This window comes from Microtus oregoni, unplaced genomic scaffold (genome assembly GCF_018167655.1).
Source record: "Microtus oregoni isolate MIOR12 unplaced genomic scaffold, Mior012 000000F_ref0000247, whole genome shotgun sequence".
Lineage (NCBI taxonomy): Eukaryota > Metazoa > Chordata > Mammalia > Rodentia > Cricetidae > Microtus > Microtus oregoni.
In genome coordinates this window covers 60,812,907-60,884,627 of record NW_024543059.1, presented here as the reverse complement: position 1 = coordinate 60,884,627, position 71,721 = coordinate 60,812,907, and the positions used below count along the sequence as shown (strand labels likewise).

Here is a 71,721-nt window from a genome sequence, read left to right as displayed (position 1 = left end):
TATGTGTGAACATGGAAGTTACTCCTCAGCTTAGTGCTCAGCTAATTTCTGTCCGAGATTTCCTACTAGGTTTTCTTAGGCACTGGGGACAATAAGGCTGCCATTTTGCTAATGGAGTCTGTGTGTAATTGTGGTCCCATTTCAGTCCTCAGCCAGGAAGCTGACAATTCCACCTTAACTTTCATCTGTTGTCACAGAGCCTCGAGATCAGCCAAGGCTGATGGCTTGGCACCTCTGGGGTCTCTTTGGTGCATATGCCATCATATGAGGTTTCAGATTCTGGGATAGGGTCATACCTTTTCAAAGTCTCTAAGACATCACATTCTCTAGCTTTTCCTTGGGAACGTTTTGTTATCCCAGTGGCTACTTCATTTTCTACTGTTTTAGACAAAGTTTAAAAATTCACTGCACATACTTTTGGGGAACACTCCCACGGATAACCTTGTGTTGTACAAGATGACCTCTGGATTGGGTAAAATAAAGACGATCTTAGATGTCTTCCAGGGAGCCACCAGAAAGGTCAGATAATGACAATATCCAGGAAGGAAGTAAAACTCCGAAGTGACTTCAGTCCTGTTCTGTTCCTCCTGTGATAATCACATTTTGCAGGATGTGGACTTTAGTCCAAACTCAAAATTGAAATAAATTCACTTACAAGTCCTTTGGCTCTTATTTGTAATTCTAAAAGTGGACAGTACCTCATCGTATGAAATAGAATGGTTGTTCAGATGATCCGACCATCTGAAATACAATAATACAATACAATAATAGAAATAACAAAACAAACAGCAAATCCATTGACTTCAGAAAGGTGAGTTCTTACCTTTCATCATTACCTAAGCACTAAAGATGTGCAAAAGCATAGGCAATAACACACTTATGAGATTTCTGTTTGTTTAAAAAAAACAATACATAGGAATATTTTGACAATTTTATTATATAGTAAATGTATTGATATTTTAAGCAATTAATAAGTCATTTTAAATTTTATTTTATATTTCTACTTTGGCAAATACTAACAGTTATAACTTATATAAGCAAAAGTCTTATAAGGCACTCGGTTATAATTCTGGTTGGTTTTGGGTTTTGTGGTTTATGGTATTGAAGATGGAACCCATGGCCTAATGTATACTTGGGGAGTGCTTTACTCTGAATTACAGCCCCAGTCCCATTCTGCCATATTAAAAATCTGAGAGTTTTCTACTTCTAAAGAATTTGAGAGCCACTGCTACGTGTTCTAATTAATACTCTTAATCACACACCAGGAGCCAGCATCCTCCCGTAATCCCAGTAATGGAGGTGCTGAGGCAGGAGGATAGTGAGTTCAAAGACATCCTGACTTACATAGCAAGACTTTGTCTCAGATCATAGGACTGGTTGGTCTACAGAGAAAGTCCTAACCTTTCCTGCACCTCGGTCAGGCCATGTCTCCTGGACTTTCTCCAGGCTTGTTATTTCTGCTTGGGAAACTCCTCTCTCTTTCCTTAGCCATGCTCTCTCTTCGTTCCCACTCAGATGTCACCACCACAAGAAAAGGTTCTCTTCCCAGTGTCTTGCTCCCTATTTTCTCTCATGGCCCCAGGCACTGTTCTTTTATCACACGTATAACAGTTTATAATTGTGTGGTTGTAGATCATGTGATAAGTGGGTGTAGATCATGTGATAAGGGCTCGTTTCCCTCTAACATCACTCCACTGGAGCAATGCTCTTTCTGGCTCACCATTTTCTCCTCGGTATTTATTATAGTGTTTGGAAATGCATGTATGCAGAATGAGTGAGTTCTTTTCCAGGATGAAAGTCACATGTGAAAACAAGGGGCAAAAGTGGTTTGTATTGATTGGTCCATCATCTTCAATGGCTTTTCCGATTACCAAGCATGACTTGAGAATGAGCTGTTGAGATGCAGCCTCTGTCCTGTGGGCCTGCTAATAGACATCCCAGTATCATGGTCTCTCTGAGATAAATCAGATAGCTTGCCTAACTTACACAGATGCGATTTTCAGAACCTTCCCTGAGCCCAGGCTTCTTCACTTCCAAGACATTTTTTTTAATTATAAAAAGACTATTACAAATGGTCATACTGAGTTTTTCTCTTAAAATATCTTTTTATTAAATGCAGGAGCAGATCGAGTTTGTGCTGTTATTTCTTTTGGGACTAATGGTACATTTTCCAACTTCAGAAATTGTTTGAAAGACCACAAAAGTATCAGATTGGGCTCTTGCGGTGACTACCACAGGACTGCAGTATTTTATTCATCTTTCCTTCCAAGAATAGAACTGTTAAAAATGACTACAGTTATTTATTCTTCAGTGTGCAGTTTATCACATGGGGGCATTGTGTTTCATTCTTCTTCCATTTGAGAAGTGATCCTTGCACACTTTTGTGCAGCGGGGACAAACAGCTTCTATTGGTAAGCTTTAGACCAGGTCCTGCTTGAAGGAGACCAGTGGGACCAGGATGAAAGCCACATGCTGTGTTTCATATGAAATAACTAAGAATTATTTTCAAGATTTGTAGCCATAAGAGTTGCAGATTCCATTCAGATCAATCTAGAAGCCTTTACCAGCAAGGTTTCCAGAACATTCTGAACACATAGTTCTTCAGAACACTGTCTTGATCTTATTGCAATCTCAAATGGTTTTGTTTTGCACAGAGACAAATGGATATCCATGCTGCTATTCAGGCCCTGATTGCATCGAATTCTGCCCTGCAGATGGAGGTAATACATCTGGCTCTATTTGTGTTGGCAGTTTCAATATTCAAATTAAACACGGGGATTTTTTTTGAAAGCTGAAATGTGGCATTATCTCAAAAGTCGTATTTAAAACAGAAAATCTGAAATTGTTTTCAAGTGTAATAAAACAGAAATACATGCACAGGATGTTTCATAAGGAAACTATTTCAAGCAAAAAACTTAGAACCTTTAAAGACCTTGTTTTTGAAGGGCTTTGGTGCTGTTGGGGTGGTAGGAAGGTAAAATGAGACATGTTTCTTACGGTTGGATTTGTCTTGATCACTCATTAATCTCAGAAAGGAAAAGAAGAGCATGTTCACCCCTTTGCTAAACCTAGCCAATCATCTGTGTATACTCAAACAAGTGTGTTGTGTGTACAGTCTAACAGTAGAACAGAGAACTCAAGATAAATATCAGTGTGTGATGAAGACTCCATGCAGATCATGGACATGCATTAGGAACGGGAATCTAAAGCTAGCTGCGTTTCTAGTTCTCACTCTGTCATGGGTTCTTCATCTTGGGTGGTGGACAATTACATAAAGATGTGTTTGATGCTAAAAATTTAAAGCCCAACGTGAAGCTCTGCAGCTTCAGAATGGCTGTTCTTACTGTGCAGAACATCATTAAGCTAAGTAGTCTTTGGTTCTGATTAATTTCAGTGTATGATTTGTTTTACAACATTTTTATATTAAAGTTTGAAATAAAATTCTAAACTCTGATTATTTTATATGGAGTTTTAAAAGCATTGGGACCATAGGCATAATAATCCCTTAAATCTCTTGTCAACTTACAAACTGAACTCTGGCCTTCTGTTGAGGTCCGGAATTAATAGGCTGATATCACCCTATTCCCAGCTCCCTAAAAAGCAATTAGGGTCACAGTCTTAGTCCACCTTGTCCAGAGTTTTATTAGGGTTGTCTTGCTTATATGATTTTTGTGATGACTTGGCAGAGTTACCAGAATACTGAGGTGACTTTAATCAACCACAGTTCAGAGATTTTCAAAACTCTGACCTACCTTAGCAGTTTACTGAGCAGCATGAAGAACCCCCTCGGCACACAAGATAACCCTGCACGGATCTGCAAAGATTTGCTCAGCTGTGAGTACAAGCTTTCAGATGGTAAGTCCGTCTCATCAGAGCCTCCTGTCTGAAATCGTCACTAGAACATTTGAGATCTGCCATGCAGTCAGCTCAGATCTCCATCATTTCGATAAAGCATCAGCAAGAGCCACTATGGCATCATCACGAAATAGTCTTTAAGGGAGATAGACTGCCAAAATCACCTCACTCGTGAGTTCTCCCTTACACTTTGTATTTGCTAGGTAGCACATCATACAGGGAAGGCTGACTTCAGGGGTGACAGGCAGGAACACATCCTTGTTTTTGGCAATTCAAAGCCATCAAAGATGACTTTTCAAAAAAAATCATATTTATTGGGCCAGAGTGTCCTCTGGACTGAAATAAGTCTTGAATAGTTTGCGTAGTTTTAGAGATAAAATCCTTTTGAGACTTCAATTTTGCAAAAGATAGTATTTTGCATGCTTGTCAGGCCGTTGCTCTCTGAGGCAGACGCGATGAAGCAAGCCGCCAGGTCAGACATGCTGAATCTTTCCCGGTAAGCGCCCCTAGCAGTGCTACACAGATTATTAGAAATGGGCTAAATTAATACTTGAGAATTAGCCTAGAAGAGGCTAGATATAATGGGCCAGGCAGTGTTTAAAAGAATACAGTTTGTGTGTTGTTATTTTGGGACATAAGCTAGCCAGGCGGCCGGGAGCTGGGTGGCAGAAAGTATCCACATTGTAATTTTTATGTCACTTGAAAGATTTTGCTGGGATATATAAGCTGTAAAGAAAAAACAAAGATAGAGAGATAAAAGATTATAAAGAGATCCTAAAGATGAAAAAAAAATCATAAATTCTCTACTACAGAACTCCCTAACAATGTAGTTTAATTTAAATATGCCCCAACTAGAGTCAGCAAATATCAAAATAAAGTGGTTTGTCATCCTTAGAGTTTCTCATCCTGTTCAGTCAAGTGCATTGGTCAGGAGTATAAAAGTAGGTTTAGAGAAAAATCACTAAAGAAATGTGATGTTTTATTTATGCTATAACAAATAAAGCGTGCCTGAATCAGAGTGCAGAGCTAAGCCACTAGTTAGTCATAGAGGCCAGGCAGTGGTGGCACACACCTTTAATCCCAGAACTCTCAGGCAATGGCAGAGGGATCTCTGTTAGTTCAAGGCCACCCTGGGCTACACTAGATTGAACCAGTCTCAAAGAGAAACAGCCTGCTCACATCTTTAATCCCAGTACTTGGGAGTCACACGCCTTTAAGCCCAACACTAGGGAAGTGGAGATTGGAGATAGGAAGGGATATAGCTGGGCAGAGAAAGGAATATAAGGTGGGAGGAGACAGGAACTCGGGGCTTTCAGTCTGAGGATTCAGTTGGAGGATTCATGGGAACAGGATACCCCCATTCAATCTGAGGATTCATTAGAGGTTAAAAAGTCTCTCTAGTGGCTGGCTCCTTTACTTCTCCGATCTTTCAGCATTTACCCTGATATCTGACTCCAGGTTTTTATTGTTGGACTCTAGCGTCCAAACACCGAGAAGGAGTCACCCCCAGAGACCATCTCATATACCATAGCCGATGCAAAAGCATGAGGATTTTATTAATTCTGTCATGACAGGGTCCCCCAGCATTCAGGAAGCCGAGGGACCTCAAATAGCGGGTACAGTCTACTTTTAAAGGGGCCACAGAAGCAAGGGGGGTTGTTCTTTGACTATTCTGATTGGCTTATTTGAAAGGGCTATTACCAATAATTGACTGGAGAGCTGTTGCCAGATCAGATGAGGTAAGAGGTCATTTTGACCCCGATTCCCAGGAAACCGAACCAAAGCATACGTACATGGGTAATTGTTCAGGAACTGAGTACGTGCGAGTGTAGCTGTTAGGTCCTTGGTTCCCAGGGGAGGAGGGGAAGCACTATGGCACAGAGGCTGAGAGGATTATTCAGAATTGTCAAAAATGGCTTCAGGATTGTCTTAAAGTCTTACATTATCAGTAAGACCAATTAGAACTCATGCTACAGAAATGGTTTAAACCCAGAGGCTCAATTACCACTTAAATACGAGAAACACTAACTTTCAAAAAAAAATGTGTCATTTTCATTTCTAGCTAGTCTATAATCACCCATATAGTTACTACTATATCTTTTTGTTTTGCTAAAAACTTAATTCTCAGAACATGTTAAGTTAAGGTGAGTCCGGTCAGCCCGGATTTGCTTTCTACAGATTAGTTGGAAAAACAAATCTTGTTTAGGATTGGATTCTATAAGACAAACACAATGAGGTGTTGGGGGCAAGAGAGTTAAGAGCTTGCCTAAGTAATGTCCTTCAGTGGGGTGAAGACCTTAATACTGGAAGAAGTGGCATGAGGACATCGAGAATGGAGTTATCAGTAGGTGGTCAGCCCTGATGGGATAAAGGAAACTATTGATTAAAGACACTAGAAGGTGTAAGCAGGGAGAAGCAGAGGGGTAAAATTGTTGAGAAGGTAGAGCTGCCGGTAGTGCAGCCTAGTGTGGACAGCCTTGGGAGGTAATGGTTGGAGAAAAGGAGATTGGAGAGTCAGGAACAGAGTGGCCAAGGTGTTAGGAGTAGTGTTCATGTGGCTTTAAAAAAAACAGATCAACAATAGGGTTATACATAGATCTTTCTGAAAGTAATAACAAGACAGAAATTAAAATATTCAAAGCAATATATTCAGTAGTTGCCGTGGGAAAGGACAGCAGATAATATAACATGATGATGATCATTGCAACATAGATTATTTCGAGGGAGAACATTTTTAAGAAAGTGATCTGGATGTAGCGGCAGGAAAGACACCTTCCCACGTCAAGCACGACAAGGCCAGGGCAGAACGTGAATGAAAGAACTAGAAAGAGAAGCAATGTTCTCAGGGAAGAGCCAATATTGAATTGGAGCCCTTGGGCTCACAAAAGCTATAAGGCGCATAAAATAGACTTAAGATAAACTGTATGTCATATTACCATGAAACTCCCGCCAGATCCCTGCTGTGAACATGGCGTCTGAATTCAAAGCATGCAACCACACAGACAAGGAATGCTTGATGGAATGACATTCATTTACACAAGTATCTCACAGTAGTAGGAAATAATTTCTTGAAATAGAAGAGATGATGGACGAGGGTGTGCATTCTCTCCCTTGGATAAGACTGGATGTCCGTATGGGCTTGTGGTGAGAAATCAGCTAAGATTTCTACAAATTAATAAAATATGGGGGATTCCAAAGGAAGGAAGCTATCTGATGAAGGTGGATGTCCTCCACCCCTTCCTTCTTTTTCAAGAAATGAGCAATTCTCCAAATGTGTTTCCTGGATGAGAGTTAGATTTTGTTGGAAATGCAGACTCCCAAGCCACACCCAGGACCTAGCAAACCAGCAGTTCTGAGGTGGGGCCCACTGAGTATGTTTGGACAGATGCATTGTGTTCAATGTAGTTTGAAAGTCACTGTCTTTGAGTACAGTCCTTGTCAGTGAACTACCGATTCAGCTAATACGTGTTGTGCAGGCATGTTAGAATGTTAGAACGACAATACTCAAGGGTGTTTCAAGGCAGGGGAAACTTGGGAGGAGCCAGAGGAATCTCTAAGGTAGAATGGAGCACAATCTCAGCCTGTGATAGGAAGTGACACTTGATTTAAAAAAAGATTATTTGACAGCTTTTTCTTGTTAATCATGAAAACTACAGCACATAATTCAAAAGTTCCTGTTCCTGTATTTGGAATCAAGTGCTGTTTGAATATTCTGTCACCCAGGAATCAGGAGGGTAGCACCATGACTTCAAGCTGAGTGTTTCCTAAACAACCATTTCGTTCTCTGACCTCGCTTTAGCTATGGATTGGCCAGCCGAAATGAGGTGTAGTGATTTAAGCCCCGCCCATTTTCAGATCTGAAGGCCAAAACACAAACGAAACCACTGTTTAATTGCATTTCTTTCTTTCTGAAAAGAAAATGTAATTTTTTAGGTTTTATTTTGCAAGTTTTATCTGCATGTGTGTGTGCACCACTTGTTGGCAGAGCCTGTGGGTGCCATAAGAGATTTAAGTCTCCTGGACCTGACATAAGGAGACGGTGATGAGCTGCCATGTAGGTGTTGGGAATCAAACCCAGATCCTCTGTAGAAGTAGCCAGTGCTCTTAACCTTAGAGCCATCTCTCCAGCCCAATTTTATTGGTTTTAATCATCAGTATTACCCACAAAGATCGATTTTCTTCAGCTAGGTTGAAATCATTTCTATTTGAAATGAAATCTCTATTTTAAACTCTATAAAAATTTAGAACAGAAATGTAAATTAACTACAACTTTAATACTAATTGTGTAACTTAAGATCATTCTCTTCTAGTTGACGTTTACCTTTTTTTAAGAAAATCTTTTACAATCATCTACTTTGTGTGGACACACACCCACACCACAGTGAGTGTGCAGAAATCAGAGGACACTTGCAAAGGTCACTTCTCTTTTTTCCATCATGTCCCAGGCATCAAAGTCAGGCCATGAAGCTGAATGGTTAGTGCCTTTGCCTACTGAGCTAGCTCACAGACAGGCCTTAACTGACACCTACTTATCCAGAGTTCAAAGCACTGAACTCAGGCTGTGTATCGCTTTGATAAAAGTTACGGAATGCTTTTTAAATTGATAGGTTCTTGGAAATACAGTCCTGGGTAACAGTTTTACATGCTTATAGTTTTCATTCATTTGCTAAATATAGGTGTTTACAATCAGCTGTGTGTTTTGACAGATAAGACTGTGATATGTTGACATGTGTCAACATGAAAACTGTAGCTCTCAGCTAAAGGGGAATAAGAGGCAGTTTATTGTGGGGGGGGGGCAATTATGAGTGACCATGGTGCCCAGGAACAAGGATTTAGGTTATCCCAAATTTCACATTCCAATGTGGAAGAGGTTTTAAGAAGTACATAACAAAGAAAGTCATAAATCAAGGTAAGTTTCAAATACACTGGCAGGTGCTTCTAGGATGGTTACAGTGTGATTAGGGTGCTTTACGTAGGCCCAAGATGCTGAATGGTGACGTTCTTAGTTTTCGGAATAGTGAGAGATATTGGACCGCTCAACCCATGGATTCTAAAAGGTTTCTGTCTGTTACTCACACGGTGTTAGTCCAGACACAGAGGTGGGCAAGCATTGGCTGCTCTAGGGGACGCTAGAACTAGCTCAAGACAAGGCAATCAGCCTCTGAACCTGCACCATTCCAATCTCTCCCCGGTACTGAAATTCCAATCAGCCAATAAGTCTCTGCTGACGCAGATTCTTTTCAGGAGTTTTCGTTCTTAGATGACACACTATATAAGTTCGTGTAGTTTAATATGAGGTTGAAATAACCTAGTGTTTTTTTTTTATAAACTAATAGGAAAATACTGGATTGATCCAAATCTTGGGTGCTCTTCGGATGCCTTTGAGGTGTTCTGCAATTTTACTGCTGGTGGCCAAACATGTTTATCTCCTGTTTCTGTGACGAAGGTGTGTACTGAATTTTAGAACATGTGCTTATGTATTACATAAACAAGGATTTAAAAACACTCTTTGTCTTCATATCGCTGTGGATTTTAAACCATGAAATTAATATGTGCCTTTGCCCTTCATTCTCTATCATATATGAAAAATATTTTCATTGTTAAAATATTTTTAAAGATTTGTTTTTGTTATATGTAGAAATATTTACCTGAATGTATGTGTGTGCAATATGTACATGCTTGGTCCCTGGAGAGGTCACAGAGGGCATCAGATCCCTCAAAACTGGAATTATGAATGGCTATGAGCCATGTGGGTGCTGGGAATTGAACCCAGGTCCTCTGCAATAGGATCAATTTCTCTTAACCACTGAGCCATCTGTCCAGGTCTCATTGTTAAAAAAAGAAATGTTAATAAGTGCCATAAATCTTGAAAGTTTGTTTGTCTATTCTCTGATTGATTCAGTGTATCCCGTGGATCTTGTTTCTTCAATTCCCTAAAGTTTGTGCAACACGACATTGTGGTTTTAAACATCCACAGACCTTAGAAAACCTCCAATCAGCTGCACTGCTCTGGTCAACAATCCATTACCTACAGCTTGGTTGAAAATTGTATCATCACTAAAGGAATATTGCTACAGACGCTTGCTGCGATTGGTTGGTTGTCATAAAACAATCTCCTGTAAGCAAACATCCACTGACTACTATTTCAAAGTTTCAAGGCTAGTTCTGTAAATGCACTGCTTAAAACGAATAGACTAGCTTCATACAAAAATTGAGCTACAAGGATTTTTAAAACCCAGTTCTATTGATAACATCTTGAAATAAAAATTGCCCTTTCTTTCTTTTTCTGATTAAACTGGCTTTGCCAGTTTTCTCATTGGCAAAGAACTGGCACGTGCCTATCATGAGTTCTGCCCATCTTCAGCAGGCTGACAGGCACAGTGCACAGCTGGTTTCTATTGAGTGGCTATCCCTCACTGAGCCGGGATTTTCATTGTGTGATTTCAGTGGACATCCACCACTGTTCTCCACGACAGAGGGAACAGGACTGCTCCATGCTCCTCTGAATGGAGAGTGGTACAGTACTTCTCTGTGTAAAATGGACATCCGTGTCCATGTCCTCGATGCCCTGGGTGTTGCTTACGCATTTTTATACAGATTTTTGTAGAAAGGAGATAAAAGAAGGGACCTATTGAACAAACAAGCTAGGAGCAGTAAAGAAAACTGTGCTAGTTCCTCCCATGACTGAATCAATTCTGCCATCGGTAGGAAGTAGAAGGACCAGAAATCAGGACTGTGTGTGAAGAGCAACCTGGGGATGAAACCGTGGTTACCAAAGGGCTCACTCCACTCTGTGGGCTAGACTGCATAAATTACCTTTGTCGTTTTGTTTTTATTGTTTATTTTTGTGTTTTCAGTGTGAAAATTGATTAGTATTGAATAGTAAAACTAGGAATACCATAATCAAAACAATATTAACACATTCCAAGAGAGAAACAGCCAAGATTTTGAAAAATAATTGTTTACTTCCTAATCAGGCTTCAACAATTAGAAAATTATCATAATCTACCAAGTTAGCAGCCCCATGCGATGAGTGTTATCAACAAGGTAACCAAGGCTGGGGAATCTTGCTAGTCTATACATATCTAACTTGGATTACAAAAATTAGCAAATTGAAAATTAAACTTTAACATTCTTAAGGAGTACGGTCCACATTTTTATCCCTATACCCTAACTGTGCATTTATTTTCTCTCTTCTTAGAGTTCTTCTTTTGTTGTTCTGACATTGGTTCTTTTCCTGGTGTTTGTGGCACTAGGGTTCAGTTCAAAATAAACCTAAGCAGGCCCTCTTCTGCCATGCTGTGCCTCTCCTTAGGGTTTTTCTTTTCGTTGTTGTTGCTTTACCATCTCTCAGAATCATTACCTCCCAACCAACATTTTTATCATTTATATCTGGAGACTTAATATAAATCCTTAGTAGCGACCCCATACTCACATTGTATCTGGACCCCTCCCTGAAGAAGTCTCAGACAATGATGTGGTGGTGACGATGATGATGCTATAGTGGTGGTAATGGTGGTGATGATGATGATTATGCTGACAGCGATAGTGACCATGGTAATGATGGTGGCAGGGTGATGATAGTGGCAGGGTGGTGATGGCAGCAGTGATGACAATGATGATGGTAGTGGTGGTACTAGATGATGATTATGCCGACAATGGTAATGGTGCTGGTGGTGTGTGGGGCTACAGAAGCATTTACTTCCCTTTCCAGATGTGGGTATGTGTAGTCAGACTTGCTAATTCCTGCTCTTCTCTGTCCTGTTCATGCTATTAGTTAAAGCTAGTCCATGTGTTTGTTCCCTTGGTAAACATTTCCTGCTGACTCACCGCTTGCAGGTACTTTAGAATCTGACAGAAAATTCAAATCACTCACCTAAATTATTTTCCAAACTTGTAACGTATCTTATGAAATTCACACAGAAGTAATCTCATGAAAAACAGATTATAGCATTATGCCAAGCAAACAGCAATCATTACTGTATTGTAAGTATCACTACAAAAATTATTTTATTCTATTTTTATGTGTAATGACCTAATGGATATACTGCAGCCAGTTTACACAGACTCAGAGAAACCTGTTATCAACATCCTTTCCCAGCCCATGTCCACTGGCACCACCTTGGTAGTCTGAAAGCTGTTTCTACTGTGATAATCAGAATCAGAGATCACGTGATCACCCACCCACACACCACCACCACCATGCACGGGGGCAGGTGATTAAACCTTTGCCGGCATTCCACCTGTTGGCCTTTAAACTCCAGATCTCTCGGGCGCCCTTCCTCAAGTTCCCTACTTCCCCATGTGTTCTGACGGGACTCTCATTCCCGACATCCCCGCGTGTTCTGACGCGGTTCCCTGCATCCACGCGTGTTCTGACGTGACTCTCCTTTCTCTGAAACCAGCTGGCGTTTGGGGTAGGCAAAGTGCAGATGAACTTCCTTCACTTACTGAGCGCAGAAGCCACCCATGTCATCACCGTCCACTGTCTCAGCACGCGGGCAGCTGGCCCAGGATTGCCTGTTAGTTTCAAAGGATGGAACGGTCAGATTTTTGAAGAAAACACTCTACTTGAACCTAAAGTCCTCTCGGATGACTGCAAGGTAAGAGAATGGCACTTTTAGATATGTGGCTTAAAGTGACGAGAATGGGATTTCCTTCCCACACTGACACAACAGAAAGGCGCTGTTTTAAAGCCCCCGGCATACCTATGCTTTCCATAAAGCATCCCTCTTCATAGGTAAATGGTCAAAAGTAGATTGCTCTTATTCTCTTTTTATGTTTAAAGAGAGCAGTATTCCCAACAAGTTCATGTAACCTTTAGTCCTTCCCAAAACCTTTCTAGGAAGTGACTCATTAACGTGTCTGAGATACAATTAGAGCATCAATTTTCTGAATACAGCTCAGCAACAGTCAGGCCCCAACCTACCTTCCTAGGCTGGGCTTTCACTGGCTACTACTCTATTCTATGGCTAAACCGATATTATTATTATTATTATTATTATTATTATTATTATTATTATTATTATTACAACAATTCCACTATTTATTGGTTGTTTTAATATGGTAATTGAACATAGAGTACATATATTATTTTATTAATCATAATATATTTGTAAAGAAAAAAATTAGTCCAAGCCAGCCTTGGGAGTACACACTATAAACTTAGCAGTTAGGATGTGCAGACAGGAGGATGAAGTGTTCAAGACCAGCCTTGGCTACAGGAGATCGTCTCCCAGACAAATAAGATTAGTCTCATTTCATATATAAAAATGTAACTCCCTGGAGGTCGTCAGCTAGTTGGTGCAGAAACAAGGGAGCACCCACAGCTGCACATTTCCACACGTCACAGCCGGCTGGCAATGTTTAACTGAACTCTCCTTTGCTCTCCGGCCCCGTAAAACAGGTTAAAGTCCCATTATGCATAGGAGGGAAGTATCGGTGCCCGAATTTCCACTGAAATGCTCCCAGGTTGCGCTAGGCTAATTTCACAACCACGTACTTTACACTGGTTCCAGGGGGTTCTGTTACCCTTACCTTTCTCTGCTGTTGCCCATTAACCCTTTCCTCTGCAATGCCTGTCTCAAGTTCTCTCACCATCTGGGAGTTTCTGACATTCCTTAAGACCCAGCTTAATTCTGAATCTCATCAAATGTGTCCTGACTTCTCTAGCAATAAAGAATTTAGTACGTGTGTCTGTCTGCACCATGTATCCTGCCCTTACTGTATGCGGGCTGTGTATGCTATTTCTTGCCCTTGCCTTCCCTGATCTTGCATGGCTCATTTATGTCTGTTCTCCCCAGTCAGATTGCTGTTTACTTCAGATGTCAGAATGAAGTTAGTCACCTTTCTATTTCCCAAGCACTGTAATGAAATTAGAAATGACAGCTCATTCAATTATGCCTAATGTTCAGCAGCGTGTTTAATATCCGCCTGATGGGTTAGTGAATGAATCCAACAGTTACATTATGTTCAGTGACTGCTTGGCAGGGCAGAGTCTTTCCAACAGTTTCAGTCTGGCTACCAGACCAACCTTATAACATCAGACAAATGACCTATTGGTGAAAGTCAGTGGCCTTGGCTTTAACATGAAGATATTAGCTTAAATAGTCACTAAGGAGCCTTCACGTTGTAAGATTCAGACCACGACAAGACTATGAGCAAGTAGATTGGCTTCTGAATAAAAAGCTCCACAAATTTAGGCTACTGTGTTTCTCTGCTTTTCCTCATAGAATATTTAATGCAGAACATTTTATAATGGTTTTGACCAAATCATTTAATATAAATAGCAGAGGCTGCAGTAATGTGAGAAGCAGAAGGCTTAGCAAGAACAAAGGAGAAAGCCATTCAAATGGAAACCACAGAGGAGGGGGGAGGGATGGGAACCTAAGATGATTCAATATGATTATCATTTAACTGCTTCTAACAAAGGCAATTCTGGTTATTTGCTACTGAGTATACAAAGATTGTGATAATTAATCCTCTTTTACTCAAGAAAGCTGAACACTTTGAAGAAAGGGAGGGAACTGGCAAGATGCCTCATTGGTAAAAGCTCTGATGCCAAGGTCAATCATTGGGACCCATGCAATAGAATGATAGGAGAGAACTCGTTGGTCTTCCACTAGCTTAAAACACACACACACATGCACCAAATACATTCTTGACAAAGGATCCGATGGGTCTGACCCTTATTAGGAATACTGCAGACCTTTAGCTCATGTCTGTAACTGTGATCCATCGACATCAGAAGCAGAAATCCCCTATTAACCTCTGGCAGTAAAGGTCAGAAAACGGTGCTACTGTAAAGTCAGCTTCTTTCCCTGACCCTGTAATACAACACTCTGGCACGAGCAGCTTATGGGAGGAAAGGCTTATTGTGGGTCAGCTGCTCACATAGCAGCCATAGGATCAGAGAATGCACATATACTAGTTCCAAGGTGATTTTCTCCATGCATGTGTAGGCCAGGATCCCCTGTCTAGGACATAGTGACACCCGCTGTGGGCAGTTCTTCCGACTTCACTTAATGTAATCAAGACAACCCCCCACTAACATGATCAGAGGCCAGTCTCCCCAGTGATTCTTGATTCTGTAAAGTTGACAAATAACACTGCCACAGTGGGCCTGGTGGTATGGTATGGCTCATTCAGAATCTCAGCCATTCAGAAGAGCAAGGCAGAAGGATCATGTATTCAAGCACTGCCTTGTCTATAGAGTGAGTTCAAAGCCAGCCTGAGCAATTTAGTGGGACCTTGTTTGTTTTTTGTTTGTTTTGTTTTTGATTTTTCGAAACAGGGTTTCTTTGTAGCTTTTGGTTCCTGTCCTGGAACTAGCTCTTGTAGACCAGGCTGACCTCGAATTCACAGAGATCCGCCTGCCTCTGCCTCCCGAGTGCTGGGATTAAAGGCGTGCGCCACCACCGCCTGGCTGGGACCTTGTTTTTAAGTATAAAAAAGAGATGCTATTTTGAGTGAGGTAACCTGGACCCAGAAAGACAATAATCACATGTACTCACTCATAAGTGGTTTTTAAACATAAAGCAAAGAAAACCAGCCTACAAATCACAATCCCAGAGAACCTAGACAACAATGAAGACCCTAAGAGAGACATACATAGATCTAATCTACATGGGAAGTAGAAAAAGACAAGATCTCCTGAGTAAATTGGGAGCATGAGGACCTTGGTAGAGGGTTGAAAAGGAGAGGAAAGGCAGGGAGGAGAGCAGAGAAAAATGTAGAACTCAATAAAAACCAATAAAATTAAAAAAAGAGAGATGCTGAGTTATCTTGGTCATGTGTTATTATGGTACTGTGTTAGCATGGTAGTGTCTTAGAAAGGTAGATAGCTTGTGGGTCTCACCAGTATATAAAGGATCTCAAAATGTAGCCCAGTTGTGAGTTTGAGGCCAGCCTGGTCTACAAGAGCTAGTTCCAGGACAGGAACCAAAAGCTATGGAGAAACCCTGTCTCAAAAATAAATAAATAAATAAATAAATAAATTAAAAAAAATGTAGCCCAGTAATAGAATGCTCACCTAGCAAGTGAGAGAGTTTAGTGTTAATCTCCAGTATAGTAAGGGGAAGAGAAGAAAGGGAGAGGAAGAAGATGGGGTGAGGGAGAAGAAAAAAACTTCCAATTTTTGATTGATAGTAATTACTACTATCTATTTAGTATTTTTCTAGATATTTTCTATTCTCTTTAAATCACTTTTATGGGGGGGGAGAGGACAGGACTCTATATACCCAATCTGGACTCAAACATACCATGTAGTTCAGGTAGGCCTCAAACTTGTGGTTCCTCATGCCTCGGCTGCTGATATTCTCCAGCATGCACCAGGAGAGCTAACATGGCTGTCTCTTTAAATCTTGAAGAGAATCCACGTTGTCTGTGAAGGGTGCTGCTCATTGAGGATGAGTGCTCGGAGAAGCAGTTACACATGAAAGCATTCTGCTCTGCTTTTACAGATTCAGGATGGCAGCTGGCACAAGGCACAATTCCTTTTTCACACCCAGAATCCTAATCAGCTTCCTGTGATTGAAGTGCAAAACCCTCCTCATCTGGGAACCCAGCAAAAGCTCCACATTGAAAGCGGTTCTGTGTGCTTTCTCTAAAGCCTCCGGCTTAGTGCTGAAACCACGCTGTGGGTCAGGTGATTGGTGCAGAGGGAAAATGCAGACAGAACCGTGTGTCTATGAAATGTGGGGGGCAAGGGACAGTGGCTAAATCTTAAGAAATCTCAGGAAGAAAAGATTTCCTCCCAAGGAGAAACAGCGTTTTGAAAGGACGATGATGGATAGCGTATTTAATTCTCTTAAATTTTTTTTATTGATCTGAATTTTGGTAAAGAATTCCCTAGAACTGAAAATGTATAAACTTGGGACCCTTAAGGGTACCCTAAGCTTTCAGCCCGTTAGACAGCTGGAGCTGCGCGCCACCGCGGAGCAGTACTGGATAGTGCTCCAAACGGTGCGACGTTTCTGTCTAAAACCGTGCCAGCCGCTGGCTGTGGCTCCGTATCTTCCCAAACACTAAGGTGTATTCAGGTCCCCATGGGCATAAAATCTTAGCGGGTGTACACTACCTCTTCCATGTTGCCTTTTTGTGTTGCTTGGTGCTGTTTCTCAAAACAGGGTGCTGTGGCTGTCTGTCATAGACTATTTTATTTCTTTCTTCATCTTCGTCATTAAGAGTGTATGTACTGGTTACATCAAAATATGTCTTAATTGTTAATACTTATTTCCATTTGTTTGGTCCCATGCCTAATAACAAGTAAAGCTATTTATGCAAAGTCCTTATTTTATTTTAAAATTCTCTTCATGCACACGGAATCCAAGCCAGCATGTTGTAACTCATGTGTACGCACAAGAGAATTGGGGTGTTTGTTTTGTTTTTTGTTTTCTTCTTTAAATTACTGTAAAAAGTACCTTATGCCACCTATATCCAGTGGTAGGTTTGGGATAGAAACTGGGGTTTATAATATACTGTTTTAAAACTCCAAGATCATCTGGAATGATATTTTGTATATATGTAAATATTGTGTAAAGTTTTAGTTCAGCCAATCTTTTGAAAATTGCTGCTGTTTTAAATTATAAAACTATATTTATGCTTTGTAGAAAATACTTGCTTTGTAGCACTTACTGATTTTTCTTTCACTGTTCTTAAACATAATGTTAGTGCTTAAAGGAATTTTGTACTCTTTAATGCAGCATCATGCATTGAGAGGGATCTTTTTCTACTAAAACTAAGCTCTGCCCAGTCGATCTGTCCTTGTTGTCAGAGAAATGCTAGCTCAATATTAAAAGAAAAAGATTATAACTCTTGCTGTATGGACGAGCCTGTTGTTCAGCTATCACAAGCATACAGTTAACCTCAGCAAACCACATTTACCTACCTATAATAAAGAGGTGCTTTCAATCATTTTGAGTGTTTTGTCATCTTCATTTATTATCATAATCATTTATTACATATAATAACTCCTCTGCCTGAAATGCAAATCAAAACAACTCCAAGATCCCATCTTACACCTTTAAGGATGGCCAAGTTCAAAAACACGGATGACAACTTATGCTGGAGAGGTTGTGGGGGAAAAGGAACACTTCTTCATTGCTGGTGGGAATGCAACCTGGTACAGCCCCTTTGGATGTCAGTGTGGCGATTTCTCAGAAAATTAGGAAACAACCTTCCTCAAGACCCAGTAATACCACTTTGGGTATATATCCAAAGGATGCTCAATCGTGCCACAAGGACATGTGCTCAACTATGTTCATAGCAGCTTCGTTTGTCATAGCCAGAACCTGGAAACAACCTAAATGCCCCTCGATCGAAGAATGGATAAGTACACAATGGAGTACTACACAGCCGAAAAAATAACAACAGCTTGAATTTTGCAGGAAAATGGATGGAGCTAGAAAACATTATTTTAAGTGAGATAACCCAGACCCAAAAAGACAGTTATCACATATACTCATTCATAGGTGGTTTTTAAGCATAAAGCAAAGAAAACCAGCCTACAAACCACAATCCCAGAGAACTCAGACAACAATGCGGACACTAAAACAGACTTACATAGATCTAATCTAAATGGGAAGTAGAAAAAGACAAGATCTCCTGAGTAAATTGGGAGCATGGGAACCTTGGGGGAGGATTGAAGTGGGGAGGGGAGAGGCAGGGAGGGGAGCAGAGAAAAATGTAGAGCTCAATAAATATCAATTAAAAAGTAACTCCTCTGCCATCCCATGCTATATTTATAAATTATTACACAATATGCTATATTATTACTGAAGGAGTATAGGGCATTTTGCACATTTTTACAAAATTAGAACATGGTACAGAAACAACATGGCCTAAAAATGGTGAATGATTTCCACCAAAAATAACAGCACCATCCACAAGATGAAGGACAATGTTCTCATCAAAGAGGGGAAACTGAGTGTCCACCTGCCAAAAAGAGAAGACAGACAATTTCCTTCCTTGGTAGTACAAAACAGCTCACCTGGGATGAGAGCTAAACTAAGCTCTCAGAGGAAGCGGAGAAACCCTTGACAATAATCTGATTTGATGATTTCTGGGAACAACACCAAAATCACACCAAGGACAAAATCCTAGATAAGCTGGACTTCATTAAAAAAAAATATAAAAGACACTATCAAAAGAGCAAAGAAGCAACCCATAGAATGTTTTCATGTAATAGGACATTCTGCAGCCTTAAAATACATGAAATGTTGATATATGATACAACATGGGTTAAGCCAGATACAAAAGGACAAATACGATAGGATTCCCTTTAGATGAGGGATCAAGAGCAGACCAACTCATCGTACACACAGAAATCATAATACAGATCAGCAGGCCAGGAATCAGGTGGAAAATATCTTCAATGCATAAAGAATTTCCCCTTAAGATGATGACAGAATTCTGGAGACAGACTAGGGCTGGTTGCACAGCAATTTAAACATGCCAATACCACTGAACTGTGTGCTTCAAATGATTTAAATAGTATTTTGTTATGTGTATTTTATATGTGATTTTAAGAGGGACCATAGCAAAGATGTCTGACTTGATGTCTGAGGAAAATAAAAAGGCTTTCAGAGGTTGATTCTATTAAGAATCATATCCTGTAACTGAGTTTGAGTTTGCAGTTATGTTGTGAACATAACTACTTTTTTCAGAAACCCAAATGATAAATAACACTCCTAGGTAGCATTTAAGAAATACATAAAGACACACAGAGAATGATCAAGAAAGAAAGGGAGAAAGAGAGGAAGAAAGGGATGGAAGAAGAAAGGAGGGAAGGGAAGGGGAGAAATGGGAAGGGCAGGAAAATGGTGCAAGGGCAGCCATGCAGAAATAATATACATTGTGGTTCATATGGCTCGTTTGATTTATTTGGTTTTGTTTTCTGTTGAGAATTTTTTCCAAGCAGGGTCTCATTATAGTCCAGGCTGACCTCAAACTCATTATGTAGCCAAGGCTGGTCTTGAACTCCCAACCCTCCTGCATTTACTTTCCAAATGCTAAGAATACAGGTGTGTCATTATGTTTTAAGTGTGTTGCTGAGTTACCTTAAGTACCGTCAACATGTGTGAAATGGCGGCTAACAGCCCTGTGAAGGTCAGCTGTGCGGTTTTAGCATGCTGTGTGTTCACTGTTTCCTTTTCCTCACTGGTATTTGAAGATAATAAAGGTATTTCTCTCATTTGGTTTTTTGAACGGATTCCATAACTTGGCATAGGAAACTGAATAGAGCTTCATACAAAGTAATGTTTGATGTCCCTGCTGCGAGTGTCTTTGCCATCATTAAAGACTTAGTCGATCTGTAGTTATCACTGAAGAAAGGTGTGTTGATTCCCTTGATGAAAATCTATGCAAGGGGAAGAAAGAAACCATCCCCACTTGGCAGTACGTACTCATTTGCATGGTAAAACTACTTCTATCCTGGCAGATTTCAGGTGGGAATCTGATGTTACTGAACATGAAGTCAAACTACCTATAAAATTTGTTTTATAAATGTAATTGTTTTTTTTTTTTTTTTTGCTTTTTCTAGACAGGGTTTCTTTGTGGTTTTGGAGCCTGTCCTGGAACTAGCTCTTGTAGACCAGGCTGGTCTCGAACTCACAGAGATCCGCCTGCCTCTGCCTCCCGCGTGCTGGGATTAAAGGCGTGCGCCACCACCGCCCAGCCAATTCTTTTAAAATGAGATGTGCCTATATCTATTAATACTTAAGAAAAGTTTCTGGCTTTCCTCCCAATTTTTATTCATTTTTTAATATTTATTTATTATGTATAGTATTCTTTCTGCATGCCAGAGAGGACATCAGATCTCATTATAGATGGTTGTGAGCTGGGAATTGAACCCAGGTCCTCTGGAAGAGCAGCCAGTGCTCTTAACCTCTGAGCCATCTCTCCAGCCCCACATTTTTATTCTTTTAGCTTTTTGATATTTATTTGTTTTGTGAGCATATATGTGTGTCTGTGTGTATGTCTGGACACCATGTATGTGCGGGAGCCCAGAGAGATCTGAAGAGACATGGCTTCCCTGGAATCAGAGTTAAAAATGGTTGTGAGCCACCTGTGTCTGAGTGCTGGGAACTGAACCTGGGTCCTCTCCAAGGGCAGAAAGTGCACTTACCTGCTGGCCCATCTACATTGCCTTGGTCTTTGTAAGGTAGCACAGATTTTCACTGTGATATAAAACCATACAAATGATAGTGGAAGAGAGAAACCTCATTCAGTACCAACACGTACACTCCTTGTGTTAGGTATTTGGAAAAGCCATTTTGTTTTCGTCCCCATATTGAAGTGCTGCCATCCGCTTGTCCTACCGGTTATGGGGGAGGGGGCACTGAAGTGTCCGACTGTGCTTGTACATTTATCTTTCCTCCTTTTATGACTTTCATGTTTGCATTATATGTATAATTAGTCAAATTAAACATCTAGCAAGGGGAAGAAAGGGCCAAATCCAAATAGCCAGCATTTGCTCTTCCCAGGGCACAAATATTCCTGTCATGGTTGATGTCAAGCTACGAATTGATATTACTGCACATAAAGACTGGGGGCCACATGATGGCTATGCCAAGCCAGTCCCAATACTGTCTGTGCTGTTCTGTTACGCTGATTACCAGAGCGTGCCCGTTTTAGCTCCGCTGTCCTTACCAGGGATAAAATATGGGTGAGTGAATAGACATCTATCCTTTTATATCTTAAGTTGCCTGCATCCTTTCATTTAGATAGATCTTCCATGGTCGGTAAATAGCTGAATGTTTATTTGTACTACAATCTGATGATCTCAGGCTCTGAATTAGTAATTTAATGCACTGTTATAACCCATTTTGTGCCTTTGATCTTTGTATCATTTTACGTGTGTCTCACCTCTAACTTGTTTCCTGTTTTCTTTCCTTTCTTTCTTGTTTTTCTTTTATAGATAATTGTGAGCCACCATGTGGGTGATGGGAATTGAACCTGGTTCTTCTTAAAGAACAGCCAGCGCTCTTAAACACAGAGCCAATTCTCCAGCTCAACTTTTTAATTCTAATTATATTGTTTTTTAGTCCTAGGGAAAATTGTCCATTTTTATCACTGAGGCTGCTCATCACTGTTTGAAAGTCCATATCTCGATAGCCCAGACTATGATCTATCTGTGTTGTTTCATTTCCTTTTGGTTGTCAGTCATTTGCTCTTGTCTTTTGGCAGGATTAGCACTTGCTTGATAATTATCAGGCACTACGTGTCAAACTTGGCAGACTCTGTGATCGATAATCAATTACTCCCTCATAGAAGAAGTCAAGTCACTTTTACAGTTGGCCATAATCAATGACAGGGATAATGTTGACGTTAGGCCTTGCCAGAGTGGATTGTTTCTCCAGTTTTCCTGTCTTTGTAGCTTTCAATTCCCTTCACATCTCAGTGGAAAGCCAAGGGTGGTGACCAGGACTCTGTGACCTTCCATCGGCCTTGAACTCCAGGTTGCATCCTCTTGGCTTGCTCCTCTCTCCACACGGCTGCCAGAAGTTCCAGGATGCTTTCCGTTCAGCGGTTTCCTCAGGGGAAAAAGTGATGAAGGAAGTGCAGCTTGCGTCAGCTATTCCCTTCTCTCACCCTTCACACTGGCTACTCGGGAGGGTCACCGAACCTGCCAAACATCTCTTTTTTTATGTCTGTACAGATTTTATGGTTATTCTTAGCAGTGGGTTTGGTCTCATATAAGCAATTCCATCATAATTAGAAACAGGCTTTTCTTTATCTGTATTTAAAAAAAAAATCCTGTCCTTAGTTCTATTTTCTAGTAGGGATGACAGAATCGAGCTCTAAATTAGCCACAGTCAACTTTTGGTGAGTATTAACTATCTCTAAGGAAAATAGCAAGTTGAACCTCATGTACATCAATCAGACACTTCTACTTAGCATACTTTAACAGCACACACAGAGGGTTTCCCGTTCATTGCTGTCATATATGATATGTGTGTTACATGTGTACTTCATAAATCCAATAAGAAAGAATATCTACTCATTGCAATTTCATGTGTAAAAGGTATTTTCTCAAGATATTAAAATTTTAATTTTAATTGCCGGGTTTTCTCTTTTTGTTTGGTTTGGTCTTTTTTTTTTTTTTTTTGAGACGGGGTTCTCTGTGTTACAGCCCTTGCTGTCCTGAACTCTCTTTGTAGACCAAGTTGGCCTCAAATTCACAGATCTCTACCTGCCTCTGCCTCCCACATGCTAGGATTAAACCACACGCCACTGGTTGCAAGTCTTTTCTTTAATACTTATTTTCTTTTATTTCTGTAGGTGTTTGCCTCCATGTGAATATAATCCATCTCTATGCAGGTGACAATGGAGGCCAGAGGAGGGTATTAGATTTGCGGAAGCTAGAGTTATAGGCACTGAAAGTGGACTGTGGATGCTGAGAAAAACTATTGCCCTGTGGAAGAGCATCAAGTTGTCTTAACTGCTGGGCCACGTCTCCAGTCCCACTTGAAGAGTTGTTGGTATTGCTTTTTCAGACTTTGTGTTTTTTGGTCCCCAATTGAGTGATGAGAAGGTAGCCATTTTCCTCGCTGCTACTCTCTGCTGCGATGAACTACTTTTCTCTCAGTATTTCTTTTGGTCTTTAGTTGGTTTTAGGGAATTAATCCACGGCACTGTTTTGAAATACTCCCACCTGGAGTTTGGTGAGCTTGAATCTAAAAGACTGAACACATCATCACGGTATAACATTTTTTACCACAATTCCTTGTGTTTAAGTATTTGTACTTACATAGAAACATCATGAATAGCCAAGTCAAAATACTTACACACATAAACCCATAACCGTTGGTCACAAGTAAAATCTGTGTATTTACAAACATACTATAAACATATCTTCCCACTGGCAAAATAGTTTAATCATATTAAACTACAGCCTGAAAAGTATAGCAAGGTACTAAAATTATTTTTTCAAACTTGTTTTCCTTTTTCGTGTCTTTGTACTGTTTCTATAGCTGTATGACATGTGTGTCACACCGGGCACACACATGTTGTGGTGCTTCTGTACTCAGAACAACTGTCAGAAGTCAGGCATTGATTCAGGCAATTAGGCTTGCTTGGTAAGAACTTCTACCCACTGCCCTGTGAGCCATGTCACCAGCCCTCAGAGACTCTTTCTATGTGGCCTGCACTGTCACCAAGTCAATATTTTCCATGGAGAATATTCTACATGAAGCTATAGTGGTCTTCACAATGCCTGCTTAATCTCAAATGAAACATAAATGTGGTTCTTTCTACACTAAACAGATAGGTTTTGCTTGCTTGCTTGCTTGACAACCTTATAATAAAGGAAAGGCCGGTAGTGGCACGGGAAAAACTTGAGCAGTTGGATCGTGGAGGTAGCAGGAGGTGTTTTGTGAATCTTCACCTTGTGTGTTATTTTATCCCTTGCAGTCAGACAATGTCTATAATTGCAAAGGTGTGGACTGGCCCTTCGATGTATAGTGCTCAGCCCCGTTAGTGCATCCCTTTTCCTCATGACTTGGGTGATGATCGCCTGTGGAAGGTAGGTGTGAGGAAGTTGTTTTCACCTCGGCTTGGGCACATATTAGGCAATGTGTGTGTTTTGGATTCAGAGCCTGGACAAATTCAGAGCCAAGTTAGAAAAACAGCCCCTCTATAGAGAAGCGACAGATGGGGAATCTGAGCGATCATCTTGGCTGTACCAAGCAGTGGGATTTTTAGAACTACCCATAACCACAAAAAAAAAATGTTAGCAACCACACATTAAGAAATAATTTTATTTTATTAAGTATCTAGCTCAGGAAAAAGTTACTGTTCAAAGGTAAGAAAATGTCTCACTTCCTGAAGCAAACACTGGAAAGTCGGTCTCATAAAATGGACACTTTGCTACAGAGATGATGTTCATCCTCAGCGAGTAAGAACTGAAAACCTTGACTTGAACTTTACTATGTTCTATTCAAGTTCTTCACTTGAATGTTTTTAATTTATAGAAGTTAAACCAGTTAGTATTAAGAGGTCAAAATATTACTTTTTTTAAATTCGCAGTTAGGAGCCACGGCGATGTCTCACTCAAGATGTTTGCTATGCAGGCGCAAGGACCTGAATTTGGATCCCCAGCACACAAATAAAATGTCAGGCATGGTGGCGTGCACCTGTAATTCCAGCACCTGGGAGGCAGCAATAGGAGTGTCCCTGGGGCTTGCTGGCCAGCCAGTCTAGCTCATCCGTGTGCTTAGGTTTCAGTTAGAGACCCAGTCTCAAAAACAAGGAGGGGAACCATAGAGGAAGACACACAATGTTGGCCTCTGTCCTTTGCACTCACGCGTACACATACACGAGAATAATCAGTTATAATAAAATCCACAGCTAAAATACTTTTAGTGTTTATAGTTTGCTACATAACATCTAAGTAGCAGTGAATAATCAAAAGGAATGGTTCTGTGGTGGTGGTTCTTGTTTTGTTTTCTTTAGAGACAAGGTCTCACTGTATAGCTCAGGCTATACATGTTATTGTAGCTAGTAAAACTCCTTGGTGTCATGTCATGACCTGCCAACAGTCCATAAAAATGGGGTGAGGGCTCACAGGACCAACCCTCGGCTTTCTACAAGGATGAGTCCCCCGGTAAGTTGACCATGTTCCAGTGGTCAGTCATACACCATCATGCACATGGGCAACCCTAACTGGATTCAGCAAGCAGCGAGGTGTGTATGTGTGTGTGTGTGTGTCTTTCAAAGCCTTAGGCCATTCAGTGTGATATTTCTGCTTCAAACTCGTAGCTTAAGAGGTGAGAGCTCAGCTTCCTGCTCCTGCTGTCATGCCTGCTGCTTGTCGCCATGTTCCCCACCATGACAGACTCTTACCCTCTTAAACCATACATAGCCCAAATGAACCTTTCTCCTCAAAGATGCCTTAGTCATGGTGTTTTAGCACAGCAACAGAAAAGTGACCGATACGTTCCTAGAAGCAATTCTTCAGTAAGTATAGTAAGCAACAACACAGAAGCCATGATATGACGACCTTTGTAGAGCTGTAATATGGGCCTAGTTCACTATCTTCAGAGCAAATATTAGACACTTGAGGTTTTCAAAGAGGTCCCTGAAATTATCAAACTTTGATCTATAAGACCAAGCTATTGTTTGGAGAATGGATTAGAAAAAAAGCTAAATATTTACTTACTAGGTTAACAAATTAATAAATTAATTATATGCTTAGATAACTCTTAAATATTCATTTTATGTTAACTATATGTAATAAAATTTGAGTTTTAGTAACAAATATCCAGGTAGCACTTTACAATTGCAATATAATACATATATAATTTAAAACTCCCTAATAGCTTCATTTGAGTAAGCAAAAAAGAGATAAAATTAATTTCAACAATATATATCATTTATTATACCCCAAATATCATTATAACAAGTAATCAACAAAGCTATAGGGTAAAGGGGGCCAGTAAAAGAATACCCTGGATCTGAGACCAGAGCCAATGAAACGCACCTCGCCTCTAACCAACTCAAGAATTGAAATCCAGCAAATCTCTGGGCATAAAATCCAACCAATCTTTGAGCTTGTCCTAAACTCAGGAATTGAGAGCCTACAGATCCCCATCCTGAAAATCTCTACCTTGGAAAGCTCCACCCCTAAGAAACCCTATGTATGCCCTATGCCTGTTCATTTGGGGGCTGTTCTTTTTCCACACTGGCAGAGGTAGCCACTTTCCTGGATTCTCCCTCCCAATAAATCTCTTGAGTGAGGTTTATTGTAACGACTTTCTTTCACCGGAGGGAAGTAGAGCAGAGCTGTAACAGCTCTCATCAGAGCAGAGTGGAGCAGACCCAGAGCTGAGCTAAAACATTTTGGCTGGGGAAACTCTCCCTTGCTGGAGCAGACTGGTTGTAACATATCTCAGGAGCAGAACAGAGCAGAGCTGTGACAGGCTCTCCGGGGAAACTCTGCCCTGCTGGAGTGGACCTGCTGTAGTGACCTTAGGGAAATCTTTCCCAGAGCAAGGTCCATAACCCTTTGCTAGGGGAACTGCCCCCACCAGAACAGAACTGAAACGCTTCTGCTGGGATGCCTTTCCCTTCGGAGCTACAGGTATTCCTTGGCTTCTAAGCGCCAAAATACCTTCCCCTTCTAAACTGTAGGTCTTCCATGGCTTCCGACTACCTGGATACCTTTCTCTTCAGAGCTGTAACACTTGCAAAACTATTATTAATGAGATCATTTACATTACTTTCTCATTAAACTGTGTATTTTATGCTGCAAGCTTGTGTTAATTCAGATAATCCTATTTCATGTGCTCAGTAGTCCTTAGAGAGCTTAGGAAAGTATAGTTATAATGACTTTACCAAATGGTTCTCAAATATGAACGGTACCAATTTGCCCCTGAGTTATGAAGACCGTTAAGCATCCTGGGAATTTTTGAACAGTAGCACTAGCATTCATCTGTCTGTTTCCTGTGGAGGGGGAAGCAATGCAACCAGCAGCCTCCAGCTGCCATGTCTTCTCCGACATGATGTACTGACTATTTATCCTCAAAGTATGAACCAAAATAAACCCTTTCTTCCTGAAGCTGCTTCTGTCAGGCATTTTTCACAGCATCAAGAAGAGTAACTGATACACCGTCCAGGACTATATTTTCAGGGTTCTCAAAAGGGACAGAAATGAAAGGATGCACATACATACAAACATACACATAAACATACATACATACACATAAATGTGGGGGATTTTTTTAGACTGCCTTACAGAATATAGTCTGGATAATATAACAATGTGTGCCAATGTTGTCCTCTGTCATCCACATGTTTGCTATAGCATACATGTGCTCACATACATACATCATACACACATACAATAATAAACAAGTGAAAATCTAAATGGCAAAAAAAAATATGAAAAAATGCTTGACATCCATAGCCAGTAGATTTCAAATCAGAGTACATTAGGAGTCCATCTTTCCCCAGTTAGACTGATTGTCATCATGAACTCAAACAGGGGTCGGTGAGGATATTGAGAGAAAAGGAACCCTATCTACTGTTGGTATGGGTGTAGATGGTGTGCCCTTATGGAAATAAGTAAAGGGGTTCCTTAGAAAACTAAAATTAGAGCCACCATCTTCTCCAGAAGTGGTCCCCTTCCAAAGCACACACCTGAAGGCACCTAAAGCAGCACACTACACAGAAACCTGCCCCTTTCTGCTGGGTGTGGGAGCACAGGCAGATTTCTGAGTGTGAGGTCAGCCTGGTGTACACAGAGAGTTACAAGTAGAGCTACATAGAGAAAACCTGTTTGAAAAAACAAATAAGTAAGTAAATAAATACATAGTTAAATGTAAAAAGTCCATCGTGGTGACCCATGCCTTTAATCCCTGTGCTCCAGAGGCAGCAACAGCCCAGGAGGTTCCAGTTCCAGGAGAACATGGAGAAAACCTGTCTCAAAAAAAAAAAAACAAGAAGGAAAGCAAAGGGGAAAGGAAAAAGAAGGAGGGAAGGCAGCAGGAACAAGCCTGCCTACTCATGTTGATTGAAACATTATTCACAACAACCAAGACATGGAATCAGCCTAGGTGTCCATCAGTAGATTAACAAATAATAAAATGTGGTCCATACACACAGTATTATTCCACCATTATTTAGAGCACAACTCTGTTATTTGTAGGATGAAGCTTCTGAGTAGTCCCAGAGTACTCACAGGCTCACCAAGTTGGACGCTGGTAGACTCCTTACTTTGTTCTGTTGTTGGTCCCTCCCTGGGACGAATAGACCTTTGTTTACTTCTTCCCCAGAAACAGTGCCACACAGCAGCAGGTCCCAGTTCTCTATGGTTGTTGGCCAGTGTGTCAGTTTACCAGAGCAATAGCGCAAACTGGATGACTGAAGCAAAGACCGTTCTTATTTATTCAAAATTCAAGAAGCTATAAAGGTCCAAAACCAAGGGTACAGAAGTACATTCATCCCACTTGTATGCAAATTCCTTATTAAATAATATTTCAGTCAGATTGGATTAGAGCCCATTATAATGACCTCATTTTAACCAGTATACCTTCAAAGGACTGATCTCCAAAATATAGTCAAAATTGAGTGGTATTAGGGATTAAGGGTTTCATCATATGGATTTTTTGTTTGTTTGTTTTTTGTTTTTTCGAGACAGGGTTTCTCTGTGGCTTTGGAGCCTGTCCTGGAACTAGCTCTCTAGACCAGGCTGGTCTCGAACTCACAGAGATCCGCCTACCTCTGCCTCCCGAGTGCTGGGATTATAGGCGTGCGCCACCATCGCCCGGCTCATCATATGGATTTGAGGGGCTATTGCTAGCATTTAAGAACCAGAGTTTCAGTTGCTGGGAGTAGTAGGTGATTCCCAGGCATGGTTTCATGTAATTCTTTCAGGAGTATTTAAGCATACATGTCTCCCCTTTCTCTCCCCCTCTCTCTCCCTGGTCTTTCTTCTCCCCCCTGTTTGTTTTGTTTTTGAAACAGGGCCTCACTATATAGCCCTGGCTGACCCAGAACTTACTATGTAGACAGGGCTGGCCTTTCTAAGTCGCAGAGATACTCCTGCCTCTAGCTCCTAAATAATAGGATTAAAAGATTTTCTTTTTTGTTGTTTGTTTGATTGGTTGGTTTTTGAGACAGGGTTTCTCTGTGTAGCCCTGGCTGTCCAGGAACTCACTCTGTAGACCAGGCTGGCCTCAAACACAGAGATCCGCCTGCCTCTGCCTCCCGTGTGCTGAAATTAAAGGCGTGTGCCACCGCCACCCAAGCATAAAGGCATTTTCTAATACCTTGGTAAAGGTGAATCATGACAGTTTAGACCAGAGGTTCTCAACTAGTGGGTTGCGACCCCTATGGCAAACCTCTGTCTTCAAAAACATTTACCTTACGATGTTTTGTCTTGTTTTGTTTTTTTGTTTTTGTTTTTTCAAGACAAGGTTTCTCTGTAGCTTTGGTGCCTGTCCTGGAACTACCTCTCTTAGATCAGGCTGGCCTCGAACTCACAGAGATCCACCTGCCTCTGCCTCCCGAGTGCTGGGATTAAAGGTGTGCGCCACCACCGCCCGGATTACATTACGATTAATAACAATAGCAAAAATTACAGTTATGCAGCAGCAATGAAAATAATCTTATGGTAGGGGGGCTCACTACAACATGAACTGTATTAAAGGGTCGCAGGATTAGCAAGGTTGAGAACCACTGTTCTAAACTTTAGAGGAACATGGGAATCTGTCCTCCATTATTAGAGTTAATCCTTAATACAGGCTAAAGCGGGTTATTTAGAGACTATCGTTTCAGTACCCAGGACACCAATTTTGGAGCCTGGAAGCGGTCTCTCAAGACCTGAAGCGGTGCAAAGCGACAGCGCCGTAAAAAATTCTACAAGTCGTGAAGAGTCGTGGGGCGGAAGAGTTGCTTTACGGCTCATCCCGCATCTACTGGGCGTGCAAAGCTGGCGGCTTCTGGGTTGCACACGTGTGGCGCTGTCGGTGATTCGTGTGGTAATCCCGCTTGTTGGCGTGGTTGCGCCACCCTGAAGAACGGAGTGGCAGTGTGGGCCGAGGCTCGGGAGCTGATGGAGTTGGCGGCGGAGAAGGAAGGGGCTCCGGGAGGAGGTCCCCAGAGGGTAGCGGAGGGGGCGCGGCCGAGACCCGAGGCTGGCGGGGAGGGAGCCTGGGACTTAGGTGGGAGCCCCGAGGCTGGCGATGGAGAGGAGAGGATCGGACTGGCAGGCGTTGAGACCACAGCGGATGCGGAGGAGATAAAGATGGATCTAGCCGTGGTGAAGCAGGAAGTGGTGGACTGGTCAGATATAGACGGTGGCATCTCGGTCAGCCGCTGGGTGAAGCAGGAGGTGGAGGGCGGGCCTGAGGTGAAGGATGAGAAGGTGGGCGCGCTGGAGGTGAAGCAGGAGACGGATGGTAGCCTGGTGGTGAAAGAGGAGACGGTGGATGCGCCAGAAGTAAAGGAAGAGAAAGTGAAGGTGAAGGAGGAGGTAACGGACTGGGAAGAAGTGACGGAGGACTTGAACGTAAAACCGGAGTTGTTTGTTGGTCAGAACGTAAAGGAGGAGCAGGTGTTGGAGGGAGTGCGCCTCAAAGAAGAGGATTGCCTCAAGAGAGAAGAGATGGACGGCGCGCAGGTGAAGGAAGAGCCCCAGACGAAACCCCGAGTGGGCTGCAAGAGAAAGTTGGCTATGTCAAGGTAGGGCAGGGAGAAAACCCAGATGGGAAATAGAACATTGTGCGGACGAAGCTACTCTAACAGCAGAGTAAATTAAATCAGGCGCGAAGTGGGTCCCTGAAGTCTGGGTCACTGTGTGAAGTGGCAGTGTCCAGCATGGAATGGTCAAGTTAGGGAGAAAATTCTGGGGGTCAGAGACCTTTGTGGAACCAGGTCTTATTAGCTGTGACGCTCTTGTGCAGGGCTTCACCCACTAGAGAAAATAGCAGCTATGGGGTATCTAATAAAAGCCAACAATGAAAGGGTGGGCGGAGTTAATAGACAGCCTCCACTTGAAGTTTTGCACGGCTCCTATGAATGCTTATTCCTTGGCTGTAATTTCTTTAGTGTGTTCGTGCGATGGCACAGAGAACCAAAACTGTGATCAGATTCTGTCTCAAACAGCTCGGACTGTCTGAACTGAATCTACAGGGTGAGCTGTGGTTGAGAAGATGAGTAATACCATCCCTGGCTTATTCTGGTGTCCGTTCTAAAGTAGATGTGAACTTTTGGAAAAGGCATACATTACTGTTAAATTTAGCCTTGTCTCATTCTATCTTGTTTTGCTGGTGTATATGCTTTTATAATATCCAAATGTAACATCTAGGCACACACAAAATCTCCATAAATTACAGATTAAAAAAAATCACCCATTCATTTATTCTGTAATTGCAGCAGAAAAGCCAAAATGAGATTTTCCCCATATTATATATTGTTTTCTCGAATTGCATTTTATCGTAAATGTCATTTGCAGACATTTTCATAATTTTCAATGACAGCTATCAAATATTTTATCAGAGTTGCTGGCCCATGCTTCTTTGCATTGCCTGCCTTGATGTCCATGGGTCGGCATTCAGAGATTGTAAGTAGAGTTAGTGTTTGAGTATTAAGTCACAGGTGCGCTTTTACAGGTGTGGAACTTGTGGGACGGAAGAAGCGAAGTACCGATGTCCACGCTGCATGCGCTATTCCTGCAGGTAGATACATAACTTCCTACCTTATCCCCACCTCTCTGCACCCAACTTCGGGTACAGAGCTGATTCCTGTTTGCTCCCGCAGTTTGCGCTGCGTAAAGAAGCACAAAGTAGAGCTGACTTGTAACGGCGTCCGCGATAGAACTGCCTATGTCTCGCTGCAGCAGTTTACTGAGATGAATCTGCTGAGCGGTGAGTCCTTCTGTGCACAGCAGGTAAATGCTTCCCAGCCACCGGCACATGTCACTTACTCATTTTTCCATTCTGAAATTAGACTACCGATTTTTGGAAGACGTGGCAAGAACAGCAGACCAGGTTTCAAGAGATACTTTCTTGAAAAGGCCAAAGCGCAAAAAATATGTAAGTATTTCCATTGATCTTCTCAAGTTCAAATTTCTTGCAATCAGTTTATTTGTAAACCTCTCGGCTGTATCACGTGGCCACTGTGATCTGGGACTGTGCTGGTAGTCGAGACAAAGCCTTACCTTGAGGAGTCTGTCATGTAGGGGGGAGTTATAGGCGTGGGAGAGTCAGAATATGTAGAATAACAAATATAATAATCTCACAGGCTTAAGTGCATGTGGAAAATTAGGATGGATCAAAAGACTAAAGAGAACAGAGTGATGTGTGAGGGGCATGAGCTCTTCAGGGGATGATTGTCAGCACAGTGGTAGAGGGGACGGCTAGGCAGTGACCGTAATGGTATGAAAGAGACAGAGACATTTGGAAGAAAACTCTTCTGGGTAGAAATAGAGGCAAAAGTGGCACAAGCCTGTGACGCCACACTTGGAGGAAGACATTGCAAGACTTTGACCGAACAAGATGTAGGTAGGGAACTGATGTTTATGTTCAGGGATTACAAGGGGCAGGGTGACTGAAGCATGGTGAGTGGGGAGGGATACTAAACAGAGCCTAGGGTGCCTGGAAGAGTTCCCAGGGAGGCTGGGTGTGGTGGTGCCTTTAGTATGGCACTCAGGAAACCGAGAGGCAGGCCAGTCTCTTGAGTTCCAGGCCATGCAGGCATATATGAGACCTTTGTTTGTTTGTTTGTTTGTTCTGAGACAGGCTTTCTTTCTGTAGCTATAGCTGTCCTGGAACTGCATCTGTAGACCAGGGTGGCCTCGAACTCACAGAGATCCACCTGCCTCCCCAGTGGTGGGATTAAAGGTATGTGCCACCACTGCCCAGCTGAGACCTTTTCTCAAAAAAGAAAAAAACCTGGCAGTAGTGTGCACGCCTTTAATCCCAGAACTCTGGAAGCAGAGGTAAGCAAATTTCTGAGGCCATCTTGATCTACAGAGAGAGGACAGCCGGGGATACACAGAGAAACCCTGCCTCAAAAAACAAACAAACAGCAGCAGCAAAGAAACAAGACAAGAGAGGAGTTGAGCATGTTTTGGTCTTTAAAAGAGCTTTCTTGAGCCTGGAGAGCCGGCTCAGCAGTTAATCACCGGGTGATCTTGCAGGGGACTGTGGACTAGACAGAGATAAACATGCTCCTGTTCCAGAGGTCCACACGCATGATGCAAAATACATTCAAGAAGATAAACACTCATGCACATAAATATTTTTTAAAAAAGGATCACTTTTGCTGCTTGGTTAAGGAACCACAGTGGAAGATTGAAGCACAAAGAATAGGTTCAGGGGTGTCTGCCATATGAGAGGTGGTGGTGGTGGTGGCTTGAGTGTGCTGTGATTCCAGTTTTGACAAAACAGTTAATACGACCCTGTGTCCTGACACACGTAGTCTTCATATTCTTACGTCCCTTAAACACTAGGAAAATCAAAGATTACACATGTGAGATGTTATAATGCTGTGATGGACTCAGAGATGGTCCCATCCCTTCCCCTCCCCACCCCCACAGACAGGACTTCTCTGTAGCTTTGGAGCCTACCCTGGAACTAGCTCTTGTAGACCAGGCTGCCCTCGAACTCACAGAATCCACCTGCCTCTGCCTCCCAAGTGGTGGGATTAAAGGTGTGCTCTACCACTGCCCAGCCTGATGTTAGGATTTTTCACACACCTGTATTATTGGTACCATGATGATAACACACATGTAGAAAGTTACCAATACCTACTACTACTCAGGTTAAGTTAAGCATCACTAAGTTCTATTTTTATTGTAAAATACAACATAGATTTAAAAATCATAAAATGGCCCCGTTGTGGTGGTAGCACTAGGGAGACAGAGGCAGGTGGATCTCTGTGTAAGTTCGAGGCCAGCCTGGTCTATAAAGCAAGTTCCAGGACAGGCTCCATAGCTACAGAGAAACCCTGTCTCGAAAAACAAACAAACAAGCCGGGCGGTGGTGGCGCACGCCTTTAATCCCAGCACTCGGGGAGGCAGAGGCAGGCGGATCTCTGTGAGTTCGAGGCCAGCCTGGTCTACAAGAGCTAGTTCCAGGACAGGAACCAAAAGCTACGGAGAAACCCTGTCTCGAAAAATCCAAAAAAAAAAAAGAAAGAAAGAAAAGAAAAGAAAAGAAAAACAAACAATCATAAAATGGAAATACAGTGTAACGATTAATGATATAATGAGAATCTGAAACTGCGGCTGGGCCTGGGACAAGATGTTCCGGGAGTTCCTTGTCACCCTCTGGTGTTCCTCACTGCCCAAGTCGCCTTTCCAGAGTTGTCTTAGAAACACAACCTTTGCTTATTCTGTTATTCATAGAACAAATTTTCAGTAACAACCAAAACAACACCAGCTTTAAAACAATGCTGTTGGGAATCTTTGGCTTTCAATTATGGTCTGCTGGTGTGTGCTCTCTGAGGGATTATACTTGAACGTGGAGTTGTCTTGTTGAGCTTTGCTCAAGTCTTTAACTGGATGTTAGTAGAGCTTACTCTGGAGTGATTATTACTGGTTTCCTTTCATTCACTTTTTTCCTTTTTTCGGGTGGAAGGGGGTGCTGGAGGAGTTAAAGACAAGGTTCCCATCTGTAGTCTTGTCCTGGAACTCACTCTGTAGACCAGGCTAGCCTCAAACTCAGAGATTCACCTGCCTCTGCCTCCTAAGTGCTGGGATTAAAGGCGTGCGCCACCACCACCTGGCATATTATTACCAGTTCTCATTCTGACCAGTATGTCTAAATTTCCTTCAGCTTTTAACAGAATTGTGTTGGATTTTAGTTTTACCATTCACTTTCTCCTTTTGAGAAGGAAAACATTTTATTGAGCATTTGGATTTCCACTTGTGTGTGCTTAAGCCTTTGGTTCATCATCTTGTTCAGCTTCTGGTTCCCTTTGAGAGTCAGTGTGTGCAGACACTTGCCGTGGCACACGTGTGGAGGTGGTGCGGCTTTCTTACCTCTTCTCCTGGCTCCTGTCTCTCAGTAGGAGACTGGGATAGCAGACTTGGCTCTCACACCAAGCTTTGTGCGGGTCCTGTGATTTCACACTCAGTTCTCCATGCTTGTGCAGTAAACTACCCACTGAGGCGTTGTTAGCCTGCTGAGCTGTATTTGTGGGGTTTATGTACTGGTCAATACTTGATGGGATGTTATAAACTTTTGTATGGTTTATCTTTCACTATTGGTGAGCATGCCTTCATTTTAGTCTAAGTGTTATCTTTTGCTCATTTCCTTTACAGGTAGTATTCTGTGTTTGTCAGGAAGCCCTTTCCTGTGCATACACAGCTGCAGTGCTGCTCAGGTGTGGCCTGCTGTCCTCTGTGTGTGCAGCTGCAGTGCTGCTCAGGTGGCCTGCTGTCCCGTGCATACACAGCTGCAGTGCTGCTCAGGTGTGGCCTGCTGTCCTCTGTGTGCGCAGCTGCAGTGCTGCTCATGTGGCCTGCTGTCCTGTGCGTGCTCAGCTGCAGTGCTGCTCAGGTGGCCTGCTGTCCTGTGTGTGCGCAGCTGCAGTGCTGCTCATGTGGCCTGCTGTCCTGTGTGTGCGCAGCTGCAGTGCTGCTCAGGTGGCCTGCTGTCCTGTGTGTGCGCAGCTGCAGTGCTGCTCAGGTGGCCTGCTGTCCTCTGTGTGCGCAGCTGCAGTGCTGCTCAGGTGGCCTGCTGTCCCGTGCATACACAGCTGCAGTGCTGCTCAGGTGGCCTGCTGTCCTCTGTGTGCGCAGCTGCAGTGCTGCTCAGGTGGCCTGCTATCCTCTGTGTGCGCAGCTGCAGTGCTGCTCATGTGGCCTGCTGTCCTCTGTGTGCTCAGCTGCAGTGCTGCTCAGGTGTGGCCTGCTGTCCTGTGCGTGCTCAGCTGCAGTGCTGCTCAGGTGGCCTGCTGTCCTGTGCGTGCTCAGCTGCAGTGCTGCTCAGGTGGCCTGCTGTCCTCTGTGTGCGCAGCTGCAGTGCTGCTCAGGTGTGGCCTGCTGTCCTCTGTGTGCTCAGCTGCAGTGCTGCTCAGGTGTGGCCTGCTGTCCTGTGTGTGCGCAGCTGCAGTGCTGCTCATGTGGCCTGCTGTCCTGTGTGTGCGCAGCTGCAGTGCTGCTCATGTGGCCTGCTGTCCTCTGTGTGCGCAGCTGCAGTGCTGCTCAGGTGGCCTGCTGTCCTCTGTGTGCGCAGCTGCAGTGCTGCTCAGGTGGCCTGCTGTCCTGTGTGTGCTCAGCTGCAGTACTGCCCTTCCTTTGAGTGATTTTTATTTTCTTCCTTAGCTCAATAGTCGGCTCAGTTGATAATTTTAACATTGAGAATCTGGTGGAGTTACCTTCTTGAACTTAATAACCAACTCAGGGTGGAGTAACATATGTTAGAGGCATGTGTTTTTATATCTTATTTTGTCACCTCCTTGTATAGCTTTATTCGATTATAAATAGTAAGGTATTCTGAAATTAACTTATGTTTGGCTTTGTTGCTAGCTATTCTTTATGAAAAATCGTGCCCGAAAGCAAGGTATTTTCTTGAGGCTTCTACCCAATGGATTCAGCAAGAGGAAAGAGAACTCAACAGTTTTTGACCATAGGTAGGTCTCTCGCTTTTACTATATAGCTGTTCTGATTTGATGGGGAACAACCTCTAGGATTTGGTTTGCTTTAGAACATTGCTAACAAAAATGTGATCTGTAAACTGTTACTGGATGACAAGAGAGAGTGATATTTGCTGTCCTTTGACTAGTCAAGATTTGGGGATGTGTTTGTTATCTTGATGTCCTTTGAGAAGCTTCTGGAATGCTAGTGTGCATAACAGATCAGTAACTGTACTTGTAGTTTAATCTCAGTAAGTTGGAATTTGGTGACATATTCTGATAGTGCCTCAGTAATGCTTGTGACTGGTTTGGAATTTGAAAGCATGCATTTCTAATGGCGACCACCAAGGCTCCCGGCTAAGAACCTGCTTAGTAGTAGTGTTGTGGAGTTTTCTCTGAGACCTAGAGCATCAGGAGAATATGTGGAGGCTTATTGCCTAAATTCAGCCAGAACTGTCAGTTCTTACTCAGGTGATTTCCCATCTCAGCCTCCCAAGTAGTTGGGACTGTAGGCTTGCAACCATGTGTACCTCGGCCTCTTGTTTATGATCAGAATCATGATCGATTTTATTTAATAAAACTTCTACCATTCCAAACGATGTTATGTAATTAGAAAATGGCATTATTCATTTAATTTATAATATTAGTGAGATTGATTCTCCTTGTTCATGGTTGGTTTCCAAAGTAAAGTAATTACCTACTTTTATTGAATGTGGGATTGTGTACTTTGAAACCAACACACAGAATTTGGCATACTTTGGTTAACTTCAGAGTAACCAGTTTGTGCCTTGTCCATAGATATGTGCTGTGTTGGGAAGGAGCACTTGCGACTGTCATCCCAGGTTAATTCTTGGGGCTCCAAGTGTAGCGCTGTGTCTCTGGATAAGTCACTGGGTTTAGTGGCTTCATTTTAATTGTGGGCCATTCCAAGATAGCAAACCGAACACTTGTGCCCTAATGTCTTCATTGTGAAATTACAGAGATGTGAGGCTGGTCTTGTATTTGTAGTGTTTTGTCTCCAGTAGTTAAATACACTTTGGTTGAAGCTATTGACCTGTACTGAGGACATTTAACTATGTTGTTTGCATTACAGACATTCTGTATTACGTTACACCTTGTAGTTTGTGTCTATAACCATGGGGGAAATACTTTCCTGATTTCTGTTTTAAATACTCTGGCTTCAAATCTCATTTACAACTAGCTCTGCAACCCACGTCTTTTTGTCTGTGCACCGCCTGTGCAGCATTTTCCTCAGGAGTGAAAGGGGAGTAGGGTTTTTTTGTTTGTTTGGTTTGTATTTTGTTGTTTTGTTTTTCTTTTGGTTTCTGGTTTTTGGAGACAGGGTTTCTCTGTAGCTTTGGAGCCTGTCCTGGAACTAGCTCTTGTAGACCAGGCTGGCCTCAAACTCAGAGATACCCCTGCCTCTGCCTCCCGAGTGCTAGGATTAAAGGTGTGTAATACCACTGCCTGGCAAGGGGAGTAGTTTTATTGTGCCTACATGACTAATGTTTATGTCCTTTTAGGGTCCTTTTTTCCCTTTTAAATTTCCTTAGTGGAGGCCTGTAAAGAATGTGAGCCAGGCATGGTGGTACATCATTACCCCAGCACTCAGAAGACTGAAATATGGTGACCACAAGTCCCAGTCCACACAGAGAGTGTAGTGAGACCCTGCCTGAGAAAAGAAACCTTTTAAATTTTATGGTGTACTTTCCAGGTTTGTCTGTTAATAGTTTAGTTTCTTTTCCTTTTATGTATTTGTTTATTTTTCCTTTGAGGCAGGGTCTTGTCCAGCCCAGGCTGTCCCGGACTCACTGTTGTTCACTTGTGATCTCCTGCTTCTTCCTCTGGAGACTGGGATGCAGATGTGTGTGATAGTGCACCACTGTCTAGGAGGAGGGTACCACTGTCACCCAAGTTTCTTCCACCTCCCTTGGGCACAGCTGCTGCCTTCTGTCAAGTTAACCACCTCAACTATTATGTTTATATATTAGTTTTGCCCATTGAATTTTCCCCAGTATAATTTAATAGTTCAGTCACTGTCTTAGTTGGGTTTCCATTTCTTTGTTAAACACCATGACCGAAAGCAACCTGGAGCAAAAAGGGGTTATTTTGCTTACATTTCAACATAACAGTCCATCATCAAAGGAAGTCGGGGTAAGAACTGGAGGCAGGAGCTGAAGCAGAGACCCTGGAGGAACTCCACTTTCTGACTTGCTCCACAGCTCTTGTGTAGCCTGTTTCCTTATGACCCCCAGGACCGCCTGCCCAAAGATGATACCACCCACAGAGGGCTGGATGCTCCCACATCAGTCATTCATCAAGAACTTCAGAGACATGCCTACAGCCCAGTCTTCCCAGATGTGACTAGGTTTATGGCAAGTTGACAAAACCAGCCAGCACAGTCACATCTACCCATCTTTCAGTCCACCATCTTTGGGCATTTCAAAGTTATCGCAGGCATCATTGTACTGGCCTCTGTGTTTCAGCATTATTAGCCAGAGCTCAGTAGCTGCTTGCATTCTTCCTTTGATGCAGTAGTTTGCATACTGTGAAATGCATAGATCTTAATGACATGTGTAGTAAAGTTGGTGCAGGAGGACCAGTCCATGGCCTCACTCACACCGTGCAGGTGCTGTGCCTCTGAGCTGCATTCTCAGCACCAGAACCTAATCCCTGTGACTGCATGAAACATCGTCACAGCACAGATTTCTTTCTTCATGCCTCTCTTTCTCCCCACCCCCCAAACTGGGATAAGTTTTCCTCGTTCTCCCCTTTTGCTGGAGAGTAGAGTTTTCTAGTTATTTGTCCACTGATCTTGTGATCTTACTTAGAGGTGTTCAGCTTATTGGGCCAACTTTGCCTGATGTCACAGAAGGCCTCTTGGTTATCCTGACTTATTACCAGGTCCTCCTGGAAGACTCAGATTGTCTCGTCTGCCTTACTGCCCTAAATATTTAATGTAAACAATAGAAAGGTAAGGGCAAGTGGTGGGAAAGGGGTGAAGGGGAGGCATGTAAGCACTTACTAACCAAGCAGTTCTTCTAGGAATTTATCAGTGGACTTAATAGCTAGGAAAAGGAAATAGTCATCAGCCTCCCAAATGAATGATTGCCAAAAGTATCAAGTGACTAAAGATATATGTAAATGCTTATTGCAGACTTACTGTGTAAAATATAAAATGTATATACATATATACCATACAGTGGCTGTCCACTCTCCCTCCTCCTTTTTTCCATCTATAGGATTTGCATTCCAAGCCTTCCAGAGATTCCTTACATTGTGATCCCAGATCTTGTATGTATAGTTTGTTCCATACATACATACTTGTGCTGTCATTCAGTTTATAAATTAGGTACATTAAGAGATTAGCAACAGTTATAATAAATAGAACAAGTATGGCAGTCTACACGAGTGAAAGCTGTATGAATGTGGTCTCAGCATCTTCCTGTTCTGTTCTCATTGTAATGGTGGCATGAGACGATGGAGTGGTGCTCAGCATTGAGACTCAGTAGCTTCCTAGTGTTCTACATCACCAATCAGAGCACATTACACTCTTCACAGAAGCTAAATCCCTTCCAGCTTAACTACAGACTTGGATACTGAAGTCATCACTTGCGGTTTGAGGCATACTAGCAAAGTCAGCACAATTTGCTCTTATCCTGGACCTCAGGAATCTCAGCATATGACTTTTTACTTTGCACCCCTCCTCCCGTTAAAATGAGGGCTTCCAATGTTTTACTTAAAGACAGCATTTTACCTTTTTTTTTTCTGATATATTCACATTGCTAGCATAACTACTCTTACACTTTGGAGACATTGTTAAATAAAAGAAGCATTAGGTCAACAGCCTCACTGCAACGGTCTAGTGACTAAGACAGCAGCAGCTCCTGGTGCTCAGGCAGGTAGCAGACATGCACAGCGTAGATGTGGCCGACAAGGGATTGTGTAAGTCTTGTTTCATGGGACAGAGCAGATTTCATCTCACCTCTCAGAGCTGTGCAGTTTGAAACTTAGGAATTGTTTATTTGGGGAATTTTCCACTTGACTGTTCAGCTCACAGCTAACTGTGGATATGAAACCACAGAAGTGAAGCCACTGGTAAGAAAGGACTACTGTATTTTAAAGGGCAGCGACTTTGGAGAAGGTGTCTTAGTCTTTGTTTGTACTGTAACAGAATAATCACTGGCTGGGTAATTTTTAAAAGAAGTTTTGGATTGTTCTTTTAGGGACTTAAAAGTGTAAGATCATGGTACCAGGGTGTGCTTCGTGTCTGGTAAGGGCCTAATGACCTCTACAGCATGGCAGGAGACAACACAGAGTGGATGCATGCTGGCCTTGCTTTCTTTCCCTTCCTTATGAAACAGCATTGCTGTCGTGGGGCTCATCCTCTACCCAGAAATAGGAGCGTACGTATGCGTGTGATATAAAGTTTCCCAGCACAGGACTCTGGCAGACTCTCGCAGGTGTGGGTAGGAAGTGTGTACCATTTTGTTCCTTTCTGAAATTTAAGCCATATGTGTTTGTGATTTTAAGGATTATGTTGATAGGTGTGTACAGGTTTTTTATGATTTGGGCTGGAAGTTTAATATTTGAAAAGTATCCTGACACCATCATGTGAAAATGTGTGCTTTTATCCACACTCCAACCTTGCACTGTCTTTTGGACTTTGCTTGTGGAAACTGTGTATCTTCTTGTTGGTTGCTTGAAGAACGTAGGTGAGTAGGTGCAGGTCTGTTTTGGTTAAGCGGGAATTGTTGGAAGTGCAGGGGAAGGTACTTGTCAACTGAGGAACGACTCAGAGGTGTGAGTCTTACTGGACAGATGCCTGAAGCTGCAGTGCTTTCCCCATCACGGGCTGAGTGCCTCCAATTGAAATTTGAAACTGAAATGTTTCAGATTTGGGAATTGTTTAGGTTTTATAATATTTGCATAAACTTTACCAGTAGAACACCCTAATCTGAAAATTCAAAATCTGAAATGCATCAAATAGCTCAGAAGATTTTGAGTTTAGAACATTTTAGAAAATTTTATTTTTAAACATATCTTATCATTTTACTTGTGAGCAAGTCTTTGAATGAGTTCACCTAGAGGCAGCCTCAAGCCAGAGTGGCCACTATGAGAGAAATAGCTAAGACAGTCATAAGGGTTCATGGAAACAATTTATCCCACCCAGAATTTACTTGTGTATAAATTTAGTACCTAGTTATCAGATGGTTCAGATAAGCTTTCTAGTATTGAAATTTTGGTGGCCAATAGAAAATTGGGCAAAGAATACTGCTCAAAGTCTGCATGTCAAGAGCAATGAAAAGTTTCCTAAGTACCATACAGGCCAACATTACAGCAGTCTAGGAGTCATTTAATGTAAAGGCAAACAGGCCAGAATAGTCAGTGACAGAATATCCAAGGGCAGTTATTTTAATGCAGTTTAATAATTTGTCTTCATTTTGTTATACTTATCAACAAGGGAATTTCTGTGTTGAATAATACTAGCTAATAAAGCATTCTATACTATGTACACCTTAGGAAATTGCCTTAAAAAGTTGGACTATGGGCTGGAAAGATGACTCAGCAATTAAAAATTAATTGATCTTGCAGAAGACTCAAGTTTGATTATCAGCATCCAGGTCAAGTGGCTCACAGCCTTCTGTGCCTCCAACTGCAGGAGGTCGGATTCTCTCTTTTGGCTTCTGTGGGCATTTTCATGTACATGCACACACTCTAACATAGACATGAACACGTGCACATAATTAAAAATAAATCTTGTGGACTAGAGAGATGGTTCAGCAGTTAAGAGCACTGACAGCTCTTCTAGAAGACCCAGGCTTAATTCCCAGCACCCATATGGCAGCTCAGAACCATCTGTAACTCCAGCTTTAAGAGAACCAACACCCTCAGGCATGCATGCAGGCTGTGGGTCTCTGTATTTGTTCCGTCTGCTGCAGGAGGAAGCCTCTCTGCTTGATGTCTGAACAGGCAGCAGTCACTTGTTTGGAGTACTCAGCCTGTGGGTTTCACTCTACTCTCAACCTGTGTTATTGTGTGGACTGACCACCTGTTCTCCAGAAGGGCCCACACTTCATCTTCTTCTGCCCGAAGTCCATCTTCCTGTGGCTTTATTACCCCTGCCCCAGTTCTACGCAACCCAAAGACCTGCTTATTTTTTCCTACTTCCTGCTAAGAACTGAGGTTTAGACTTCTCAAGCCAGCCTTTCGACTTAGGACTGGGGACTTTGTGTCTTTTATTTGATTAGGAGTTTTGTTTTGTTTGCTTTCTACAAAAGTATCTGTCATCTTTACAGAATTAAGATCACAGAGACATGACCATTGTTAAAAATGTGAATTAGTATTTAAGAGCTCCTGTCCTATTTTAGAAGCTAGCCACTAGGTGTCCCTCTTGTAAAGACATAACAAATATTTTATAAATTTAAAAGTATTCTTTAGATACATTTATAGCTTTCTAATTATATCATGTAACATGCTCATCTACTTGTTTGTTAATATAATAGCACTTGTTTCTTTAAACAGTGTAGCAATGTATTTCTTTAAACACAGGAGTTGTTTTTCGTCTTTCGTGTTTTTGTTTCTTTGTTTTTTAAAACATGGTGTCTGTAGAGGTATAGATTTTTACTTTTCTGCAGCAGGGCTTTAGAAAGGACCAAGGAAAAATAAAATGAAGAGTCTAACAGTTGTCATGGCAAACAAGTAGATTTTGAGATTTGGAGAGTTATGTAAATAGGTACTTGGTGTAAACGTGTAGCTGGGCTAAAATGTTGTACTCTGCCATTTTTTTTCCATGTAGCTTTTAGATGTTGATGGAGGAGTTTCAGAGTAACTGCAGTCTTCCATAAGCACTGTAAAAAAAAATAGGAGCCTCATTGTTCCCCATTCCTGCCTTCCGGACCGTGGCCGTGCCAACAGCAGCAAGCAGCTCTGTGACCCTGCTTCACTGAGTGTGCCTTCCTATGGTGTCTTCCACTGTCTGGAAATGGGAAGCCTAGCAGTTTGACCAGCTTCTCCAGTTAGGGAAGTGTTTCCAGCCACTAGGCCTTCATGGTTTGCCACTAGAATGTGTCCCTTCCCAGAGCCTTGACTACAGCATTTAGAAGTCATATATCCATGTATGTTCCTGTCTTACTTAGGGGACGTCTGTAGTAGGAGGCCGCAGCGCCAATCTGTTGGGAGAGGCTGCTTGTTCTTTCCCAGATGCCTAGACCATGGGAAAATCACTAGAAACTATATTACTTGTAATACTGTTTGGCCAATAGCTTAAGCATATTTTTAGCTAGCCCTTATTTCCTGAACTAACCCATCTACATTCATCTGTGTATCGCCACATGGCTGTGGCTTATTGGCAAGGTTCCATCCAGCCTCTGTCTCTAGAAGGACTACATGGCTTCTCTGACTCCGCCTTCTTTCTCCCATCATTCAGTTTAGTTTGCCCCGCCTACTTCTGTTCTGCCCTGCTATAGACCCAAAGCAGTTTCTCTCTTAATCAGTGGTAATCACAGTATACAGATGGGAATCCCAAACCAGACGTCTGTTTTTCTACCTTCAGTCTCTATACTGATGCCAGATGTCTCTCTACAGCCTGCTTTTAGTGTGATGGGCACCTGCTCAGAATAGTAAAGTTTCTTACCCCCGTCTCAGTGCTAGATATGTACAACGGCAGAATTGCAAATAGTTTAAATGTGTCATCGCATCTCCTAGCGTTGTGTCTGAAACTCTGAATTGTTTTGCCCTTTCCATTACTAGAGTCAACAGCTACATCTCAATCACTCTGCAACCTGAATTGCTATCTTTTAAGCAGAAGAAAGATCATTTCAGGTACTTCCCATGAAGCAAGATAATGTGAGCTGCCTTGTGTCCTGTTCTCAAGCCCAAGTGTCTGAGCCTCTGAAAGGCACTCTGAAGTGAACCACTCAGAAACACACTACACACGCCCATCCGTGCTACAGATCCTCTGCACCAAGGCAACAGGCACAGCGAAACTCCCTTCACATAGCATCAGGCTTGGCCGTGCAGAGCATGGACCAGCAGAGTATGACCTCTGTAATCCAGGCGCTCACCCTGCTGGCTCCCCAGCTGTGGGGGGCGCTTGTCCTCTGCAGCATGTCTCTTCTGCCTGAGCTCCTCTAGTACATAGTTTCTCCACGTTTACTATGAAACAGATGCCAGCATTTAATACTGGTGGTCATTTTTTTGGTATGCTTGTATCTGTTCTTCTTCCATTACAGTGTTTTTATGAGGGGCTCCCTGGAAAGGTATATTTCGTGTGTGTAGAGCCCTTTGATATTTTCTAGAAAAACTTGCATTCCTGAGACTTCGTGGCTCTGACCTGGGCAGCCATTCCCAAATGCCGCTCTTTCTCTTACCACAGCCAGTTAAGACCTGCCGTAAGTGGTTAAAAATGATCTTTTTCTTTTCAGCCTTCACGAGCCATGTGCGTTTTCTTAAGATCCCCTCTCCCGGTTCCCACAGCCCCTAGCTGCCCTGCTTCCTCTTGTCATGCAGTAGAGCACTTCTTGGGCAAAATATAGAACTGGTCCCTTTGAAAGTGTTTTCATAATGATGTGAGACATGAAACTGGTCTTCACTCAAATTCTAGTTATTTTAATCCAGACTAAGTGACTGAGCAGGCCCTTTGTATTTCTGCTTCCAGAAATACTTAATCATGGTACTAATCCTAGTAAAATAAATGATTTTTATGAGGAAGGGTTGCATTTATTTTTGAGAGACTTTAAGTTTTAATCATGAAAACTACTTTAAAGGTCAGGCAGTTGTGAGTGAAGGGTTGTGTGGCTATTTCGTGCATTAGCCTCAAGGGCTCCCAAATGTGGTAGATTTTCTATCAGTTTTCAATTAAAATAAGGTTTATTGCTGACAGTGGAACAAAATGCTTTTATTCCTAAAATTCCATCAGGTATTACTTGATGGCTCTAAATGTCCCAATAGTTGATAGTTTTGCTCTCTCTGTTGTTTATAAATGTGCTGTCTTCGGTTTGGGTTTTTTTTGTTTGTTTGTTTGTTTGTTTGTTTTTAATCTGATGCAAACCTAGGTGTACCTGGAAACAGAAGCCTCACTTGAGGAATTGCCTCCATCAGATTAGTGGGCATGTTTGGGATATTTTCTTGATTATTAATTGATGTAAGAGGGCTCAGCCCACTTGGGGATGTATCATCCCTGCTTATGTTGGTATAGGCCATGTGAGGAGGGTAGCCAGCAAGCCAGTTAGCAGTGTTCTCCACGGTCTGTGCCTCGCTCCCGCCTGCCCATCAGACTCTGGCCTTGAGTTCCTGCGCTGACTTCTTCCACCACGACAGACTATGACCTGTAAGACAGATATAGGCTCTTCTCCCTTAAATTGTGTTCAGCCTTTAATCCCAGCACTCTGGAGGCTGAAGCAGGCAGATATCTGCAAATTCAAGGCCATCCTGGTCTACAAATTGAGTTCCAGGACATCCAGGGCTACACAGTGAGACCCTATCTCAAAGTCAAAAAAAAAAAAGTATATAAAAGGGGCCAGAGAAGGGCTCAGTAGGAACGGTGCTTGCTGCCAGGCCTTCAGCCCTAAGTTTAGTACCCAGGGCCACCATGGTGGAAGGAGGGAATCCGCTGGCTCTGTTGTCCTCCGACTTCCACTTGCACGCCGTGCCAGTACTGCCATACTCACGAGATAGATGAATAAATTAATCAAAGAAAAGGAGAAATAGTTAAGTCTCAGTTGATGAAGCTTCCTCTCAGTCTCTCTCTCTAAAAGCCTTGTGAAGAGAACATCAGAGAGCAGTCAGGGATGTACACTCTCATCACTGGACACTGTACTCTGCATCCAGAGTGTGTTCACTTATGGGACTCATGGGATGGTTTCAGTTAAATACATTGTCAGCATGTCTGTGCTAAGCTTCGTAGTTAAGATCATTGAATTGAATATATAATTATAAAGATTATGGTGTGTTTAAGTTCTCAACATATTGCTTGTCCTTTTAATAACATTGTAGTAAAGCTAGGCAGTGGTGGCACACGCCTTTAATCCCAGCACTTGGGAGGCAGAGGTAGGCAGATCTCTGCAGTCAAATGCTCTACCACTGAGCTATACCCCCCCCCCCCCGGCAGATCTCTGTGAGTTCGAGGCCAGCCCTAGTCTACAGAACGAGTGCCAGGACAGGCTCCAAAGCTACAGAGAAACCCTGTCTCGAAAAACCAAAGTAATAATAATAAATTAATAATAATATTGTATTAAAAATGTCGTCATCTCCTGTTTACTGTGAGAAATCCGAGATTAGAAGCATGTAGTGTCCTGCTCAAGATACATTAGATATAAAATGTTAAGAGTAGAATTCAGACAGAAGGTCCATTTAACTTCTTCACTATCCCTTATTATGAGCATTATGAGTGTGTGTGCACATATGTTTATTCCATATTCTTGCTGTGTAGAATGTGAATAAAGAATAGAATGTTTCCATAAGAAAATTATGGATGGAAGGAAAGATGCAGAACCCTCAGCTAGTGGCTTTAATCACTCGCTACTCACATAGCAAGTCTGTGTAGGCTCGTCCCCTTCTCAGGGTCTGTGGCCTTGAGGCCTTCCAAGCCCTCAGAAATGTTCTTAGGAACAGTGGTTTTGTTTGTTTGTTCTCTTATGGGTACTGGGGATTAACGCAGGATTTCTCGGGTGCTGGTGAGCACTCTCACCGTGCTGCAACTCAGCTCTCTGTTTGGTTTTGAGACAGGGTCTTGGTAAGTTGGCCAAGTGGACTTTGAGCATATGTAGACCCTGCCATCTCTGAACTTTGAATCCTCCTGCCCACACCTCCCTAGTAGCTGGGATGGCAGACATTTGCAGCCAGCTCAAACTCCTTAAGTTTCATATGGAAAACCTCCATCTCCGACTCTGTTGTGTTATCCTGGAGTCTGAGTCTGGGTCTTCAGCGTGTAACCGAGACTAGCCTCAGACTTAGTGGGAGTTGGGGCTGACCTCATCCTGCTTTTGCCTCCAAATTCAGGGATTATAAGCATGTGCCATTATTCCTGGGTATTTGTGACATACTTCTCAGCAAAATTACTCTGAGGCTACCAGAGGAATTATATAGATAATCCAGTCCTCATGAGGGGCTGTGCGTTATGAGTGTAAAGGCCGCAGGTCAGTGTTCTCATGCTCCACCTTGTTTTTTGAGACAGGATCTCTCACTCGATATTTGAGCCCCAGGGATGTGGCCTGCAAGCTATTTACCAACGGGGCCATCTTTCCCATCCCTAGAGTAATAGTTTTGAGACGACATGTTGCGTGTTGGAGTGAATATTTTTCTAATAAGGAAGTATTTTAGTTTAGAAAAAGATTGAGAGTTACTCCTCATGTTTGTCTCACTATTATCTGGTACTTTTCATAAAAATTGTCTTTGGTTTTATTGGTAGTAGGAAATAGCATCATGTGGACGATTTATTTAATGCAGGCTATTCTTAAATAAGAATTAAAGCATTCTATGTCATAACTCTCAGACTTGGAAGTACATCATTCAGCATGTGACTCCTCCTCATGGCATAGTGCTGCCTGTCCTTAGGGCTGGTTAACAGTCATTGTGTAAATCTGCTTCTTAGGATAGAGATTGTTTCTGAAGACCCCGCTATAACACGAGGGACAGTGGACAGTTATGCATATCTTATTAATGGCCCAATTGTTTCTTCAGTATAAATTCCTAGGAATGGAACTGACGGGCAGTCGTGTGAACTGTCCTGAGTGATAACTTGCACTGCAGAGGCTTTATGTTCTGGTCAGCGATGGCAGTGTCTAGTTTTTCCCTCCCCTAGTGTCCTGATCTTCAGTGTGTCTGAGATCGGATGGGCAGCACTTTTCTTTTATGCGCACTTCTTTACTGAGTATGAACAAGCCCTGTAGCCACAGTAATGTACCATTTAACAGGAGCTGATTATTTGGGATTTGCATATTCTGTAGAATTCTAATGGAGCTTCAGATATCAAAGGGGCGGGTTTTACTAATAAAGTCAAGAATAACTGAGTACGTGAGCATAGTACCCCCTGCCAGTGTCTTCTGTGTACTTATTATTTTATTGAAACTATGAAAGGATGGTTCTTCAGAGTTCCAGGTAAACGAAAGTCGATAAACATGTATAACATGTACCTTCTATTTCTCAATCTTAAACCACCCCCCCCGACACACACCCTTTCAGACATTTCCTCCTAACTGCATACTGTGATGTCTTGATACATTTTATACCTGTTTACATACTGCCTGTTAATTCATGCATTAAAATTTTATTGGCCATCTAAAAGACATTGGGGCAATACTGCATCAATTGAGAACTCATGGTAGCTGTTTGTGGTTGTGTGTGCACTTACATAAATATTTAGGATAAGCTCAGAAAACCTTAGCCACACCCTTGCTGAACCTTTGATACATTTGGTTTCATGGGACTCAGAGGCTTTGTCAGTTGTCCAGAAAGGAGTAAGTAGTACTGTTAGTAATCATGTCCACCATTTCATAATCTGTTCAACTGTAAACAAGTGCCTTGGATTATTTAAGTTCTGTAGAATGTTCTAGGTGGATGTGACAGATGTGCAGCATCCCTGTTGTTGTTGAAGGTGTCTGGTTATATCTCGGCAGTGTTCCTAGTGAGTTAGAAGTGCCTGGTAGTCAATGCTAACCCTGCCCAACATTCTCTCACAGTGGCTCTGTCTCCTGCACACCCTGGGGGTGCTGGGGAACGTTTTCAGTTCTGGGTGCCAGAATTGGAAACCTGAATCCTTGTAACATCTGGTGGGTCAGTCAGGCTGGCACTCTGTTAAAATCCTGCAGTGGTTTATGAGGCAGAGAAGAAGCTGGTCAAACATGTTGGCACTGCCACAATTGAGAAGCCATGAACTAGCCTAGTGTATGAACACTTCTTAAAGTCTGCCTTTAGAAGATACCAGGTAGCATTCTGGTTTTAGTATGTGCCCATAAGTATAATTATGAATCTCCAGAAGGGGTTTGCCCGTGTGCACTATGACTTACCAGTTATGCCTACATGAATTTCAGTCCCACTAAAAGCCTTCAGAGAAGGAGCCCGTGAGGTGGCTCTGCAGGTAGAGGTACATGCTGTTCCTGTAACTGTTCACTTAAATCGGTGGCTGCTGCATCTGCACTGGTCTCTGTAAAGCTCTGTTTCTCAGAGACTAGACAGCAGGCTTCAACTTTAGTGACCTGTGCTCTTTGTTGTTCTAGCCAAGAACAAACCAAACAAACTGAGCTTAACCCGATGTTTTTCTTGTATAGTAATGGCGCCATAAACACAGTCATAATCTGTACATTTTTCCTCTAGTTTCTCCAAAACCTGCATTAGTAATGTGTATATCCAGCTGGTGGTAGCTCACGGCTTTAATCCTAACAGTAAGGAAGGCAGAGTCAGGGAGGTCTACAACTAGAGTTTCAGGACAGCCAGAGCTGTTACACAGAGAAACCTGTTTGGAAAAAACAAACAAAAGAATTTGGGGTCCTCCTACAGCGTAAATTTCAAAAAGATGCTGATCATTGCCTAGAAGAAATGTAACAACTGGATGGTAAGCATTTTCTCTAAGACAAGAAAATACAGGTAGGCCAGGTGTCACCCAGTAGGCAGACTGTCCTACATAGTAAGTGCACCAGGCTAGCTAGGGCTGCATAGTGAGATCCTGAGATCCTGTTTCCAAAATAAAAGGAAAAACATGCAAAGCCATCACTACAGTGAAAAGGTTTAAATTTCCATAATGGACACTTTGAACAGTAGTTGGCTTTTTGTTTTAATTTATTTAATTTTGTTTTCTGATTTTAGGTATGGTAAGTAGGGTGTGTGGTCCTTTTTCTAAAAGCAAGCATTTAGTGAGTTACTAATTCAGGTCCTGTGCCAGACCAGAGTTTAGGTGGGAAGCGAAGGCACTCAGTGCATTTTGCTTAGCAACCAGCTTGTTGTGTTCTGTTTGCTACTGAATGCAGCAGTCATGCCTCACAGGTGTGTGTGCAGCTGGACTCGGCCGGACAGTACTTGATTCACCTGCTCTCTAGACTCGTCAGGCGAGGACACCCTCTCTGTTTAGTCATGAGGAGATGCATTTGTAAACTGCAAGTTTCAGCTCACCATTCTCAAGCCCCAGCTTCGAGAAATGACCTTCTATTTGTGCAGACTGATGTCCCTGGGATTCAGAACCTTCCTATGACCAAGCCTTACAAGGGCTTTACTCCAGAAAGTTCCCAGGATTCTGGGACCAACTAGAGAACATCTGAGTGACAGTTGAGGCCTGACTGATTCTCTGCCTTCATCTGCTCGTGGTTGCTCTCTTGTAGGAAGCAGCAGTTTTGTTGGCATGTAAAGCTCCAGTTTCCGCAGAGTCAAGCTGAGTATGTAGAGAAAAGGTATGTCATCCTGCATGCCCCACTCCAGGGCTCTCTGATTAAACAGGTAAGGACTTAGTGCTTGTCACACCGCGAAGTACTCATCGGCAGTGACCTGCCCTGAGCCTGGAAGCACCAGATCAAATCAGCTGTGGTGCTGAGTAAGGAAGCAGGTCAAGGAAGAACAGTCAAATGTGGTTCTGTCTCAGTCTGAAAAATCCCAGGGAACTAAGTGGTATCCATTTCAGGAATGTCTCCAAACAGGGTAGAACCCTACAGGAGCGAGTTAACACAGACCGTGGCAGTCATTTGAGCAGAGAGCACAGGTTTAAGCAGAGGAGTGTGATCTGAATCAGGAAGTCTGAAGTCCATGAGCGGTTACATGGACACAGAAGACAACCCAGAATTCTACTATTGAAAAGTTCCGCTTGTAGCGTTAGATCCCTCAGAAGATATGGTAGGTACATGTATGAAACATACATGTATACACCTAATAATACATCTAAATACACATGCATGTCCTAACTTAATATATATACTTTTAAGGTTCTTTGATTGAGTATATTTTTAGGTATCACAGGCTTTATGCTGTGTGGTTTCTTGAGTTAGGGAGATGTCTAAGTTGATGTCAGCTAGTGCCCTCAGCATCTGTCTCCACTGGACGCTGCCGTTCTTTGAAATTGTCACGGGTTGTGGGTGAAGAATCTTGTTAGCACCGTAGTCAGGAGTGTGAGAGCAGTAGTTGGTGAGCCGGGTCACTAGGACGTTACTGTTTCAGAAGGGTCTTCATTGTGTTATCCAGCTTTTTAGAGAGGTGTATCGCCATGTGCTTACAAGGAAGTCTGCCGACTTCAGATGCTCCATTTCAGCCTGGTTTGTGGCACTGAGAGTGCTGCAGCCCTCCAGAGCTCCTTCAGTTCCTTCCTATGCGCGTCTGTACGCCCCCATTCTAGCTTCCTAACGTTTGCGCATAGGTGTATGTTGAAAGAGCTTTCATATTCTCATGAGTGATTGATAAGGAACTTTTTAAAATTTTTACTTTATAAAATGTTTTTTAAAAGCCTTTCTGTGCTTTTCTTCTACATAATTTTAACATGAAAGAATGCTATATGCTGTATTTTGCCAAGAGTAAGATAAAGAGCCCTTGTTCAGTTTTTCCACCAAATTTAACAGTTTTTAAGTTAACATTTAGCAAATTATAAATAATAATTTTGCTGTTTTCTTTCTCTGTTCGAAAGAGTACCAGATAATAAAACTATTAATGAAATTCTAAAACCTTACATTGATCCTGAAAAATCTGATCCTGTGATTCGTCAAAGGTATGTTTCAAAAATCGTGTAGCTTTCTGGCATGATTTAAAGTATTAACTTAAGAAATGTGTGTTTGTGCATGTGTAAGCATATACATGCTGCAGAACACATGTGGGGTGAAAGCTTTGGGGAATAATAGGCTCTCTCCCGCCACCACGGGGACCTCAGGATAGAACTCAGGCCGTCGGGCTTGACCACAGCATCTTTACCTGCTGGGCCATGTCACTGGATGCAGACATTAAAAGTATTTTTATGTAGCCAGGCGGTGGTGGCGCACGCCTTTAATCCCAGTACTCGGGAGGCAGAGGCAGGCAGATGTCTGTGAGTTCGAGACCAGCCTGGTCTACAAGAGCTAGTTCCAGGACAGGCTCCAAAACCACAGAGAAACCCTGTCTCGAAAAACCAAAAAAAAAAAAAAAGTATTTTTATGTGTGTATTTATTATGGGGCGCTGTGACTGTATTTAACTGTTGTAAAGTGCAGTCGTAGCTAGCCACATTTACTGCTCAAGGAGGCAGTGATGGAGGTTAGTTGGTTCATTTAACCCTCACACCAACTCTGTATAGGAGACACGGGTTCATGCCCATTGTACAGGTGGAGAAACTGAGCCTTAAATAAGTAAAGTAACCTCCTATGACTAATAAACAAGGAAGCTGAGATTCAAACCCTCGCAGTACCATCAGACTGAAGTCTGCAGTCTTACCCTTAGACTAGACTGCCTTTCAAGTTGAACCATTAATTCTACAACTTGAAACTTTTCTAGTAACTGTTAAAGACAGGAAATTATATTTCAGCCAAGTCCTCCCAAAACTAAATAAGGTAACACTTTGCCTCCAGAAATACAGCACGGTCCAAAGTGGCTAGCATAGCTCAGTGCCGAGTTCTGCCCGAGTGTGTGTATTGAAGTCGTGTTAACTACATGAGAGCAAGCTGCTTCTCTACCATGCTCCAGTTCTTCCATCAGGGGAATGAGACTAGCACTAGACAGGAAGTCCAGAGGGACTGGGGCAGCCACAGCAGTGCTTAGACAGGAAGCTTGGTGGTGAGTTGGTTTCCAGTGTTCCTGGGCAGGAAGAGACAGCTTTATTCTCAGCAGGTGGTCTGCTCCTGGGATGGGCATGTTGGTTTGGTTCCTGGGGTTTGAAGTCCACACCTGGTGAATCCTCAGTGTCTGATCTGCTCTAGTTGTTTCTCGCTATTGAAGAAGGTAGTGCCAGCCAGACTCATGCAAACCATGCATGAACCAAGCCCTGTCTTTGGGACAGCTCTGACAGTTAAAGCTTGATTGATTGACAATCTGGCTGTTAATCATTTGCTCATGTACTTAGCATTAATAAAAAACATCATTACTAAATTGGAGACAATAAATTAGTAAGCAGTTATTTGCTGACACAAGTATATTTTTTAGCACATGAACTGACAAAACGAGACTTTTAATTTAAGATAGCTAAATTAACCAGAGAGTGAGAAGGTAATTTTTTTTCACATCTTGCTTAGACAACATCTTTAGTTTTTTTTTCTCTGTTCTTGGAAAGATAAATTAAGAACATTAGCTATTCATAAATGTTTAGACTTTATAAAGACTATCTTGAAATATATTTAATTTTGCTTCTTCCACTATGATGCAGATTGAAAGCCTACGTACACTCGCAGACTGGGATCCAAATTTTAATGAGGGTTGAAAATATGCAGCAAAATATCATAAGGTAAGATTGCTTTCCTCTGTTTCCTTATCTGTAACTAAGTAACTTGATTAGGTTAAGTAGCTAACTACTATACTAGTTGTTTGGCTGGCAACAAAAATCTAGACTTATAAAAATTACTTTCAAGTTAAAATACTAAAATAACTACACTTACAATAAAATTTGGTATCAGTCACCTGATAGATAAAGTATCCTTAGATGCTACTAAAAAGTTTCTAAATCTCACATATTTCAAGAATATATGCATGAGTTCCAGTGTTTACAATTGTGACTTTGGAAATCCTAAAGAGCAGCACACAGGAAGGCACAGGGTGCTCTCACAGACCCTGAGCTGAGGGCTCACATCTGGAGGGGAGTCTGCACCACTGAGCATTCGACAGCTCCTTGTCCTAGGCTGCTGCTCTGGGTGATACCCACCTGGCTTCAGGAGTAGGGGAGACAAGGGAAGTGTTGTCCACTCTGTTTCTCAAAATCCCTGTTCTCTTTGGTTTCCTTTTGTGTGTGTTTTTGTTTTTGTTTGTTTGTTTATTTTTTGGTTTTTCTAGGTGGAATTTCTCTGTATAGTCCTTACTGTCCTAGAACTCTCTATGTAGACTAGGCTGGCCTCAGACTCACAAAGATCCACCTGTTGTAGGAGGCCACTAGCGTCTCCCTCTTCTCTGTGCCTTGTCCTCTAGCTCTGGAGGATGGCCAAGAACACTGGCGATAGCCTGTGATGTCTGGGATGTGTAGGATGATACTGGCCAACAACGCCAAGAGAGGTAACCCGTCCCTGCACTGGGCTTCCCGTTCGTTAGCCTGTGTTAGAGGCATTGCCACTCCCAATAGCAGGTGACTCCACTAGAGCTTTCAGTTGTCCGTATGGACAGCATGCCCAAGCCAGGCAGGATCCCAGCAGGGGGAGGGGATCTGGTGACAAACCATCTCTACTTGGAGAGAGCCAGTCTGTGGGGTCTGACCCCCTAGTAGGTTGAGCACACTCCAGTTAGCAGCCACACATCCAAGAGTGTATTTCATGGGCAGCACAAACTGAACTTAATAGGTTTTTTAAAAAAGAAGAAAACAAAGTTGGATGGTGGGGAGGAGGGTGGATCTGGGGTGAGGTGTGTGGAGGGATGAATATGATCAAATGCATTGTATAAAATTCTTACATAGCTAATAAAAAATGTAAACCTTAAAACAATAAATTTTAAAAATACACAAACTAAATAATCTATTCCAGTATCTTCCGGAATTAATTATTCTAGAATGAGCCATACTCTAAAATGCCACCAGATGACAGTGAATAGATTTATTATACTGTAATAAGCCTTAGATTTGTTTGTTTGTTTTGGTTTTGTTTTTTTCAAAAAGCCAGAGGTTCAGTTTTGTACTTTTGGAATGAATTGATTGTACTTTTAACCCAGAAACCTAGATTAAGAAATACATACAGCTCTACTAGAACATAGGCTGTGTCCTACCTTTGGCAGATACATATCAAAGCTTCCAGAGTTTTACAGCTGTGATCGCCTCATTCAGTGACCTTATTTTGTAGTGGAAAAATCCTGTGGACTTGAGTCAACTATTAAATTGTTCCATCTGGGGAAAGTTGAGCTTGGTCATTAATGTATTTTAGGGAATGTAAGGGTGGCGCTCTAGAGTCACTGCCTAGATGGGAATAGCATTGCTGTGACCCTCTCTTTAAGTCTCCTGAGTGTGAAGAACAGATGCCTGCTGCCCTAATTTGCTGGGACAGGTAGAGAAAGTGAAGAAATTGGCTGCTTTCTTTGAAAGATGGGAACAGAGCCAAGGTCACGCTTTAGGATCCGGACCTTATTTAACAACAGCCCCTGTGACACCTGTTGAACCTACTAGGTGAGCCTTGCTGCCCTGCTGATGCCCCTGTGCAGCTGCTGGGAGCAGGGGCAGCTGCTTCAGGGGCAGCTGAGCAAGTAAAACAAGTAATGTCTGCGGTGTCCCTGAGAGGGAGACAAATGTCGGGATCATGATTCTTCCAAACCTAAGTAGTTTATCCTCTGGCAGCAGCGCCTGCTGATGGAAATAACAGAGTTGAAGAAATTTCAGAAAGATAGAGGTGTCCTTTGGGCTTTGGTGACCCTAACGACTTACAATGGAGCTGAGTCTTGAGTGTTTTAAGAGAGCCAAAACTGAACTTTTAAAACTTGCCTCAGGATGTTGGAAACTTGTTTTTTAAGTACTTTTAGATTCTTGAGAATAAACATGACAATGCAACCGTGGCTCGGAGGTTGTGCTAAAAGTCCTATCCTTACCCTTAGACAAAACACACACAGGGCAGAGCTGTGCCTGGTGCTTACATGAGCGCTGCCCCTTCTTACTAAGGCAGTCTAGGGACTTGTCCTGTATTGTATTCAGGCGAGAGGCTGTGTGCACGACTTGTGTCTGAGCCAGTTGTCTCTTTTGTCACTAAACGCTCATAACTTGCTGTCATTCCTATTTCAAGGGAATTTCAAGAAATGGTTAAAGAAGGGATGTGGGCTGGGGAGATGCTTGGTGGACAGAGGATTTGCTGCACACACATGAGGACGTGCATGTGAATCCCCGGCACTCTGGGAAAGCTGTGTGGTAGCTCATGTCTGAGATCCCTGTGCTCTCATCACTGAGGTGGCAGCAGAGAGGGAGGGTCCCTAGATGCTCTAAAGCCAGCCAGTATGTTACATACCACAGCAGACAGCAGAGAGCCAAGGTGGAAGGTGACGACTGACTCCCAAGGCTGTGTGCACACACGTACATGCACAACACCCATATCATACACACACGCCAGATAAATATAAATAAAATAATTAAAAGATCAAAAGTGATTTATCCAAAATCATAGACCAATGAGTGGAAGAGCAGGACTTTAATAAAATCTGTAGACGAAGTTTTCCTGTCTCAGGAGCCACTCCATTTACCACACAGAGTCTTAATATTATTTATAAATGCTTGGCCAATAGCTTAGGCTTGTTACTAGCTCTTACATTAAAATAGCCCATATTTCTTACCTATGCATCATCACATAGCTCATGGCTTGTTAACCTCATTTTCTATACATTCTGCTTGCTTGGTAGCTGGCTGACTGGTGTCTCTCTCAACTCTGCCCTTCCTCCTCCCAGAGTCCTCTATGTCTGGCTGTCCTGCCTATACTTTGTTTGGCTACCGGCCTGTCAGCTTTTTATTAACCAGTGAGAGTAACACATATTCACAGTACAGAGGAATTATTCCACAGCAAACCCCTTTTAGACTTACTGCTTCACTTAACTAAATTCCAAGTCCATAAAATGTTAATTCCACTTGTATTTGGCAGCCTTTCTGCCAGTGGGGGAGGAGGCGTTTCAAGACAGGGCTTCTCTGTGTAACAGTCCTGGCTGTTCTAGAACTTGTAGACCAAACTGTCCTCTTAACTCACAGAGATCCACTTGCCTTAGGAGCCTTTCTTTATGCACGATGTCTGTGGTCATCTTTTAGTCACTGGTACACACTTAATGTCCTACTCAGAGTAACCACTAGTTAAAAAAAAAAACCCTAAGAAATGCAAATTTTCAGTTAAGAGTCCACATTGAAGTAGAATTATGAATTATACAGTCACCAAGTGGGACCTTAAGTCTGGACGCTTACTGCCCTTGACAGCAGTGTTCCTGTGTAGAGGATAGTGACCACTCAGCAGGTACTAACTGAAACTGTGGAACAAGGGCCAGGGAGGTGGCCCAGCAGTTAGGGGTGCTTGCTGCTCCTGCAGAGGAGCAGAGTTTGGTCCTCAGTACCTGTGATGGGCGGCTCATAGCTGACTGGCAGTTCCAGGGGCATCCACATCCATGAGTTGTACGCTCAGACAGACAGATACATAGATAAAAACCATTCATCACACCCGAGTTTCGCTGTGTTTGGGGGGCCTAAAAAAGACTTAAAAATGTATTAGTTGACAGGTCTCTAAAATCTTTGTATCTGAAGTGTTTTTGCATAGTACCTGCTTGGCTTGTGACATAAGAGTGGATTCTCGAGGTAAACAAGTGTAAACCGAACAGTTTTGGGTATGTGATTTGTTGCTTGCATGCAGTTTTTATATATCTTTACATTCCTGCTAGAGAGGGAGATGTCTGTCTTCGGGTTGTAGCGATTGTGGTGTTGACAAGCCAGGCGATGTTGAGAAAGGCAAGATTTTTGTTCAGAAATGTACCTAGTGCCACACTGTGGAAGGAGAAGCAAGCAAGAGACTGGGCCAAATCTCCAGGTCTGTCTGGCGAAAGACAAGTCAGGCTGCTGGATTCTCTTACACAGACGCCAACAAGAGCAGTGGTGTCACCAGGGAGAGGATACTTCGGGGAAGAACATCCCTGGAACAGAAATGATCTTCGCTGGAACTCAGAAGGCAGAAAGGGCGGACCCGGTAGCTTATCTACTAATGAGTACTTCCGCTGCCTTACTCACTGCAAAACAAATGTCTCGTGGCTCTTAATGTGAACTGTACTCTAATGCGTACACCAAAGTTTAGATCAAAGCTGACTTGTGGCAGAGTGGATATCATCTTTTTTAAAATAACAATTTTAGTTGCATAAATACTATCACTGCTCTCCCTTTCCCCAGAGAAGATAGAACTTAATTAGTAATGTTCTGCTTTCCACAAAGATGGTGGTGTCACCTCAAACCTATTGAATGGTTTTATACTTAGATTTATATAGCTGGGCATATGGATATGTTTAAACACTGGGAGAATTCTTCTGTCACCATCTCCAAAATGAGGAGACTCACCTGTTCCAGAAAATAGTTAAATGTCAGAAAGCGACTGTCTGTTCTTGATGCTGTCATTTTAATTAGAATTCCCTATGTCAAAGGATGCTGCCTTTTCCCATTGAAAGATACTTACTGTGGTTTGTGTATGATGTCAGAGTTTTTAGTGCTTCTTTGTAGTTGACCTATAGATTGAAATACTCTTAGAAGCCATCAACTTAGAACTTTTCAATTCTTTATTGTTTAGGACTAAGTTCTAATTCAGAATTGTCCTTAAACACCGTCAGAAACAGACAACACTGGAACACCCATATCTGTGTGATTGCTAATGGCTTATTAGATGGAAAGATTAAGATAAAGGAGGTAGTTTGTGTGTTTTCAACAGTAAGAAGATTAAAAGTGACCATAGATCATGAAAAGAAGAACATTCCTCTGCTGAGAGCTTATTGTCTTTACACGATATCAGCAATAACATTGGGGTTTGAGTCCCATGTGTCTTTGGCAATCTGGAACAACCAAGTGCAGATTAAATGCCATAAAATGAGATAGAATATTGAAAGTGTTTGCTATATATGGGAAATTATTTGCCAGAAAAACTGAAATGAATAGAAACATCTCTTTATTGGCAAAGCCCCTTAGGGGAAGCTTTGTGGTTTGGAATAATCACAGAAGATAAGCAATTTCAGACGTGTGCCCAGGCTGCCTAAAAAAAAAATCACGTTTCTCCTAAGAAAAGCTAAGTTGTATTGCTGTATACTATATACTGACTTTTATGTTCAGTTGTTTTATATACGTGTGTGTCTGTGTGATTCATGTTTTTCTTTAGCTACTACTGGTTTTTGTTTTTTGAGACAGGGTTTCTCTGTGAAGCCCTGACTATCCTGGAACTCACTGTGTAAACCAGATTGGCCTCAAACTTGCCAACATCTGTCTGCTTTTGCCTCCCAGGTGCTGGGGTTAAAGGCGTGCACCATACTTGGCAGGGTTTATTTTTTTTAATTGTTGCTTTTTAAATTTATTTTTAATTTTGTGTATATGAATGAGTATTTTGCCTGCGTACATGTTATAAAAGATTAATTTAAATGTTAAGGGTGTTTTCTTTTCCTTAAGATATTATGAACTGGATCCTGACAAAAGTCTCTTGGACAATCTGAGGAACAAAGTGATCATTGAATATCCGATTTTGCACGTGGTATTGAAAGGATCCATTAATGGCGTGCAGCTTCTTCACCAAGGTAAGCATGCTTGTCTCCTCCCCTCTTAGAGGACAAGCGGTTCCATGGCTGCTCCCACACTTTATACGTGTGTTACAGGTGTGAAAGAGTGTACTGTGCACCACAGCTGGTGATGAAAGCACCAAGCGAGCAGGTGCCTTGTCTCCCCCCTAGAAAGTGTGACTCTCATGATCCTGATTGGAATGGATGAATCGAAATGTCTTCAATTTTGCTTTATTAGAATTTTCAGATATAATTTACTGTTTCTACTGAAAACTGTAGGTGGAGTTTTTCATCGGAATGGCAGGGCAGCTCTGTCCCCTCAGCCAGCTCCCAAGTAACCACACAGAGACTTAATATTAACTATAAATACTCAGCTGATAGCTTACGCCTGTTACTAACTAGCTCTTACAATTTAAATTAACCCATATATCTTACCTACGTTCTGCCACGTGGTGGTGCCTTCTTTTCAACAGCGGCAAGTTCATCTTGCTGCTCTCCACAGCTCCTGAGACTCCTACCTTCTTCTTCTCAGGGTTCTCTGCCCCAAAAATCCTGCCTAGCCATTGGCCAGTCAGCTCTTTATTAACCAATGAGAATAATACATATTTACAGTCAACAACAGGATTATTCCACAACAGAAAACTAGAGATTCATGAAACGAGAAATTGCTGGGTTTGTATCCTCCCTTCTAGTAAAGAATGCTGCTGAGGGAATGTGTTTAAAGTCTGGGCTGCATTTAGCTGAGCTTATACTATGGCTCGCCTTTTTATTCCCTGCCACTTCTGTCTCTGCCATGTGAGAAGGTACTAGAACCGCAGTATAACTGGAAGTGGTGTGTGTAAAGGTTTGGTGTCTTAAAAATCTCTTACCGACTTTCCGGCCATTGATCAAGGTAACCTAAGCTCAGTTATGATTCTAGAAGGTGACTACTTGGAACCCTGAAATAGTAGAGATAGTATTTCAGCTGAGAACTGGTGGGTCCAGGCCACACTGTGCTGCAGCAGACCCCGAAAATGGCATGTGGGTCTGTGTTTGGATCGTTCTCTTTGGCATGTGTGCTTTGAGTGTGGAGATCTGTTTGTGAGGTGTTTTCCCCTCGTGTATGTGTGTCATTTTTTTTCTTTCTTGAGTAAAATTAATAGAATTTCCAAGATTTTTTTTCCAATGCCATGACTTGAAACTAGGTTTTAATTAGCAAATGTAGAGATTTTTAATTATAAATTATGAGTCTCTAAGCTTTTTATTTATTCTTACCTTTGTTTTTCACAATTTGAAGGATAGCCAATTTTCTCAAATGAGGAATTAGTTCTAAGAAACCACTTTTATTTTTTTAAATATTGTAAAAACCTTCCTTTTTCTTCAACATGATTAACAAAGTGTTAAGACTTCTCTATGTTGGTTTGAGGGAGAGCAGTTGGGTGAGTTACTAGCCAGGGCAAACATGAGCTGTGTAAACAGAGCACACAGCTCCTCTTTCACCTTGTTTAGGAATGACACGTTCAAGCAAGGCTTCCTGGGATGAAGCAGTAAGAAAGGCTAATTCAGCCTGAACTGCAACCTCAAGCAGAATGTGTTGCTGTATTTTGGACTGATTTACAGGCGCACACACAGTCGACTCTTCTCTGGAAATGATTCTGTAGGGCTGCCGCAAGAGAACCTGACAGAATCAAGGACATGCTGGAGCCAGCACATCCTAAGTGCTCTCCCCTTGACTACTTAGTAGGGCAGGTCTGCAGGCATTGATTTGTCTTAGCACATAAAGGTGCTGGTGCCTGTCTCTTTGAACAGTCCTGTAGTATTGATATTCTGTACGGTGGCCCTGGTTGGGGGGATTCCTATAAAAACAGAGCATTGTCTTTGGAAAGCCTTGAAATTTTTGCTCTCTCCAAAGGTGGGGGGAAAGTTGAATTTTTATCCTGAGAATAGAGTTTTGGTTTGGGGGGGGGGGGGGGATAACTCCTTCCACTTACTTCTTCCCCCTTCTTCCTCAGCCTTCTTTGCTTTCTTCCCTTCTGCTGTATGTGAGTACAGGGTGCAGCTACATGAATGCACAGCTAAGCTCTGTGCAGTGTGTGCCACGACAGACCCCTTCTCTACCTCATGGAGCCAAGCAGCGTAAACGTTAAACAAGATAATTATCGTTTTTAGCGACTTAGTTTTATTAAGTGTGTACATGCGTGCATGTGCATACCTCCTGCACAGTGCTCTAAAGGCCAGAAGAGAGTGTCAGGTCCCCTAGGCTGAAGCCAGAGCAGTGTGAGCTTCTCCATCCCACTCCAGTGGTTGTTGAGAACCAAGCTTTTGTGCTCTGGAGGAGCAGCAAGGGCCCTCAACCCCAGCCGTCTCTGCAGACCCTGATCCTAGTTGAACCCTAACAGAGGTTGAAGTGTTTCCTGTGTTGCTTACTTTTAGTCTCATGTTTAAGGACGAAGTGATATGCAGTCACCAGGGGTTCATTGTACTCACTCTGGGACAAACCCAGGGAGGAGACGTTGGGTCTTGGTCATGGAGAACTTCATTATTTCTCACCCTCAGAATGGCAGGAGCTTCAGAGGCCTCCATTCTGCTCAGTCTTCTGTCAGCCCACATGCATTCACACATACTCACTCTTAACTTTAAGTTAAAAAAAAAAAAAACACATATGTAAAAAAAAAAATTCCGGCTGCATGTGAGTAGGCTGTGTGATAATGGTGTCGTGAATATGGATCATAACTGAACCGTGAGGCCCGTTCCCAAGTCTTCCACAGTCAAGAAGGGTGTACCCTCACAAAATAGAATTGCCACTTCATTTATTCTGTCCAGAATTGCCGATCCTGGCTGCCTGGGACGTGACATGGTTTGTCTGTCCCTGTGAGTGGTGCTGTTGCTATGCATCAGAAGGGAGGAGAGAGGAGAAACAAACAGGCTGAGCAGTATAAACATCTGACTGTATGTTTACATGCTTTTTCCAGTGAAAAGTGAATCTCCCCAGAAGCTTGGCGAAGGAAATTGAGCACTTGTGGAAGAAGGTGAAAGTTCCCAGATGGTCGAGAAGATCCTGTGTGGATGGACAGTTGGGTGACTGAGGAACTGCTGAAGGGTGCTTGGAATGTGTTATCTAAAAGGAAATTAAAAGCATAACTTTCTTTTGAAAACAGTGTATTTTGTCGCCTTTTGACTGAAGTACAAAGCCTTTCCCCCAGATGAACCCTTCCTGCATCTGATTAGTGAAGGCCTCCCTAGACTTTAGTACACTCACTTCTGTACGCTGGACCAAACCCGCGGATTACCTGTGTCAGCCATAAAGAAGGCCTCCTCCGTGGTTGCACCGCACTGAAGAGAATGCCACACTGGGCAGCCAAGTGTCTAGCCAAGGAGAAGCACTCTCCGAGAACTGGCCGTCCTTGTGTTTGGTTTACATGTAACCCTCTCAAGACAGCTCGTACTTGAGACACTCTAAACACAAATCACTCTGTGTTATGTTCGGTTAGAAAGATCAGCACTCCACATCGAGGTACCATTGGTGACATCTTCACACAGATTCTGTGTCTCGTCCACTCCCAGTTGGCTGGTTGCTGCACAACGATATGGTGGTGACCCACTTGGTGGTGTATTTTGGTAAAAGAAACACCCACTTGGAACTCTTGAGTGTGTTACAAAGTGTACAGAGGTGTAGTTATGTGTACACGGGGCTTGATTTATACGCAGTTCACGTGCTGAAATTAAACCTTGATTGGTTTCATGTGTATTTACACATCTCAGAAACTTTGACTATAGAAAAGAATTACATCTACATTGCATCTGTGTACTAAATGGTTTTTTAAAAATTAATGGGAAAGGGAGCCGTGAATTTGAAAATGAGCAAGAACGGGTATATGGGAGGGCATAAAGGGAGGGAGGAGAGAAATGATGTAATTATAGTATAATCTCAAAAATAGAAAGGTGATCAAATTGGACATTAGTAAAGATTATTTAGCTTACAGGTAGAATAAGACTGAGGTCAAAAGAAACCAGAGACTTGGAGAACACATATATGTGTAACTCAGGAAAGAAATCCCAGTAGAAAGCCAAGAGGCAGTAATGCCCAAAGACCACTGGTCTCATCAAAGTACCATTCATAATTAATGAAGCCATTGAGAAATGTGCTCACACCCTAGGGCGCCCTTGGGATCTGTCACGGCAAAGGATTCATATGGAGTTCTGTCATTGCCAGTAACCCCTGGAAAGACAGCTGAGCTCGATTTCACGGGGTTCAGATTTGATCCAAAAGTGAAATGTGTGTCACTGGAGCAGGCAGGCGAGATGAAGGAACTGAATCTAATTGTCCTGGCGTTGTCGGAGTGCGCAGGAAGAACATGTGGTCCGGGGTGGGATGGAGAGGAATCTTGTACTCTTGTCTCAATTCTAAGGAAAGTGTTAAGCTCCGTATAGAACTGAAGAACAAAGAAAGAATTTGCTCTGTGTTTTCTTCTGCCTCCCAAAAGGAGAGGGGAGCAGAGTTCACCTAAATATAACTGTCAGCTAACTTGATTAATACGCATATATATTCCCAAGCAATTTATAATAAACATGTGTCTTATCGAGTAATCGTGTTCGTGAAGTTGGAATGGTTTGCTAAAAGCCCGAGAAGACGGTGGTGCTGAAGCCACTCTTCTCTGTGATGTAACAAATTCTGGAGTCAACAGACTGAGGCCAATGGCAACTTCATCCTTCTGCAGTAATCATGGATTACTTTTTAAAAAGGGGGAAACTCTACCTGACTTTTATTTTATTTTTTTAAGCAGTGGTTTTAAGACAAGCAACAGCTGCCAGGATGTAATCCCAGCATTAGAGAGGTACAAACAGACGGATCAATCACTGAGGCTGGGCTGGCTTACTCTGAGTTCAAAGTCGGTGAGAAACACTATGTCAAAATCAAGGTGGACAGCACTGGTGCATCCGTTAGCCCTTTGATAAGCAAGTGTGAGCCTACTTATCTTTTCATAGTCTTGGTGAGTAAAGTCGAGGCCCAGAGCCCCTTTCTCCTTTCTGTTCTTTGCCAGGATGTTTTACTGAGGATGGTACTATCATTAGATGCACAGGGGCTTCCGGGCACCAGTACTATTGCTGACTTGTGCTAATATACAGAACAGCAGAAGAATCATGTTCAGCCTGGTGAATCCAGCTATAATTTTTAGGCCATTGCCTTGTAGACAGGTTTGAGGGGTGGAGTTTGGTGGAGACTCTTGCAGCTACCTTTTGGAATTCTTGGGAAAGGTTCAGAAATAGAAATTGAATGGTTGAAGGAAATCTATGAAGACACCAGAGCAGACAAAAAATAAAAAAGATCTCCCAAAATGTGTGAGTGTTCATTTCATAGACTGGAGACAAATGTTCTTGCTCTACAGACACACCCAAGAAGAAAGCCAGCCAGCATGGGTTTATTTTGAAAAGCCAGCTTCCTATCTCCCCGTGGGGATTCAGAGACTATTGCACGGTGGTTTCACATTTTTATTTCAGAAAACTCAAATTTCTCTTGGGTTTCTGTTTAACATTCTGGCTTATTTTTTCCGTTAAGAGTTGTCACAATCTACCTCTTGGTATCTTGATTCCTTTTGGCTCCTTGAGCGCTGGTTCTGGTGCAAGTCCATATGGTGTAAATCTGTGGTGTCAAGATGGTCCTTGAAGCCCAGTAGCTTGTTTTCCTAAAGCCCTGTGGTCTTCCTGTTGACTGGTGTTCTGTGTTCCTAAAGAACAGGAGGATCCAGTCTCTGTGTTTTGAAGTATGAGTACTGGCTAACCAGATGCTGGAATTCTGGGCTTTTAAAGCCTTCACCAGTGTAAGAGAGATAGCAGCAGCCTTTTCCATGTTCCTGACAGATTGGAAGGTGTTTTTTCAAGTTCTTTGCTTCAGAGCTCTCGCTGGAAAGGTTGGTCAGTTGTTCAGCCAACACCCTTGGCCTCTGCAGCTGTTGCTGGTAGAAGCCTCTGATGGTTTCTGCCACATTTGGACCCTCACAAACAAATCTTCTGAGCGCCAGGAAAGGAAAACTGGAGGTGGAGAAGAAAGCCAGGAGAGTGGGTGTCCAGTGTTCCAGGTGGTGGCTCTCTAAGGACGCTACTGTGTGGCTGGCCCGTGTGGACAGTCAAAGGGCGGGGGGAATAACCCAGGGGTTCCTTTCTTGCTTTCATAGGTGACAAGAAGGGCAGCTGTGAGATTTGAGTTGATTCTTTCAAAGGCAGCTCTTTCTCCTGACCAGCGTGTCCTCAGAAGAGAGAGGGGAAGCTAGCTAATTACCAAGTCTTTTAGCCTATCTAAAGGTTGAAGTTCAGTAAATTAGACCTAAAATACTTTCTACTATTCCATAATCCACATTGCCTTTTGACTTCAAAGAGGAGTAGTGAGTCTACATAGCTTGAACTTCCAAAATACATTCAAGGGCATAAGTAAAATCTGCTGTTTGCCCTCAGCATGTGCCCCCACTGTTGGTAACAACTCTTTGGGAATGGCTGACCTCTCTGCTCTTAGCCTCAAGTTTCAGTGGGCTAGACCCATCCTTCCCCTCCTCCTAATGGGACTCATCGCTCTTCACTGCTCCATCTCCCACTTCTCTGTTCGGGTCAGAGCCTGGCAAGTGACCTGAGCATGTGTGACCTAAGCAAATTGCAAAAAGGTGGTGAGCATGGCCAGGTGCAAACTCTACCAGAAAGCTAAAGGGGGAGTAACCTACTTTGCTATTGTGAGAAGAGCTAGTCTTGTTGACTGAAAGGAAGCCAGTTGGATCCAATATGGCATGCCTTCCATCCCTGTGAAGTGTTCAGTAGCATTAGCCAAAATACTTCCTTGGTTTTTTGTTTTGTTTTGTTGTTTTTTTGACAGCAGCCCTGTCAGAATTTAATAACCAGGAAATGGAGTGTAGTAAATGATAGCCACTGGATTATGGGATTGCTGAATAAAATAGAAGAATCTCAATATGCTGGACTACAACAATAGTGAGGATTAGGTTGGCCTACAAAAGAAACATAATCATAACCATCACCTCAAGAACAGTTTCTGCATGTTGTACACATCATCTCTGCTTAGGTGCCACCTGCAGGTCTTTGCACAAATGGAAGGAAGACTAGTTGGGGGTTTTTGTTAGGGTTTTCTATTTGGGGGGATGGGTGCTTGAGACAGGATCTCTGTGTAGCTTTGACTGCCTGGAACTTGCTCTGTAGACCAGTCTGACCTCCAACTCAAAGATCTGCCTCCTTCTGCCTCTGGGATTAATTAAAGGTGTGCACCACCACCACCTGGCTGGTTTTATTGTATATCCTTACTAAGGCAGAGGGTTTGATAAGTCATTGAGGCACAAGTAACAATTTTTACATGAAAGGGCATAGTAAAATCTGTTTGCCACACAGCATGTTCCCCTCTCAGTTGCCTACTGACAAACCTTTGTAATACAGTGGAATAGTTGGTCATTTTATTGCCTAATGTATATTGAGACCCTCAATCCATATGCCTTCTAGGCTGTGGCATTAGAGATTTGAACAGGAGGCTGGAGAGATGGTTCACTGCTTAAGAGTACTTGTTGCTCTTGCAGAGAACCCAGGTTCTGTTCTCAGCACCCACATGGTGGCTCACAGTCATCTCTAACTCCACTTCCAGGATGTCCAGTGCTCTCTTCTGAGCTCTGTGGGCACCAGGCATATGTGTGGTATGCATACATAGATGCAGGCAAAAGGTTTATTCATATACATAAACCTTTAAGAAGGAGTCAGCAGAGACCTGAACAAAAAGACTTGTTGAGCCAAACCCCTGCATAAATGGTACAGATGATCTCCAGGTTTCACCCCATACTGAGGAGCTACTGAAGGTAGATGGTTGATGAAGAAGGAAGAATCATTTGTAGAAGGAGTTTCTCTGTGATCCAGCAGCCACTTCCAAATAATCACACAGAGGCATAATATTAATTGTGAAAGCTTGGCTGATAGCGCAGGCTTATTACCAACTAGCTCTTAAAACTTAAATTAACCTACTTCTGTTAATTTACATTCTGCCACATGGCATTACCCCTCATCTTAAATCTTCTCCATGTCTCTCTGGCGACTCCTCTGACTCTGTCCTTCCCAGTGTCCTTAGTCTGGTTCTCATGCCTAACCAGTCAACTTCTTTATTAAACCAGTCAGTGTAATTTATACAGTGTACAGAAGGATCATCCCATTGCAGTCATCGTGTGTGTGTGTGTGTGTGTGTGTGTGTGTGTGTGTGTGTGTGTTTCAAGACAGGGTTTCTCTGTGTAACCCTCCAGCTGTTCTGGAACTCGCTCTGTAGACCAGGCTGGCCTCTAACTCACAGATTTTCGCCTGCCTCTACCTTCAAAATGCTAAGATTAAAAGCATGTGCCACCACCGTCCTTGTAAGAATCATTCTTTACAGACACATTAACTGGACTGAGTGGCTTCTCAGAGAGAGAGAGGAAAATGGAAGGACTAGAGTAGAAATAATCCATACCACAGTGAGATGGACTATTACAGCTTTAGCTACCTCGTCCCTGCTGGACCTGTTCCTGTGAGGATGTAGGCCTTAGCACCACTTAGTACACTGCAGAGAGAACTGAGTGATTAACATGGTGCCATCTGGCTTTCAGTCTTGACGTTCTGAAATGTGTTTCTTCATTTCCAGCAGTAGCAGTGAGGTTTCCTGAGCATCACAGAAGCCCAGAACCCGTGAGGAGACTCAAACAAGCAGCTCCTTACAGGGGACTTGCCATCCTCCCCAAAGTGCTTCCTCCGTCATCCGTAATCTAAACTGTAGATGGTCAAATCTTAGGTCGGGAAGGGTTGTAGAGATCAGCTCCTCCAGGGCTTTCCCATGAGCCTCAGGGTGAGCAAGGGGATTTTAAGTGTTCCATGAGCATTTTCTTATTTTAATAAATAGAATCGTTGTCATGATTGCCAGAAAAAGAGGACTTTTACATCAAACTGGTAATTTTATGGGTTTTGTTGTGGCGCTGTTATTGTAGGACAAATTAAAGGTTAGAAAAACAAGCGTTTTGCTTTTTTAAGGGATGGTTCAGTTGGCAGATGAGGGTGAGGGATATTACACGTGAACTCTTAAAGGTGGACGGGGCCTGAAGATTGCACACTCACCTCCCAGTCTCATCCATCCTCAACATCAGAGTTCTCCCCATGCATGCCTCAGAGGGGCTTCTGCTTGACGGCACTGAAGCTCATCCTCTGTTTGGCAATTCTAGTAGAAAAGCTTCCCTTGCTGAGCCAGAACACACGCGCACGCGCACACACACACGCACACACGCGCACACACACACACACACGCACGCACACTGTCTTGAAATGTCTTCTGTCCCCTGATGCCACCTTCCATGTTTCAAGGCATTGACTCTGCAACTCCCAGTACACCCCTAATTTCATCCTAGCTGTTGACTATTGCTCACTTTGATTTGACACTCAGTTGTCTATACATTTGCTTTGTGTCTAGAACAACACTTGATATATTTGCAGTACAGAGTCAACCAGAGCCATTGCAGCCTTTGTCCTGGACTTTGTTTCTGTGAGGGCAGCCCGAGCTGACACACCACATGGTCGGACACTGAACCCCAAGCCAGGTCCCCTGTGCCAGGGTTAGAGATCAAACTGTCTCTTGTGTGTTAGGCAAGCCCCTGCCTGAGTCACACATCTTAGCCTGCCTGGGTTTTGTTTATTTTTTCACTGTACCATTTATGCCATAGTCAAGTGACTGAGTGATTGAATTTCTTTCAGTTTATAATTCCTAATTTAGCCATCTTGATTCGATCACCCAGTTCATTGAGCCCCAAATGATTTGACTTGAGAATGTCCCTAAAAACTTAATAAAAATAAGATACATTCAGATGTAGTAAACAAAGGAAATTAAAAACCTGCGATCTAATCTGTATTCAAGAGATTGATACAGACTGAAAGTATAAAGAATTCAACACAGATCAATTAGAGATTAAGAGTTAGGACATGATGGTTCTGGAGAGATGCCTCATCAGTTAAGAGTATTGGCTGTTCTTCCAGAGGTCCTGAGTTCAATTCCCAGCAACCACATGGTGGCTCACAGCCATCTATAGTGGGATCTGGATGCCCTCTTCTGGCACAGGGTTGCACCTGCATATAGAACAGACAAAATAAAAAATCCAGAATATTTTGTCCTAACCTTGCTAGGCCAATCCCCCTGGTGGTGAGTCCACAGAATGCATGCGTGTTACATCTAATTCAGCATGAAACTCTTACTGCCCTCCACTGCTGCAAAGGTCAGCTATCTTTGGCTCCATACTAGTTAAGGAAACTGATTTGGAAGTTAGGTAGGAATGAGTTCAGTTCTTAGCATTGGAATCGATGATCGATAGTCTCTCCAAAGTTCCCACCAATTGAATGGTACAGTTCTAATCTCATGATCGTCACATAATAAAGCGCTTGGCACGCTAACATTTAATATGCCATGAGGGATCATGCGGTTCCCGGTCTATTGATACATAAAGTAATTGTGAAAACTGAAGATAAGCCAGGAGGTAGTGGCACACGCCTTTAACCCCAGCACTTGGGAAGCAGAGGCAGGTGGATCTCTGTGAGTTCCAGGACAGCCAGGGCTATTACCCAGAGAAACCCTGCCTCAGAAGAAGAAGAAAGATGAAATTAGTTCAAATGGGATAGATCTGTCCCTTATGGCCTTGACATTTGAGTTTGGACAGTTTCTACCCTGAAGTCCTTGAGTAAGTTCCACAATCCTCGGGATCCCAGGTTAACGCAATGAAGGAGGGAATCGAAACCAACGGCAGATGTCTCCACCGCTGTTAGCTAAGCAGAGCACTCGGGAGGGCACGTAGATGCCTCTTCGGTTAAAAGGCCCCTTACTCTTCACCTGGTAGGAGCCGTGCCGCTAGCCTGCCGTGTGCAGTTCTGGGAACCACAGGACAGGAGGGAAAAGATCGCTCAGTGGTAAGTAAACTGTGTTTTCCCCTGCGTACTTTTTTCCGCCCGGTGGCTCGCCATCCCAACAGACTGCATTTTTACGGTGAAGAAGCTGCTGGGTGCATGCGCCCAGACAAGCACAGGTCTCCAAGCGTTGTGTTCCAAAGGCCGACTGGGCTTGCCAGTCTTGGGTAAGGAAGGCCTCGCCTGATGCGAGGATTATTGTTAAGCAAGAGGGCTTTAAAAATTAAATCCAATTAAAGGCAGGAAAACTACCCTGGGAAATAGCTTCAGCTAACAGCCCCATATTGGCTTTGTTCTTAAGAATTTCAAGGTGTTGCACTTTTTCCTCCCATCAATGGAAGAACAGTCAACACCTAGATATTTATCCATGGCTCAAACCATAAAGAGGACTACCCGAAGCTCCCGGATGAATACTTCTGGTGACCCCAGGGTTGGCACAATGCTCCTACTCACTGCCATTCCTCGGCATTCGGTCCTGCCGCCCTGAGGAAGGAGTGAGTCCTGCCAGTTTATTCGTTTGTGGGATTTTTGACTAGTTAGTCATTCAT

At 42.7% G+C, this 71,721-nt stretch overlaps 2 protein-coding genes across 2 annotated transcripts in view; both read left to right on the top strand.

The window, feature by feature from the left end:
- Col24a1 (collagen type XXIV alpha 1 chain) overlaps positions 1-17,764 on the top strand; it is a 228,645-nt gene extending 210,881 nt beyond the window's left edge. The window contains exons 56-60 of the mRNA XM_041678738.1: positions 2,655-2,720; positions 3,687-3,855; positions 9,192-9,301; positions 12,261-12,458; positions 16,317-17,764. Coding sequence (XP_041534672.1) covers positions 2,655-2,720; positions 3,687-3,855; positions 9,192-9,301; positions 12,261-12,458; positions 16,317-16,463 — 690 coding nt within the window. The 3' untranslated portion in view covers positions 16,464-17,764. The remainder of the gene's footprint in view (positions 1-2,654; positions 2,721-3,686; positions 3,856-9,191; positions 9,302-12,260; positions 12,459-16,316) is intronic.
- A 12,503-nt stretch (positions 17,765-30,267) lies between these two features.
- Positions 30,268-63,387, top strand: Znhit6 (zinc finger HIT-type containing 6). The gene is made up of 10 exons (XM_041658294.1): positions 30,268-31,038; positions 31,968-32,033; positions 32,116-32,222; positions 32,305-32,390; positions 36,833-36,936; positions 51,252-51,320; positions 52,538-52,618; positions 54,237-54,314; positions 60,147-60,271; positions 63,205-63,387. Exons 1-10 carry the CDS (start codon positions 30,410-30,412, stop codon positions 63,243-63,245), a joined length of 1,386 nt encoding a protein of 461 aa, XP_041514228.1. The 5' UTR covers positions 30,268-30,409; the 3' UTR covers positions 63,246-63,387.
- Positions 63,388-71,721: the final 8,334 nt, after the last annotated feature.

Excerpts from the sequence above, each read along its gene's own strand:
- Znhit6 (XM_041658294.1), top strand. The coding sequence starts at position 30,410 with ATGGAGTTGGCGGCGGAGAAGGAAGGGGCTCCGGGAGGAGGTCCCCAG. Across the intron at positions 32,034-32,115 it reads TGCATGCGCTATTCCTGCAG|TTTGCGCTGCGTAAAGAAGC; the intron begins GTAGATACATAA and ends TTGCTCCCGCAG. Across the intron at positions 32,391-36,832 it reads GGCCAAAGCGCAAAAAATAT|CTATTCTTTATGAAAAATCG; the intron begins GTAAGTATTTCC and ends CTTTGTTGCTAG.